This window comes from Watersipora subatra, chromosome 2 (genome assembly GCF_963576615.1).
Source record: "Watersipora subatra chromosome 2, tzWatSuba1.1, whole genome shotgun sequence".
NCBI lineage: Eukaryota > Metazoa > Bryozoa > Gymnolaemata > Cheilostomatida > Watersiporidae > Watersipora > Watersipora subatra.
The window spans coordinates 46,791,859-46,863,947 of record NC_088709.1 but is presented as its reverse complement, the minus strand read 5'-3'; the positions used below and the strand labels follow the sequence as shown (position 1 = coordinate 46,863,947).

General features: G+C 28.6%; 2 protein-coding genes across 2 annotated transcripts; both read left to right on the top strand.

The window, feature by feature from the left end:
• Window positions 1-11,841: 11,841 nt before the first annotated feature.
• Window positions 11,842-66,137, top strand: LOC137388254 (malignant fibrous histiocytoma-amplified sequence 1 homolog). Its single transcript, XM_068074753.1, has 3 exons — window positions 11,842-12,092; window positions 64,660-66,025; window positions 66,126-66,137. The coding sequence occupies exons 1-3, from the start codon at window positions 11,842-11,844 to the stop codon at window positions 66,135-66,137; spliced, it is 1,629 nt and encodes a 542-aa protein (XP_067930854.1).
• A 1,085-nt stretch (window positions 66,138-67,222) lies between these two features.
• On the top strand, window positions 67,223-70,849 carry LOC137388253 (caspase-3-like). Its single transcript, XM_068074752.1, has 4 exons — window positions 67,223-67,357; window positions 69,052-69,234; window positions 70,016-70,238; window positions 70,611-70,849. The coding sequence occupies exons 1-4, from the start codon at window positions 67,223-67,225 to the stop codon at window positions 70,847-70,849; spliced, it is 780 nt and encodes a 259-aa protein (XP_067930853.1).
• The last annotated feature ends 1,240 nt before the right edge of the window (window positions 70,850-72,089 follow it).

Here is a 72,089-nt window from a genome sequence, read left to right as displayed (position 1 = left end):
GAAGGAAGCATTGTTAAACTACAACAAAAGATTTAATGTAAAATTAAAGTTACACTTAATTAAAGTTTCACTAATTAAAGTAAAACTTAAAGTTGTTAAAACTTGGTTGAAAGTAAATATGTTCAGCGATCAATTTAGCGAAATTAATACATATTCCGGTTTTGCAAAATTTATATTACAGACTTCATCAGTAACAAGTATTTTATTCTAAAACATTTGAAAAGCATTCACTTGCTCTTTTATTGCTTTTCGGCACGTTTCCTGAATGTTCACCATTACCATTTAGCCATTAACACTTTTATTATTGGTTTTTAGTCTAAGGGATGATGATATAAACATTTTTTATTATTGTCTAATAACCCAACTATGTGGAAGAAAGTTTTCCGCTTACATGCAAATTGATAAGTTTGCAGCATTTTGCAAACTTTAAAAAAACATGTCGAAACTTAATATTTATGTAGAGGTAGAAGTTCACTAAAACTTTAAATTGTTTATAAATCACAAATAGATGAAATTATACATTGAAGCTCATTCGGAAAATGCATTTTACGCAAGTTATACAAGTATTCTTGCTGGTATTTTTCTCTGTTCTCTACATTCTGTTCCTGAGGCAGTGACTAAATAACCTTCTATGAAAGAATTATATTTGTCTTACAGCAGTATCAAATTTTAATAACCATAACAATAACTTTCTCATCAAATAAGGAAATGCCTAAATACTATTTTTCAAGCTTTTGACAATAAACATTGATGACAGCATTATTAGTAATTTCAACTAAAACCAGAAGATTAAAAAGTTTAAACATTTCTACATTAAACATTTACATTCCTAATGTAGGGAATACTATTATTTGAGCCAAAATTTTTGTCTTATCGTTGAAGTAACAACACTGGTCATAATCACAAATTATCCTTCTTTATTGCAATTTGAAATGTTTAATTACATTTGTACATCATTTGCAAAGTTTAATTGTCCAATGGCAGACAAAATATGAATTTTCTTCATATCATCATCTTTTAGGTTTGACAAACTACAAAGACTAACAGTTCTTAAGATTACAGGTACTTCTTATTCTGGCTCAATAGTTCTGGTTTTTAATATTTAATAAATATAAAGATCTCACACTATTCAAAACTTATTTGGCTGCAATTCTGAGCAATCAACATTCAATTAAGTTTTAACAAAGTACAACTCCGCAATTTGTTTTCGTAGCACCAAAATTATGTTCATAACTAGAACACTCATTTTAGTACAGTAGTAGAGTATCATAAGGCAAGTGTAGCAATAATTTGGTCACAAGGCATTGGTTGATTTAGCAAAACAGCAGAAAGCTGCAAGATTTTCTGCTTTTTGCCGAAACGGCGAAACCTTGAACAAGATAGGTCACAGTTTTATAAACTGCGTAACTTTTTAAAATTTGATGATGGAGATGAATAAAATGTGTTCATCACTGTTTTTAAATAAACCTAATCAGGTCATCCTTTAACAATTTTTCGGCGTCCTGTATTTATTTATTTTATTGCAATAGAACTATAAAATGTTTAAAGACGTCCTTTAGTTCTTTTTAACTATTAAATAAAACGGTTAACAAATTGTATTTAAATTTAACAGCAATTGCTGCTGTCAGTCTTTACCAGAGGTTACTCTGTGGAGCCTTTACCCTGTAACTCAGTTCTTTCATTATAAGTTGGAAGCAAATCTGAAGTAAAAATGTCAAAACGCTCTTTTTAAAATGAGTTGATGTAAAGTTCGAAGTAATTAAAATCTAATTTACTAAATCAATTTAGTTCATGTTTTGGCTGAAACTAAATTATATTGTTTTCACTTTTTTGTCATGTGAACCTTTTATCTATAGTTCGATATCCAAATTTAATGCCAGTTCACTTCACTTTTGGGAACCATCTACAGATTTTATACAACATGTTACATGGCTGTTCAATGTTCTAAATATTCTTGTTTTGCCAAAATTATGTTATAGACTTCAATAAGAAAAATGTTTTTTGTAAATCATTTAGAAATAATTTCCTGGCTTTTCTGTTGATTTTTGCCTTGTTTCCTTACTTTTCACTGGTACCATTGAGCTATTACATTTCCATTCTGAAATTTTAGTCTAAAATCTGAACGTATGAAGCATTTTTTAATATTGTTTAATAACCCAAATTTGTAGAAAAAAAATTTCTGAATGCAAATTGATGTGTTTGCAAAGCTTTAAAAGTTTCAAAAAGAACATGCTGAAATCTATTAGTATTTAATATTTAAATAAAGTTAAATATTTCAACAGCAGATTGTTGTTGCTCCTCTCATCAACATGGTGGCTTTCAGGTCTTTTTTATTTAAATCTTGTAAAACCTATCTAATAGAACCCACAGATTCTAGTCACTCACAGGTCAAAACTTAAAATCTGCTCTAAAGTTTGTAATACCCTGTATAACTTCAATCTTGATGATACAGCCCTACAAAAAAACATTGCCCATTTCATAGAGCAGTTGTTAATATACTGGATTTTAATGAGTTAATTCAGAAGCTCAAGTTTGCACCAAAAAAGATTTCATAAAAAGATGGACGACGTAATTGTTAGCTAGACATCCTTTTCTAATAATTTAGCACTTATTTTGTGTTTTTTAACTCTTCGCTGACAAAACTAGCAGGACAAAGCTTTTCATTAGTTTGTTGCATCAATACAGAACTTATACTAATGTCTGTGCATCTGTGTCTAACACATCTGTGCTCAGCACATGTGTGTTATTAGTCTGTTAGTTTACATCTCCAACTCTTATTGGCAGTTTATGCAGGCATAAAAAATCCTTTAGTTAAACCCAACCTTCTTAACCAGAGCGGCCGATGAAACAACACTGGCAGCAGACCTTTTTGGTCTTAGGTTCAGGTGCATCTGCAGATACTTCTACCCAAAAAACAAGCACAGTGTGATGCTGTGTTAAAGGCACTCAAACTCCACATGTCTTTTTGACCACCTGTTGGGTTTTCTTTTGGTCATAATCTTATGCAACACGAGGAAATTGTGGTGAACCGAATGATGTACTGCCCGTAGTGCTCAACACTCTCCAGTAAAGTTTGTAATTCTTTAATTCCCTGAGATGCAGACCATTTATTCGTCACTTTCACTTTGACCTGGTAAGTGGACACTCAGTCATTGCTGATTATGTGTCCAAGGGATCAAACTTTAAGGTAAATCAGCTCACATTTGGATGGCTTTTGCTTCAGTCTAGCTTACTGTAGTCTCTAACAGACCCAATAGTGGTGCAGGTGCATCTCAAATTCTGGACTAATTACATTCATATTGCTCATATACAGTAAGAGGATGGACTATTTAATATAGCTGACCAGGTATAGGGTACAAGATAATCTGACTTTCCTCAAAGGTTTGGCATACCAAAGATACTTTCTTGGTATTTGGGGCTCATAGCGGGAGCGGAAGCCGGATCGAAAGTCAGATCCCCCCAAGGAAAAGTACTTTTGTCTCATCTGTCAACAGCTCATAATCATGGCTTACTTAATTCTGGGCTTGCACAGCTTTTACTACTAGCACACTAGCTCACAACACTAGAAACTAGTCAAATGCTTGTTTACTCAACATGTTTCCCATACAGCTGGTGTCTAGCTGATCTGCCATCACTGGGCAGATTTGACCTTCTGACCTTCTGGGGAAGAAGTCGCTTGTAGATTGATGTCAATCATGACTTGCACCATTTCTATGTGTTCTTTACCAAACCTATGCAAATCGGCCAATGACATCTGCCTTTGTCACGTTTGCATCGTTAGTTGGATTTTTATTTACGGCCATGGCATCTGTGTCAGTTGGTGGGCAGTTTTTAAACTTTTATTTGCAGGTATTTATTACAGCTCATATGGTGTTAACAAGTTTCAAGTTTGACACAGTTTTAGTCTGTAAAAAACGATTGTTCAGCAAATTGCAGAATGTTTCTATTCTTGTGTTGGCTCTGTGCAGTTTGGAGAGGACTCTATATGTAATATGAATCAGTCGTTCTACTTTGAAAGCAAGTTGTTGTAGTGTCACTCTGTCACACTATTTTAAAGAGCTGATTTTGGTATGGGCTAGTTTGGATGACAGCCTGCACCAAGTTTGGGGTGTCCCGAACACGCTTTCAAGGATCCAGGCTCATCAGCAATTTTGGACCTTGCTTTTCTAAGCCCCTTTGAAGGGTAGTAGGAGGCCTTTCTAGTATATCAGTTTGCATCTGCAAGCTTTTATAATGGGATGATGAAGTACTTAATATTACCAGTTTCAGTTTACTGTTGGTGCCTTAAAATGGCGCCGGGGCATTTGAGGCCACGACTTTACTGACAACTTTAATCATTCAAGACTTCAACCAAGTGGACCCAGCTTGAATGTACGCTCCTGACACAGCTGTTGACTATTGTGCAAAGTTTTTTCTATTAGTACATAGCTTTTACTTTACCACAGACGGTGCTCATCTTATGCTATGCCTTCGAGTTGTGTACTGCTGTTTTTCAGGCAAAGACCCACTCGGCTACTGTTCTGCAACATTTAGAGCAAGCCAAGCCTAACCCTAATCCCATTTAGTTGTTTTTTTTAGGCAGAGAGTACTTGGTTTGTCATGTTGTAAAATAAACTGCCAGTGTCAAAAAAACTGGCAGCAATCTCAGTTCCTTGCACTCTTCTTCTTTCCTTTTGTAGATATGCTTTTTTGCTAGGTTCCGCCTTTCCACTATATCGGTCCATCAGTTTATTTGTTGGCTCCTCTCGGTCCTTTCTCTGCTCAACTTTGTAGCCTGAGTTGACTGATATACTGTAGCTATAGCATAGTTGAGGTTTTTTTTCAGATTGTCAGGTTGAGATTGGTTTCAACCAATTTTGATTTCTGCACTCTGTTATCACTGTAGTTTTTTCCCAGCAGCCACATTGCTTTCAAAGTGGCGGCTGGGAAATGATTAAAATTTATCTATCAACAGTTTTGGGGCGGAGACAGATATTGCTTAATACCACTAATGCTGCCAGTGTAAAGCAAGCCTAAAAGAGTCCTTAAAAGTGCATTACATCAGTCTCAATTAACTGCATGTTGCTGGCTTAGTATAGATATATGTATATATCTTTTGAAACATAGGCATTTGCATTAAAGCACATATAATGAGAAGACGCAAGGTTGCTGTGTATGTTTTACACTTTCTGTTCTCTTTTTTTGAGGTCTTCATTAAGTAGACTCCACGATGTTGCATCTGATTCTGTGTTGATATTCTGTGGAGCAATTGAGCAGAGTAAAACTGAGCCAAGCTGGCCAAGTCAACAGGCTCGTTTAGCTATGGAGGTTCTCAGCTCACATTGCACTACATGTCGCTTTCATCTGCAGTGTGCCCTTTATGTTTTCACTAATCAGTAAAGGACAGCAAATAAAAGCATGCCATGAGATCTAGATCACTTAATTGTCTAATTTATCTCATGTTCTACGAGAGTTTTATTTTTTGGCCTTACATGTAAGCACTTTGAAATATCTTACAATAAGTGATATTAGCATTGCTTCCTGATTTTCACTTAAGTTGTCCCCATAGCTGACACCTTTCCATGGTTCTTTTTAACTATAACATCCAGTTTCAGAAATCCTGTTTAGAATTTTTGCCACATTTCCATCAACAATCATATTAACTAATCAACCAACTTGATCTATGACACCGATAGTAGTGTTCATTCTGGAATGATTAGTTTTACTAGATTTGCATAAAATACCATCTTATTCTTATTTAAAAAACATCATAATTACTCAAGCTGACCTGATGAACAATCTTAACAAAAACCTTTCACTGCATCAGTATTTTTGATATTTGTAGACAATTCTAGCTTTCTTCTTTCTAACTAAAGCGGATCTTCAAGTTTCTCAAAATTTCAAACTCATATTGATATGCATTCACGACATTCGCATTAATCTTTTCCGAAGTTCACAACTCATGGAGATTATGTATAGGCAACAAGCTGTGTGGCCATAGAACAATGTAAATGGACAAAACAGCATGACTCATGCGAAATTTAACCATAAGCAAACAACAGAGCATAGATATATCTACACTATTGTTTGGAAAGTTTACTGCACATTCTCATCAGCATCTGCTTCAATTTACCATTGAACTTATTTACAAGATCATTACATATTGAATAAGGAATTACAATCATATACTTTCTACCTAAAAGTGGGTCAAATTCTTTTACGCGTTCATACAAAAGCTTAGTACTTAAATTGCTTAGGATCTTCTCTGGAATGCCCAGTTGGCCAAAAAATCAATTAAAGGTTGACTTGCAACAAAATTCACATTACAGTTATTTGGTATCAAAATATTTACCATGTCTTACTCTGCTGTCTTGTAGATGCCAAATATGTGGAAATGTAATTACAAGCTCTTAAAAGCTCAGAAACAAAAAGTTAATCACAGCCATCACAAAAACGCCGTAGTTTAGAATCCCTGTATTTGGACGATGTACTCAACCCCACTTGGTCAATTTATTGACACGTGATGTTATCATTTGAAATGAAAGATCAATAAAAGGCTCAATATATAACATTTTGTGGCATTATTTTATGACAAACACTTCAGGTTTGATTGGAAAACCCTATCAAATATAGATGCTCGCAACTTTACAGTTTCAATTCAGTTTGGTGTAATGATCTGGTCATAATCTGATAATGTGACCCAAAATTCCTGCTAGATAGCGCGAAGAATTTCTGCAGCATTTACAATAACACTGCAATACCAATAAAGATATAGTAAAAAGAACAGCACAGTGTGCAAGATATATAACGTACATTTAAAAGTATTTACAAGAATTACAAAGTCATCGCTCGGCGCCCACCACATATATCAGTGCTCAAAGTGACAGCTTTACAATGATGATGAAATAGACGTGTAAGGACAATAGACATGGTTTTATTGAAAGCGTGAAGTATATTTGTGAAAAATATTTCCACAAATGAAGTTACATGAAAGTGTAAAAAGAAGTCATCGTGTTCAGCTACGTCCCATTTGAGGCGTCTTGGAAAAGGATTCCAACCTACGGCATTTTCGTGATGGCTGTGATTAACTGTTCGTTTTGAGCTTTTAAGAGATTGTAATCACATTTCCACATATTTTGCATTTAAAACACAACAGAGTAAGACATAGTGAATCTTTTGATACCAAATAACTGTGATGTGAGGTTTAGTGCAACCTTTCAGGATTTTATGACACCAGAGACATATGGAGTGTTTATTTTGATGTTTACTACTAGACCTCTAGTTCCTTCTGACCCCACTGCGTTACTCTGATTACCTAAAGAACTTTAGGCTTAACAAACCTTTTATTGACTACTAGTCCATTACAAGCAGAATCTATTAGAAGTTTAACCTCCTAATCACCTATGTAGCCCATGGCAACTTGCAAATTGTCATCATCTAGATCCAAAGACCCGCTATCATATTCAAACCAATCTTCACCCTGCTTAGCTTATGCTCTAATAGATTTCTTATTTGACTCTGACTTGATGGACAAGTTTGAATAAAAGACCTTGTCTTTCAAAGAAGAGACATCTTTGTTTCATACCTTTCAAATCAGGAGACTTCTGACTAAACTGTGAACAGTTATAAAACTGAATAGAAGATTGAGAAGGAGATTATTGTATGAAATTTTCTTAAATCTGCCATTGTTTTTTAACCTTTGGCACAGTTACTATCAAGACGAATAAATATTTTAAAGCAATTTTAGCTACTTATTTGACTTAATCATGTTGTTGTTCTTTCAGATTCTTTCTTTAAATTAATTTTTGTTAGAAATCTGTTTATTAGTTTGCAATCTCTCAAATAATGAGTATGATATCTGCTTAGCTTATTGCAAGCAGAATACGTGTGTGTTTCTAAAAGCGTTGCTTCACAAACTATGGTTCTGTGATTTTTGCTAGACATGTATGTGTCCAATGGCTACTTAACCTCAGCAACTGAAGACATGCCTAGTTGCATAGAACATGTTAAAGTTGGATGTCTTTTTGTAACCTCCAATAACTTTTTTGGAAAATGTCTAACCTGAAATTTGTATTTTGGGGGTTCCCGGAACTGTGAAAAGGATATAAATGTATGTTAATTGACAACGGTACATTTTCTCACCGCTTTTCAAATGATGCAGATGTGATTACAGGCGGCGATTTTGATAGTATGACAAAATTTGGTTAAGTTTTTAGCCGCTAGTAAGTTATTAATTGAAATATACACAAATATATATATTATTTAATTAGGCCTTACTAGTCTTAGTTTTTGCGCTTCAATTACTAGTAATATATGTTAAACTTGGCTTAGTAAGTGATGATTTATGACAAAGTGTTACCTATTCCAACTCTTACTTGAAATATATAAATTCCAAATAGAAGTATTGCTGATGAACTGAAGTAAACTCTTTACTGCTCCACAATAAGTTAACCACTTGTTCTAGTAGAAAGGTACATATCTATATATTGTAAAGAAAACTGTCGGTCCCCTTTACTATCCGCAAAGCAGTCAAACAACAAAATTGAGGGTTAAGAGCCATTGAAATATGTGTTTACTAACTAAATATATTATGTATACAAGTTTACATTCATGACAGGCAACCAAGAATATACATGCAAAAATCATGTGCGGAGTATGACTCTGCCTCAATCAAATCTGTCGAGTTGAGCTCTTTTGACCGTCAGCTGAAAAATATCCACATAAAGAAAGAAATCCGTACAGTATAACATCAACTAAGTATACCTCCTGACTAGTTATACAAGCTGATACAAGTATACATACCTACTAAGTATGCAAGCCGATTCTAACATCAATAGTGTCCTGTCACTAATAAAAAGCGCTGTAGATATAAACAGTCTACCTCCAGCAAAGTCAACCAATTTCTCCGGAAACCCCCTTGGGTACCCTCAGTGGAAACGGCCTTTGATTTGCTAATTGAAAAAAATGACTTTTCCCCAGCACAGAAGCTGTCCCATTTGCAAACCTATGTCAGCGGTAAGATACTAAAATGTTTACAAGGATATATTGTGTTCAACACTGCTGAAGCACATACAGAGGCCAGAAAAACATTGGACGATTGATATAGTGATCCGTTTGAAGTTGCTGATGCTTTCAGGGACCAACTAGACTCTTGGCCAAAAGTCAATGCCACAAATCCCGACATCCTTGGAGAATATGCTGATTTTCTCATACAATCAAAGCTAGCCATGTCAAAGATTGACAAATTTAAACGTCTCAATGACCCACGAGAACTAAGAAACTTTGTGAGTTTTTTCCCCAATCACCTAATCAAGACATGAAGCCGCGAATTCAGTCTTTGCAAATTTAAGAACAGCGAAACCCAGTTTTATCTGAATATGCAGACTTCGTTATGAAAAGGTTGTCCTAGCCTGTAATAAGACTACCTCATTTGATGCCCTAACAGACATAAAGAGCAACTCGAGATCTCAGACTACTAAACCAGAGGAATCACACAACTTCTTTGCTCATGCCACAGATGTGAATGAGGTAAGTCTCACTAACGCTCATGATAAAAGTCCTGTGTTGTACTGCCTTTTCTGCGATCTTCATGGGTCACATGACACTACGGCTTGCAAGAAGCTCTCTAAACTCTCAAATGATGAACAACAAACTTTCTTCAACAGAGAAAGTCTCTGTTTCAAATGTTTGAAACCAGGGCACATCATGACTGACTGCATTGAAATAGTCATCTGCCAACAAAAGGCCTGTGGTAAAAGGCACCCAACCTGTACACATAAATACAAAAAGTAAAAGCCAGCAAACACCAATGACAAGCCCAAGCTAAAACCGCCATCTACCCGGATTAATACCACTCAATGCGATTCAAATACAGTAGATGCAGAAATACATGTCGCCAAATTAAAGGATATTGGCAGCATACCACAGAAGAGGATCATCTCACTTACTACTATGATTGTTCCTGAGGATTTGTCTTCAGCTGAGGATCCAAACAAGGAAATACTTACATATGTGCTCTTGAACACAATGGCAAACACCTCAATCATCCTTGATGACATTTGTGAGACTCTTGCTACCCATAAAACAAGAATACAGCTGAAGATATCTACAGTCACCACATGCAGACAAGTCCAATGGAGCAATGACATTTTAAATTTGCGAGTCTGAGCATTTAATTCTTGAAAATCTGATGCCATCACAATATCAAAGGCATACTCACAAAGCTCAATCCCAGCAAACAGAGGCCACATTCCTACACCACAAACAGCTGGTTAATGGGAACACCTCAGGCACATTAATAGACATTTCGCACCACTGCAAGTTTGTGAAATAGGACTCATAATAGGCTACAACTGCTCAGTCGCATCGCTCCCCTCATCACCGTTTGGAACAAATCTAACCTCGCACTACCCTATGCAGTCAAGACGCAGCTGGGCTAGTCAATCATTGGCGGTTAACTTGCCTCTGATTCTAGCTAATACATTTGCCAAATTGAAACATCACATCAGAGCTCACCCAAGGTGAGGTAATAGCTTGTTCGGAGGATTGTCTCTCTGTGATCCATAGTACCCCTCGTATGTCTCAGCATGATCTCCAGTTCTTAAAAAGATGGAAACCTCCATCAAGCAGGTAGACAGCTTTTATACCAAGCCAATCTCATTTAAAACTGCCCCAACACTACCAAACAACACGCGATTACGCCCTTAGGAGATTCAAAGGACTAAGCTTACAGCTCAACAACAATCCTGCATTAAAGAGCAAGTGCTTTGAGTTCATCCAATATATTATTTCAAAAGGGGAAGCAAAACCCGTTCAAGATTTGAATGAGCTTGGATGGTACGTTCCCTATAACGGTGGCACTTGTCCGTTAAAACCCGGCACACCCAGAATAGTATTTGATTGTAGTGCAACATTCTGCGACCATCCCTTAAACCGACTGCTTCTACAAGGTCCTGATCTCAACAATAGTCTGACAGGTCTGCTGTGTCGGTTTCGGAAAGACAAAGTTGCAGTCACATGTGACATCAAAAAGATGTTTCATCAGTTTCAAGTGGACCAACCAAACAGAAAATACCTTCGTTTCCTATGGTATAAACCCAACTCTTCGGATATTATAGACTATCACATCAATTTTCGTCCCTTTGGTGCTGTATCGTATCCAAGCTGTGCAAATTTTGGCTTGAAGAAGCTGGCAGAGGATAACAATAATTTTCCACAATCGACAAAATTTGTTCAACATATTTTCTACGTTGATGACGGCTTGATCAGTGTTCCCACAGCTGAAGATGTAGGGGCAGTGAGGCTCATGTCTGAGACCAAGAAAATGGCGGCACGGGAAAACCTGGTTTTCCATTAGTTTCTGTCAAATAATGACGCAGTATCTAGAAGTCTGGGATATGAAAAACTAAGAAACAAGGTAATCGCACCAGATTTGAGTATGGAGAGAGCTCTTGTACTATGTTGTGATAACACACAAGATGCATTTAAATTTTTAAAGGTCGAAATCAAGTCTTGCATCAGACGTGGTATACTCTCCACTATCGCTTCGGTGTTCGATCCACTTAGTATTCTCACTCCATTCACTTTGAAAAGAAAAGTACTACTTAAATCCCTTTGTCAAGACAAAGTTGGGTGGGATGAACCATTAACTACCAACCACATTACTGGTTCGATCAGCTGGAAGAAAAGTGCTAATGACCACATTTCTTTCAAGTCCAGCAATGCTACCTAACTCCAGAATTTACCAATAACTACAGAGCAGAACTTCACACGTTTAGCGACGCTTCCACCGTCGCATACAGCGTCTGTAGTTACCTACGTCTATTAGACAATACCACTGACAAAGTTGTTGTGTCCTAAATAATGGGTAAATCAACAGTGGCACCGAAAAAAGCTCTAACAATCCCAAGTCCGGAGTTGCAGGTAGCCACACGAGCGGTTAAGTTTGCAGACGACATCAAAACAGAGCTAGACTACCAAAATCTCACACACTATTTCTGGACCAACTCCAAAACTGTACTCGGTTACATCAACAATGTGTCAAAACGATTTCACGTCTTTGTGTGTAACCAGGTCAAGAGGATCAGAGACTCAACTGAGCCCACTGACTGGAAGTATGTCTGCACAGAAAAAAACTCTGCAGATTTGGCATTACATGGAGAAAAAATTCAAAATATTCCAAGTTCTTGGTTAAATGGGCCAATTTTTTCAATCATCCAGACTTCAAACCTACCCCGAAATCTACAATATACACACTTAACAATGAGAATCCCGAGAGCAAAAAAGTTTTCATTCATACTACCACCAAAAGAATATCGAAAATAGACTAGTTAGCAATCTCGAAAAATGGAGTTCCTGGATCAAGATTACCAGAATTGTCAGCAATTTTGTCATATGCATCACTGCCTGTCAAAAAGCCAAGCTAACAGATAGTTACCCACAGGACAAGCTAGTTTTCAATACGATACTCAAGCTGGTACAACAGTACTATTTTGCAAACCGGCTGCTGCTCCTCAAAGAGAATGCCAAGCTTCCAAAATCAATGACTTTGTCCAGTTTAGTCCCATTTTAGATGAGTGTAGAGAAACTAGAGTAGGTGATCGCCTGAGAGACTATCTTTCATGTTATGAAGTCCGGCATCCTGCCGTTCTGCCAAGGAAATCTCAAGTCACAAAAGCCTTCGCCTATTTCAAACATGAAGAAGCCGCTCATCAAGGACGTGCCACTACAGCAAATGTTCTCCACGCAGCAGGAGTATACCTAGTGGGTGGAGAAACAAAAATGCTAGCAACCATGATTTGCCACTGCGTCAAGTGCACTAAACTAGTAGGACATCCAGTTCGTAAAAAAATGGCCAACTCAACTCAATGTTGAACAGAACCAGAGTCGCCATTTACGCACACAGGAGTGGACGTGTTTGGTTCATTCAAAGTTAAGGATTATCGTAAATGATGCAAGCAATATGGCCTGCCGTTTACTTGTTTGGCAAGCAGTGCAGTACACCTCAAAGTGTTAGAGGACACGACAACTAATTGCTATATCAACTCATTACGCAGTTCTTTTTAGCAATATGTGGCCCTGTTTCAGTCCAAACTCAGACAATGGAACTAACTTCATTGGAGCCAGCAACGAGTTTGAAAAATGGCAAAAAAGCTATCTACACCTCGAATCAAGCAGTACCTGAGCACTAAGCAATGCTCTTTCAGCGTCAGTACTCCAACTGCAAGCCACATGGGAGGAACATGGAAGCGTATGATTCACTCTGTTAGGAATGTTCTTAAAGGTTTGCTCATAGAATCTAACACTTTTTGTACACTACTATACAAGTGCATGTATATAGAAAATTCAAGACTTTTTACTATCACTACACTCCACTCAGATCCAAATTTTAAACCAATCCCACTGACTCCCAACAACTTGTTGACGATGAAAAATATAAATCTCCTACCACCACCAGGCTCCTTTACTTCACCAGACCTCTACCGCTGCAAGCGATGGAAACGCATGCAGTATCTGACTGAGCAATTCTAGTCTAGGTGGAAATTGGAGTATCTTCAGAATTTACAGAAAAGAAAAAAGTGGAAAAATGCCAAAATCAACCTCAAGCCTGGAGATGTGGCAATAGTTATGGAACATGAGCTACTTTAATGCAACTGGCAATTTGGGAGAGCAACTGAAGCACAGACCAAAGGTAATGGCTATGTGAGGCATGTGACCTAGCAAACGGCCAAATAACACTGAAGAGACCAGTTCACAAGCTAATACTCCTACATACAATTCCAGATATTTAGAAAACTAAAAGGTTTTCAGAGGGGGTGTAATGGAGGTAATCAGGAATTATTCTTTTGCTATGTGCAAACTTTCCGTAATAAGCTGATAAGCCGACTGTGCATAAGTATCTTTCTGTCCATTAGGCAACTCATAGTTTACAACACAAGCTAATGATTAACTTCTGCCTGCCATATAAAAGCACAGCTTGTCACAGTTGCGAACAGGACGAATGAGATCTTCACCACAGAAACACTCGTCCTCACTCACACTACGCTGTTAGTAACAATATAATTGCTCATCTGTATAGACAGATAATTAGAGGTAACGAGGCTTCATTTGTTTTGTTCATACATTCACTTTATTCTGTTTTGTGTACATACTATATAGCTGCACCCATTATGGACATTATCTCTGCAGTTTAACGGTCAACGGAAAAAACGTATGCACACTCATCCCAAGCATGAGTCATACTCATTTGGTATATCCATACAAGAAGTAACAACGAACAAAATAAATGTATAATACAGCAACATATAATATGTATGATGAGCGACATGTAATACATCTGATGAGCAACATATAATATGCATGATGAGTAACATGTAATATGCATGATGAGCAACATATAATATGTATGAAGGGCAACATATAATACATATGATGAGTAACATATATGATGAGAAACATATTATATGTATGATGAGCAACAAATAATATGTATGATGAGTGACATATAACATATATGATGATTGACATATAATATATATGATGAGTAGCATATAATATGCATGATGAGCAACATATAATATATATGATGAGTAACATATAATATGTGTGATGAGCAACATATAATATATATGATGAGCAACATATAATAGGTATGATGAGCAACATATAATATGTATGATGAGTAATATATAATATGTATGATGAGTAACATATAATATATATGATGTGCAACATATAATATGTATGATGAGTAACATATAATATTTACGATCAGTAACATATAATATGTATGATGAGTAACATATAATGTGTATGATGAGTAGCATATAATATGTATGATGAGCAACATATAATATATATGATGAGTAACATATAATATATATGATGAGCAACATATAATATGTATGATGAGTAACATATAATATGGATGATGAGTAACATAAAATATGTGTGATGAACAACATATAATATATATGATGAGTAACATATAATATGTATGATGTGCAACATATAATATGTATGATGAGTAACATATAATATTTACGATCAGTAACATATAATATGTATGATGAGTAACATATAATGTGTATGATGAGTAGCATATAATATGTATGATGAGCAACATATAATATATATGATGAGTAACATATAATATATATGATGAGCAACATATAATGTGTATGATGAGTAACATATAATATGGATGATGAGTAACATAAAATATGTGTGATGAGCGACATAAAATATATATAATGTGCAACATATAATATATATGATGAGTAATATATAATATGTATGATGAGTAACATTTAATGTGTACATTGAGTAGCATATAATATGTATGATGAGCAACATATAATATGTATGATGGGCAACATATAATATATATGATGAGCAACATATAATATGTAAGATGAGTAACATATAATATGTATGATGAGTAACATATAATATGTATGATGAGCAACATATAATATGTATGTTGAGTAACATATAAAGTGTATGATGAGTAGCATATAATATGTATGATGAGTAAACTATAATATGTATGATGAGAAACATATAATATGTATGAGGAGCAACATATAATATGCATGATGAGTAACATATAATATGTATGATGAGTAACATATAATATGCATGATGAGTAACATATAATATGTATGACGAGTAACATATAATGTGTATGATGAGTAAACTATAATATGTATGATGAGTAACATATAATGTGTATGATGAGTAGCATATAATATGTATGATGAGAAACATATAATATGTATGATGAGTAACATATAATATGTATGATGAGTATAATATAATATGGATGATGAGTAACATATAATATGTATGATGAGCGACATATAATATATATGATGTGCAACATATAATATGTATGAAGAGTGGCAGATAATATGTATGATGAGCAACATATAATATTTATGATGAGTAACATATAATATGTGTGATGAACAACAAATAATATATATGATGAGCAACATATAATAGGTATGATGAGCAACGTATAATATGTATGATGAGTAATATATAATATGTATGAGGAGTAACCTATAAAATATATGATGTGCAACATATAATATGTATGAGGGAAAACATATAATATGTGTGATGAGCAACATATAATATATATGATGTGCAACATATAATATGTATGATGAGTAACATATAATATGTATGATCAGTAAGATATAATAGGTATGATGAGTAGCATATAATATGTATGATGAGCAACATATAATATATATGATGAGTAACATATAATATGTATGATGAGCAACATATAATATGTATGATGAGTAACATATAATATGTATGAAGAGTACTATATAATATGTATGATGAGTAGCATATAATATGTACGACGAGCAACATATAGTATGTATGATGAGAAACATATAATATGTATGATGAGTAACATATAATATGTGTGATGAGTTACATATAATATGTATGATGAGCAACATATAATATGTATCATGAGTAACATATAATATGTATGACGAGCAACATATAATATGTATGATCAGTAACATGTAATAGGTATGATGAGTAGCATATAATATGTATGATGAGCAACATATAATATATATGATGAGTAACATATAATATGTATGATGAGTAACATATAATATATATGCGGAGTAATATATAATATGTATGATGAGTAACATATAATGTGTATGATGAGTAGCATATAATATGTACGACGAGCAACATACAGTATGTATGATGAGAAACATATAATATGTATGATGAGTAACATATAATATGTGTGATGAGTTACATATAATATGTATGATGAGCAACATATAATATGTATCATGAGTAACACATAATATGTATGACGAGTAACATATTATGTGTATGATGAGTAGCAGATAATATGTATGATGAGCAACATATAATATGTATGATGAGTAACATATAATATGTATGATGAGCAACATATAATATATATGATGAGTAACCTATAATATTTATGATGTGCAACATATAATATGTATGATGAGTAACATATAATATGTATGATCAGTAACATATAATATGTATGAGGAGCAACATATAATATGTATGATGAGTAACATTTAATGTGTATGATGAGTAGCATATTATATGTATGATGAGCTACATATAATATGTCTGATGAGTAGCGTGTAATCTGCATGGTGAGTAACATATAGTATGTATGATGAGCAACATATAATATGTATGTTTAGAAACATATAATATATATGATGAGCAACATAAAATATGTATGATGAGTAACATATAATATGTATGATGAGCAACATATAATATGTATGATGACTAACATATAATGTGTATGATGAGTAGCATATAATATGTATGATGAGAAACATATAATGTGTATGATGAGCAACACATAATATGTATGATGGGTAACACATAATATGTATGATGAGAAATATATAATATGTATGATGACCAACATATAATATGTATGATGAGCAACACATAATATGTATAATGAGAAACATAATATTTATGATGAGCAACATATAATATGTATGATGAACAACATATAATCTGTATGACAAGTAACATATAATATGTATAATGAGCAACATATAATATGAATGATGAGCAACATATAATATGTATGATGAGCAACATATAATATGTTTGATGAGAAACATATAATATGTATGATGAGTAACATTTAATGTGTATGATGAGTAGCATATAATATGTATGATGAAAAACATATAATGTGTATCATGAGCAACATATAATATGTATGTTGAGTAGCATGTAAAATATATGATGAGTAACATATAATATGTATGATGAGCAACATAAAATATGTATGATGAGTAACATATAATATGTATGAGGAGTACTATATAATATGTATGATGAGTAACATATAATGTGTATGATGAGTAGCATGTAATATATACGACGAGCAACATATAGTATGTATGATGAGAAACATATATTATGTATGATGAGTAACATATAATATGTGTGATGAGTTACATATAATATGTATGATGAGCAACATATAATATGTATCATGATTAACATATAATATGTATGATGAGCAACATATAATATGTATGATGAGTAATATATAATATGTATGATGAGTAACATATAATATATATGATGTGCAACATATAATATGTATGATGAGTAACATATAATATTTACGATCAGTAACATATAATATGTATGATGAGTAACATATAATGTGTATGATGAGTAGCATATAATATGTATGATGAGCAACATATAATATATATGATGAGTAACATATAATATATATGATGAGCAACATATAATATGTATGATGAGTAACATATAATATGGATGATGAGTAACATAAAATATGTGTGATGAACAACATATAATATATATGATGAGTAACATATAATATGTATGATGTGCAACATATAATATGTATGATGAGTAACATATAATATTTACGATCAGTAACATATAATATGTATGATGAGTAACATATAATGTGTATGATGAGTAGCATATAATATGTATGATGAGCAACATATAATATATATGATGAGTAACATATAATATATATGATGAGCAACATATAATGTGTATGATGAGTAACATATAATATGGATGATGAGTAACATAAAATATGTGTGATGAGCGACATAAAATATATATAATGTGCAACATATAATATATATGATGAGTAATATATAATATGTATGATGAGTAACATTTAATGTGTACATTGAGTAGCATATAATATGTATGATGAGCAACATATAATATGTATGATGGGCAACATATAATATATATGATGAGCAACATATAATATGTAAGATGAGTAACATATAATATGTATGATGAGTAACATATAATATGTATGATGAGCAACATATAATATGTATGTTGAGTAACATATAAAGTGTATGATGAGTAGCATATAATATGTATGATGAGTAAACTATAATATGTATGATGAGAAACATATAATATGTATGAGGAGCAACATATAATATGCATGATGAGTAACATATAATATGTATGATGAGTAACATATAATATGCATGATGAGTAACATATAATATGTATGACGAGTAACATATAATGTGTATGATGAGTAAACTATAATATGTATGATGAGTAACATATAATGTGTATGATGAGTAGCATATAATATGTATGATGAGAAACATATAATATGTATGATGAGTAACATATAATATGTATGATGAGTATAATATAATATGGATGATGAGTAACATATAATATGTATGATGAGCGACATATAATATATATGATGTGCAACATATAATATGTATGAAGAGTGGCAGATAATATGTATGATGAGCAACATATAATATTTATGATGAGTAACATATAATATGTGTGATGAACAACAAATAATATATATGATGAGCAACATATAATAGGTATGATGAGCAACGTATAATATGTATGATGAGTAATATATAATATGTATGAGGAGTAACCTATAAAATATATGATGTGCAACATATAATATGTATGAGGGAAAACATATAATATGTGTGATGAGCAACATATAATATATATGATGTGCAACATATAATATGTATGATGAGTAACATATAATATGTATGATCAGTAAGATATAATAGGTATGATGAGTAGCATATAATATGTATGATGAGCAACATATAATATATATGATGAGTAACATATAATATGTATGATGAGCAACATATAATATGTATGATGAGTAACATATAATATGTATGAAGAGTACTATATAATATGTATGATGAGTAGCATATAATATGTACGACGAGCAACATATAGTATGTATGATGAGAAACATATAATATGTATGATGAGTAACATATAATATGTGTGATGAGTTACATATAATATGTATGATGAGCAACATATAATATGTATCATGAGTAACATATAATATGTATGACGAGCAACATATAATATGTATGATCAGTAACATGTAATAGGTATGATGAGTAGCATATAATATGTATGATGAGCAACATATAATATATATGATGAGTAACATATAATATGTATGATGAGTAACATATAATATATATGCGGAGTAATATATAATATGTATGATGAGTAACATATAATGTGTATGATGAGTAGCATATAATATGTACGACGAGCAACATACAGTATGTATGATGAGAAACATATAATATGTATGATGAGTAACATATAATATGTGTGATGAGTTACATATAATATGTATGATGAGCAACATATAATATGTATCATGAGTAACACATAATATGTATGACGAGTAACATATTATGTGTATGATGAGTAGCAGATAATATGTATGATGAGCAACATATAATATGTATGATGAGTAACATATAATATGTATGATGAGCAACATATAATATATATGATGAGTAACCTATAATATTTATGATGTGCAACATATAATATGTATGATGAGTAACATATAATATGTATGATCAGTAACATATAATATGTATGAGGAGCAACATATAATATGTATGATGAGTAACATTTAATGTGTATGATGAGTAGCATATTATATGTATGATGAGCTACATATAATATGTCTGATGAGTAGCGTGTAATCTGCATGGTGAGTAACATATAGTATGTATGATGAGCAACATATAATATGTATGTTTAGAAACATATAATATATATGATGAGCAACATAAAATATGTATGATGAGTAACATATAATATGTATGATGAGCAACATATAATATGTATGATGACTAACATATAATGTGTATGATGAGTAGCATATAATATGTATGATGAGAAACATATAATGTGTATGATGAGCAACACATAATATGTATGATGGGTAACACATAATATGTATGATGAGAAATATATAATATGTATGATGACCAACATATAATATGTATGATGAGCAACACATAATATGTATAATGAGAAACATAATATTTATGATGAGCAACATATAATATGTATGATGAACAACATATAATCTGTATGACAAGTAACATATAATATGTATAATGAGCAACATATAATATGAATGATGAGCAACATATAATATGTATGATGAGCAACATATAATATGTTTGATGAGAAACATATAATATGTATGATGAGTAACATTTAATGTGTATGATGAGTAGCATATAATATGTATGATGAAAAACATATAATGTGTATCATGAGCAACATATAATATGTATGTTGAGTAGCATGTAAAATATATGATGAGTAACATATAATATGTATGATGAGCAACATAAAATATGTATGATGAGTAACATATAATATGTATGAGGAGTACTATATAATATGTATGATGAGTAACATATAATGTGTATGATGAGTAGCATGTAATATATACGACGAGCAACATATAGTATGTATGATGAGAAACATATATTATGTATGATGAGTAACATATAATATGTGTGATGAGTTACATATAATATGTATGATGAGCAACATATAATATGTATCATGATTAACATATAATATGTATGATGAGCAACATATAATATGTATGATCAGTTACATATAGTAGGTATGATGAGTAGCAAATAATATGTATGATGAGCAACATATAATATATATGATGAGTAACATATAATAAGTATGATGAGTAACATATAATATGTATGCGGAGTAATATATAATATGTATGATGAGTAACATATAATGTGTATGATGAGTAGCATATAATATGTACGACGAGCAACATACAGTATGTATGATGAGAAACATAATATGTATGATGAGTAACATATAATTTGTGTGATGAGTTACATATAATATGTTTGATGAGCAACATATAATCTGTATCATGAGTAACATATAATATGTATGATGAGTAACATATAATATGTGTGATGAGCAACATATAATATGTATGATGAGCAACATATAATATATATGATGAGCAACATATAATATGTATGATGAGCAACATATAATATGTATGATGAGTAACATATAATATGTATGATGAGCAACATATAATATATATGATGAGTAACATATAATATGTATGATGTGCAACATATAATATGTATGATGAGTAACATATAATATGTATGATCGGTAACATATTATATGTATGATGAGTAACATATAATGTGTATGATGAGTAGCATATAATATGTATGATGAGCAACATATAATATATATGATGAGTAACATATAATATGTATGATGAGCAACAAATAATATGTATGATGAGTAACATATAATATGGATGATGAGTAACATATAATATGTGTGATGAGCAACATATAATATATATGATGTGCAACATATAATATGTATGATGAGTAATATATAATATGTATGATTAGTAACATATAATGTGTACAATGAGTAGCACATAATATGTATGATGAGCAACATATAATATGTATGATGGGCAACATATAATATGTATGATGAGCAACATATAATATGTATGATGAGTAACATAATATGTACGATGAATAACACATAATATGTATGATGAGCAACATATAATATGTATGATGAGTAACATATAATATGTATGATGAGTAAAATATAATGTGTATGATGAGTAAACTATAATATGTATGATGAGTAGCATATAATATGTATGATCAAAAACATATAATGTGTATGATGAACAACACATAATATGTATGATGAGTATAATATAATTTGGATGATGAGTAACATATAATATGTGTGATGAGCGACATATAATATATGTGATGTGCAACATATAACATGTATGAAGAGTAATATATAATATGTATGATGAGTAACATGTAATATGTGTGATGAGCGACGTATAATATATGTGATGTGCAACATATAACATGTATGAAGAGTAATATATAATATGTATGATGAGTATCATATAATGTGTACAATGAGTAGCATATAATATGTATGATGAGCAACATATAATATGTATGATGGGCAACATATAATATGTATGATGAGCAACATATAATATGTATGATGAGTAACATATAATATGTATGATGAGTAACATATATTATGTATGATGAGCAACATATAATATGTATGATGAGTAGAATTCAATATTTATGATGATCAACATATAATATGTGTGATTGGCAACATATAATATGTATGATGAGCAACATATAATATCTATGATGAGTAACATATAATATGTATGATGAGTAACATATAATGTGTATGATGAGTAACATATAATATGTATGATGAGTAACATATAATGTGTATGATGAGTAGTACATAATATGTATGATTGGAAACATATAATGTGTATGATGAGCAACACATAATATGTATGATGAGTATAATATAATTTGGATGATGAGTAACATATAATATGTGTGATGAGCGACAAATAATATATGTGATGTGCAACATATAACACGTATGAAGAGTAATATATAATATGTATGATGAGTAACATATAATGTGTACAATGAGTAGCATATAATATGTATGATGAGCAACATATAATATGTATGATGGGCAACATATAATATGTATGATGAGCAACATATAATATGTATGATGAGTAACATATAATATGTATGATGAGTAACATATAATATGTATGATGAAAAACATATAATGTGTATGATGAGCAACATATAATATCTATGATGAGTAACATATAATATGTATGATGAGTAACATATAATGTGTATGATGAGTAACATATAATATGTATGATGAGTAACATATAATGTGTATGATGAGTAGTATATAATATGTATGATTGGAAACATATAATGTGTATGATGAGCAACACATAATATGTATGGTGAGTATAATATAATATGTATGATGAGTAACATAATATGTATGATGAATAACATATAATATGTATGATGAGCAACATATAATATGTATGATGAGTAACATATAATATGTATGATGAGTAAAATATAATGTGTATGATGAGTAAACTATAATATGTATGATGAGCAACATATAATATGTATGATGAGTAACATATAATATGTATGATGAGTAAACTATAATATGTATGATGAGTAAAACATAATGTGTATGATGAGTAGCATATAATATGTATGATGACAAACATATAATGTGTATGATGAACAACACATAATATGTATGATGAGTATAATATAATTTGGATGATGAGTAACATATAATATGTGTGATGAGCGACAAATAATATATGTGATGTGCAACATATAACACGTATGAAGAGTAATATATAATATGTATGATGAGTAACATATAATGTGTACAATGAGTAGCATATAATATGTATGATGAGCAACATATAACACGTATGAAGAGTAATATATAATATGTATGATGAGTAACATATAATATGTATGATGAGCAACATATAATATGCATGATGAGTAACATATAATATGTATGATGAGCAACATATAATATGTATGATGAGCAACATATAATATGTATGTTGAGTAACATATAATGTGTATGATGAGTAAACTATAATATGTATGATGAGTAACATATAATGTGTATGATGAGTAGCATATAATATGTATGATGAGAAACATATAATATGTATGATGAGTAACATATAATATGTATGATGAGTATAGTATAATATGGATGATGAGTAACATATAATATGTATGATGAGCGACCTATAATATATATGATGTGCAACATATAATATGTATGAAGAGTGGCAGATAATATGTATGATGAGCAACATATAATATATATGATGAGTAACATATAATATGTATGATGTGCAACATATAATATGTATGATGAGTAACATATAATATGTATGATCGGTAACATATTATATGTATGATGAGTAACATATAATGTGTATGATGAGTAACATATAATATGTATGATGAGTAACATATAATGTGTATGATGAGTAGTACATAATATGTATGATTGGAAACATATAATGTGTATGATGAGCAACACATAATATGTATGATGAGTATAATATAATTTGGATGATGAGTAACATATAATATGTGTGATGAGCGACAAATAATATATGTGATGTGCAACATATAACACGTATGAAGAGTAATATATAATATGTATGATGAGTAACATATAATGTGTACAATGAGTAGCATATAATATGTATGATGAGCAACATATAATATGTATGATGGGCAACATATAATATGTATGATGAGCAACATATAATATGTATGATGAGTAACATATAATATGTATGATGAGTAACATATAATATGTATGATGAAAAACATATAATGTGTATGATGAGCAACATATAATATCTATGATGAGTAACATATAATATGTATGATGAGTAACATATAATGTGTATGATGAGTAACATATAATATGTATGATGAGTAACATATAATGTGTATGATGAGTAGTATATAATATGTATGATTGGAAACATATAATGTGTATGATGAGCAACACATAATATGTATGGTGAGTATAATATAATATGTATGATGAGTAACATAATATGTATGATGAATAACATATAATATGTATGATGAGCAACATATAATATGTATGATGAGTAACATATAATATGTATGATGAGTAAAATATAATGTGTATGATGAGTAAACTATAATATGTATGATGAGCAACATATAATATGTATGATGAGTAACATATAATATGTATGATGAGTAAACTATAATATGTATGATGAGTAAAACATAATGTGTATGATGAGTAGCATATAATATGTATGATGAAAAACATATAATGTGTATGATGAACAACACATAATATGTATGATGAGTATAATATAATTTGGATGATGAGTAACATATAATATGTGTGATGAGCGACAAATAATATATGTGATGTGCAACATATAACACGTATGAAGAGTAATATATAATATGTATGATGAGTAACATATAATGTGTACAATGAGTAGCTTATAATATGTATGATGAGCAACATATAATATGTATGATGGGCAACATATAATATGTATGATGAGCAACATATAATATGTATGATGAGTAACATATAATATGTATGATGAGTAACATATAATATGTATGATGAGTAACATTTAATGTGTATGATGAGTAGCATATAATATGTATGATGAGTAACATATAATATGTATGATGAGTAACATATAATATGCATGATGAGCAACATATAATATGTATGATGGGCAACATAAAATATGTATGATGAGTAACATATAATATGTGTGATGAGCAACATATAATATGTATGATGAGCAACATATAATATATATGATGAGCAACATATAATATGTATGATGAGCAACATATAATATGTATGATGAGTAACATATAATATGTATGATGAGCAACATATAATATATATGATGAGTAACATATAATATGTATGATGTGCAACATATAATATGTATGATGAGTAACATATAATATGTATGATCGGTAACATATTATATGTATGATGAGTAACATATAATGTGTATGATGAGTAGCATATAATATGTATGATGAGCAACATATAATATATATGATGAGTAACATATAATATGTATGATGAGCAACAAATAATATGTATGATGAGTAACATATAATATGGATGATGAGTAACATATAATATGTGTGATGAGCAACATATAATATATATGATGTGCAACATATAATATGTATGATGAGTAATATATAATATGTATGATTAGTAACATATAATGTGTACAATGAGTAGCACATAATATGTATGATGAGCAACATATAATATGTATGATGGGCAACATATAATATGTATGATGAGCAACATATAATATGTATGATGAGTAACATAATATGTACGATGAATAACACATAATATGTATGATGAGCAACATATAATATGTATGATGAGTAACATATAATATGTATGATGAGTAAAATATAATGTGTATGATGAGTAAACTATAATATGTATGATGAGTAGCATATAATATGTATGATCAAAAACATATAATGTGTATGATGAACAACACATAATATGTATGATGAGTATAATATAATTTGGATGATGAGTAACATATAATATGTGTGATGAGCGACATATAATATATGTGATGTGCAACATATAACATGTATGAAGAGTAATATATAATATGTATGATGAGTAACATGTAATATGTGTGATGAGCGACGTATAATATATGTGATGTGCAACATATAACATGTATGAAGAGTAATATATAATATGTATGATGAGTATCATATAATGTGTACAATGAGTAGCATATAATATGTATGATGAGCAACATATAATATGTATGATGGGCAACATATAATATGTATGATGAGCAACATATAATATGTATGATGAGTAACATATAATATGTATGATGAGTAACATATATTATGTATGATGAGCAACATATAATATGTATGATGAGTAGAATTCAATATTTATGATGATCAACATATAATATGTATGATTGGCAACATATAATATGTATGATGAGCAACATATAATATCTATGATGAGTAACATATAATATGTATGATGAGTAACATATAATGTGTATGATGAGTAACATATAATATGTATGATGAGTAACATATAATGTGTATGATGAGTAGTACATAATATGTATGATTGGAAACATATAATGTGTATGATGAGCAACACATAATATGTATGATGAGTATAATATAATTTGGATGATGAGTAACATATAATATGTGTGATGAGCGACAAATAATATATGTGATGTGCAACATATAACACGTATGAAGAGTAATATATAATATGTATGATGAGTAACATATAATGTGTACAATGAGTAGCATATAATATGTATGATGAGCAACATATAATATGTATGATGGGCAACATATAATATGTATGATGAGCAACATATAATATGTATGATGAGTAACATATAATATGTATGATGAGTAACATATAATATGTATGATGAAAAACATATAATGTGTATGATGAGCAACATATAATATCTATGATGAGTAACATATAATATGTATGATGAGTAACATATAATGTGTATGATGAGTAACATATAATATGTATGATGAGTAACATATAATGTGTATGATGAGTAGTATATAATATGTATGATTGGAAACATATAATGTGTATGATGAGCAACACATAATATGTATGGTGAGTATAATATAATATGTATGATGAGTAACATAATATGTATGATGAATAACATATAATATGTATGATGAGCAACATATAATATGTATGATGAGTAACATATAATATGTATGATGAGTAAAATATAATGTGTATGATGAGTAAACTATAATATGTATGATGAGCAACATATAATATGTATGATGAGTAACATATAATATGTATGATGAGTAAACTATAATATGTATGATGAGTATAACATAATGTGTATGATGAGTAGCATATAATATGTATGATGAAAAACATATAATGTGTATGATGAACAACACATAATATGTATGATGAGTATAATATAATTTGGATGATGAGTAACATATAATATGTGTGATGAGCGACAAATAATATATGTGATGTGCAACATATAACACGTATGAAGAGTAATATATAATATGTATGATGAGTAACATATAATGTGTATCATGAGTAACATATAATATGTATGATGAGCAACATATAATATGTATGATCAGTAACATGTAATAGGTATGATGAGTAGCATATAATATGTATGATGAGCAACATATAATATATATGATGAGTAACATATAATATGTATGATGAGTAACATTTAATGTGTATGATGAGTAGCATATAATATGTGTGATGAGCAACATATAATGTGTATGATGAGCAACAAATAATATGTATGATGAGTAACACATAATATGCATGATGAGCAACATATAATATGTATGATGGGCAACATAAAATATGTATGATGAGCAACATATAATATATATGATGAGCAACATATAATAGGTATGACGAGCAACATATAATATGTATGATGAGCAACATATAATATGTATGATGAGTAACATATAATATGTGTGATGAGCAACATATAATATACATGTATATGATGTGCAACATATAATATGTATAACGAGCAACATATAATGTGTATGATGAGTAGCAGATAATATGTATGATGAGCAACATATAATATGTATGATGAGTAACATATAATATGTATGATGTGCAACATATAATATGTATGATGAGTAGCATATAATATGTATGATGGGCAACATATAATATATCTGATGAGTAACATATAATATGTATGATGTGCAACATATAATATGTATGATGAGTAACATATAATATTTACGATCAGTAACATATAATATGTATGATGAGTAACATATAATGTGTATGATGAGTAGCATATAATATGTATGATGAGCAACATATAATATATATGATGAGTAACATATAATATATATGATGAGCAACATATAATATGTATGATGAGTAACATATAATATGGATGATGAGTAACATAAAATATGTGTGATGAGCGACATAAAATATATATAATGTGCAACATATAATATGTATGATGAGTAATATATAATATGTATGATGAGTAACATTTAATGTGTACATTGAGTAGCATATAATATGTATGATGAGCAACATATAATATGTATGATGGGCAACATATAATATATATGATGAGCAACATATAATATGTATGATGAGTAACATATAATATGTATGATGAGTAACATATAATATGTATGATGAGCAACATATAATATGTATGTTGAGTAACATATAATGTGTATGATGAGTAGCATATAATATGTATGATGAGTAAACTATAATTAGTATGATGAGTAACATATAATATGTATGATGAGCAACATATAATATGCATGATGAGTAACATATAATATGTATGATGAGCAACATATAATATGTATGATGAGCAACATATAATATGTATGTTGAGTAACATATAATGTGTATGATGAGTAAACTATAATATGTATGATGAGTAACATATAATGTGTATGATGAGTAGCATATAATATGTATGATGAGAAACATATAATATGTATGATGAGTAACATATAATATGTATGATGAGTATAGTATAATATGGATGATGAGTAACATATAATATGTATGATGAGCGACATATAATATATATGATGTGCAACATATAATATGTATGAAGAGTGGCAGATAATATGTATGATGAGCAACATATAATATTTATGATGAGTAACATATAATATGTGTGATGAACAACATATAATATATTTGATGAGCAACATATAATAGGTATGATGAGCAACATATAATATGTATGATGAGTAATATATAGTATGTATGAGGAGTAACCTATAAAATATATGATGTGCAACATATAATATGTATGAGGGAAAACATATAATATGTGTGATGAGCAACATATAATATATATGATGTGCAACATATAATATGTATGATGAGTAACATATAATATGTATGATCAGTAAGATATAATAGGTATGATGAGTAGCATATAATATGTATGATGAGCAACATATAATATATATGATGAGTAACATATAATATGTATGATGAGCAACATATAATATGTATGATGAGTAACATATAATATATATGAAGAGTACTATATAATATGTATGATGAGTAGCATATAATATGTACGACGAGCAACATATAGTACGTATGATGAGAAACATATAATATGTATGATGAGTAACATATAATATGTGTGATGAGTTACATATAATATGTATGATGAGCAACATATAATATGTATCATGAGTAACATATAATATGTATGATGAGCAACATATAATATGTATGATCAGTAACATGTAATAGGTATGATGAGTAGCATATAATATGTATGATGAGCAACATATAATATATATGATGAGTAACATATAATATGTATGATGAGTAACATATAATATATATGCGGAGTAATATATAATATGTATGATGAGTAGCATATAATGTGTATGATGAGTAGCATATAATATGTACGACGAGCAACATACAGTATGTATGATGAGAAACATATAATATGTATGATGAGTAACATATAATATGTGTGATGAGTTACATATAATATGTATGATGAGCAACATATAATATGTATCATGAGTAACATATAATATGTATGATGAGTAACATATAAAATGTGTGATGAGCAACATAAAATATATATGACGTGCAACATATAATATGTATGACGAGTAACATATTATGTGTATGATGAGTAGCAGATAATATGTATGATGAGCAACATATAATATGTATGATGAGTAACATATAATATGTATGATGAGCAACATATAATATATATGATGAGTAACCTATAATATTTATGATGTGCAACATATAATATGTATGATGAGTAACATATAATATGTATGATCAGTAACATATAATATGTATGAGGAGCAACATATAATATGTATGATGAGTAACATTTAATGTGTATGATGAGTAGCATATTATATGTATGTTGAGCTACATATAATATGTCTGATGAGTAGCGTGTAATCTGCATGATGAGTAACATATAGTATGTATGATGAGCAACATATAATATGTATGTTTAGAAACATATAATATATATGATGAGCAACATAAAATATGTATGATGAGTAACATATAATATGTATGATGAGCAACATATAATATGTATGATGACTAACATATAATGTGTATGATGAGTAGCATATAATATGTATGATGAGAAACATATAATGTGTATGATGAGCAACACATAATATGTATGATGGGTAACACATAATATGTATGATGAGAAATATATAATATGTATGATGACCAACATATAATATGTATGATGAGCAACACATAATATGTATAATGAGAAACATAATATTTATGATGAGCAACATATAATATGTATGATGAACAACATATAATCTGTATGACAAGTAACATATAATATGTATAATGAGCAACATATAATATGAATGATGAGCAACATATAATATGTATGATGAGCAAGATATAATATGTTTGATGAGAAACATTTAATATGTATGATGAGTAACATTTAATGTGTATGATGAGTAGCATATAATATGTATGATGAAAAACATATAATGTGTATGATGAGCAACATATAATATGTATGTTGAGTAGCATGTAAAATATATGATGAGTAACATATAATATGTATGATGAGCAACATAAAATATGTATGATGAGTAACATATAATATGTATGAGGAGTACTATATAATATGTATGATGAGTAACATATAATGTGTATGATGAGTAGCATATAATATATACGACGAGCAACATATAGTATGTATGATGAGAAACATATATTATGTATGATGAGTAACATATAATATGTGTGATGAGTTACATATAATATGTATGATGAGCAACATATAATATGTATCATGATTAACATATAATATGTATGATGAGCAACATATAATATGTATGATCAGTTACATATAGTAGGTATGATGAGTAGCATATAATTTGTATGATGAGCAACATATAATATATATGATGAGTAACATATAATAAGTATGATGAGTAACATATAATATGCATGCGGAGTAATATATAATATGTATGATGAGTAACATATAATGTGTATGATGAGTAGCATATAATATGTAGGACGAGCAACATACAGTATGTATGATGAAAAACATAATATGTATGATGAGTAACATATAATTTGTGTGATGAGTTACATATAATATGTATGATGAGCAACATATAATATGTATCATGAGTAACATATAATATGTATGATGAGTAACATATAATATGTGTGATGAGCAACATATAATATGTATGATGAGCAACATATAATATATATGATGAGCAACATATAATATGTATGATGAGCAACATATAATATGTATGATGAGTAACATATATTATGTATGATGAGCAACATATAATATATATGATGAGTAACATATAATATGTATGATGTGCAACATATAATATGTATGATGAGTAACATATAATATGTATGAACGGTAACATATTATATGTATGATGAGTAACATATAATGTGTATGATGAGTAGCATATAATATGTATGATGAGCAACATATAATATATATGATGAGTAACATATAATATGTATGATGAGCAACAAATAATATGTATGATGAGTAACATATAATATGGATGATGAGTAACATATAATATGTGTGATGAGCAACATATAAGATATATGATGTGCAACATATAATATGTATGATGAGTAATATATAATATGTATGATTAGTAACATATAATGTGTACAATGAGTAGCACATAATATGTATGATGAGCAACATATAATATGTATGATGGGCAACATATAAAATGTATGATGAGCAACATATAATATGTATGATGAGTAACATAATATGTACGATGAATAACACATAATATGTGTGATGAGCAACATATAATATGTATGATGAGTATAATATAATTTGGATGATGAGTAACATATAATATGTGTGATGAGCGACATATAATTTATGTGATGTGCAACATATAACATGTATGAAGAGTAATATATAATATGTATGATGAGTAACATGTAATATGTGTGATGAGCGACATATAATATATGTGATGTGCAACATATAACATGTATGATGAGTATCATATAATGTGTACAATGAGTAGCATATAATATGTATCATGAGCAACATATAATATATATGATGAGTAACATATAATATGTATGATGAGTATCATATAATGTGTATGATGAGTAGCATATAATATGTATGATGAGCAACATATAATATATATGATGAGTAACATATAATATGTATGATGAGTATCATATAATGTGTACAATGAGTAGCATATAATATGTATCATGAGCAACATATAATATGTATGATGGGCAACATATAATATGTATGATGAGCAACATATAATATGTATGATGAGTAACATATAATATGTATGATGAGTAACATATATTATGTATGATGAGCAACATATAATATGTATGACGAGTAGAATTCAATATTTATGATGATCAACATATAACATGTATGATTGGCAACATATAATATGTATGATGAGCAACATATAATATCTATGATGAGTAACATATAATATGTATGATGAGTAACATATAATGTGTATGATGAGTAACATATAATATGTATGATGAGTAACATATAATGTGTATGATGAGTAGTATATAATATGTATGATTGGAAACATATAATGTGTATGATGAGCAACACATAATATGTATGATGAGTAACACATAATGTGTATGATGAGAAATATATAATATGTATGATGAGTAACATATAATATGTATAAGGCAAAACATATAATATGTGTGATGAGCAACATATAATATACATGATGTGCAACATATATTATGTATGATGAGTAACATATAATATGTATGATCAGTAACATATAATAGGTATGATGAGTAGCATATAATATGTATGATGAGCAACATATATTATATATGATGAGTAACATATAATATGTATGATGAGCAACATATAATATGTATGATGAGTAACATATAATATGTATGAGGAGTACTATATAATATGTATGATGAGTAACATATAATATGTATGAAGAGTACTATATAATATGTATGATGAGTAGCATATAATATGTACGACGAGCAACATATAGTATGTATGATGAGAAACATATAATATGTATGATGAGTAACATATAATATGTGTGATGAGTTACATATAATATGTATGATGAGCAACATATAATATGTATCATGAGTAACATATAATATGTATGATGAGCAACATATAATATGTATGATCAGTAACATATAATAGGTATGATGCGCAGCATATAATATATATGATGAGCAACATATAATATATATGATGAGTAACATATAATATGTATGATGAGTAACATATAATATGTATGCGGCGTAATATATAATATGTATGATGAGTAACATATAATGTGTATGATGAGTAGCATATAATATGTTCGACGAGCAACATACAGTATGTATGATGAGAAACATATAATATGTATGATGAGTAACATATAATATGTGTGATGAGTTACATATAGTATGAATGATGAGCAACATATAATATGTATCATGAGTAACATATAATATGAATGATGAGTAACATATAATATGTGTGATGAGCAACATATAATATATATGACGTGCAACATATAATATGTATGACGAGTAACATATAATATGTATGATGAGTAACATATAATATGTGTGATGAGTTACATATAGTATGAATGATGAGCAACATATAATATGTATCATGAGTAACATATAATATGGATGATGTGTAACATATAATATGTGTGATGAGCGACATATAATATATATGATGTTCAACATATAATATGTATGATGAGTAATATATAATATGTATGATTAGTAACATATAATGTGTACAATGAGTAGCATATAATATGTATGATGAGCAACATATAATATGTATGATGGGCAACATATAATATGTATGATGAGTGACATATAATATGTATGACGTGCAACATATAATATGTATGATGAGTAACATATAATATGTTTGATCAGTAACATATAATATGTATGATGAGTAACATATAATGTGTATGATGAGTAGCATATAATATGTATGATGAGCAACATATAATATATATGATGAGTAACATATAATATGTATGATGAGCAACATATAATATGTATGATGAGTAACATATAATATGGATGATGTGTAACATATAATATGTGTGATGAGCGACATATAATATATATGATGTTCAACATATAATATGTATGATGAGTAATATATAATATGTATGATTAGTAACATATAATGTGTACAATGAGTAGCATATAAAATGTATGATGAGCAACATATAATATGTATGATGGGCAACATATAATATGTATGATGAGTGACATATAATATGTATGATGGGCAACATATAATATGTATGATGAGTGACATATAATATGTTGATGAGTAACATATAATATGTATGATGAGTAACATATAATGTGTATGATGAGTAAACTATAATATGTATGATGAGTAAAATATAAGGTGTATGATGAGTAGCATATAATATGTATGATGAGCAACATATAATATGTATGATCAGTAACATGTAATAGGTATATGTTAAGTTATGTATGTTATGTTATGTATAATGTATAAGTTATGTATGATGAGAAACATATAATGTGTATGATGAGCAACACATAATATGTATGATGAGTATAATATAATATGGATGATGAGTAACATATAATATGTGTGATGAGCGACATATAATATATATGACATGCAACATATAATATGTATGAAAAGTAATATATAATATGTATGATGAGTAACATATAATGTGTACAATGAGTAGCGTATAATATGTATGATGAGCAACATATAATATGTATGATGGGCAACATATAATATGTATGATGAGCAACATATAATATGTATGATGAGTAACATATAATATGTATGATGAGTAACATATAATATGTATGATGAGCAACATATAAAATGTATGATGAGTAACATATAATATGTATGATCAGTAACATATTATATGTATGGTGAGTAACATATAATGTGTATGATGAGTAGCATATAATATGTATGATGAGTAACATATAATATGTATGATGGGTAACATATAATATGTATGATGAGTAAAATATAATGCGTATGATGAGTAGCATATATTATGTATGATGAGTAACATATAACGTGTATGATGTGACATATAATGTGTATGACGAGTAACATATTATGTGTATGATGAGTAGCAGATAATATGTATGATGAGCAACATATAATATGTATGATGAGTAACATATATTATGTATGATGAGCAACATATAATATATATGATGAGTAACATATAATATGTATGATGTGCAACATATAATATGTATGATGAGTAACATATAATATGTATGATCAGTAACATATTATATGTATGGTGAGTAACATATAATGTGTATGATGAGTAGCATATAATATGTATGATGAGTAACATATAATATGTATGATGAGTAACATATATTATGTATGATGAGCAACAAATAATATGTATGATGAGTAACATATAATATGGATGATGAGTAACATATAATATGTGTGATGAGCAACATATAATATATATGATGTGCAACATATAGTATGTATGATGAGTAATATATAATATGTATGATTGGTAACATATAATGTGTACAATGAGTAGCACATAATATGTATGATGAGCAACATATAATATGTATGATGGGCAACATATAATATGTATGATGAGCAACATATAATATGTATGATGAGTAACATAATATGTATGATGAATAACAAATAATATGTATGATGAGCAACATATAATATGTATGATGAGTAACATATAATATGTATGATGAGTAAAATATAATGTGTATGATGAGTAAACTATAATATGTATGATGAGTAGCATATAATATGTATGATCAAAAACATATAATGTGTATGATGAACAACACATAATATGTATGATGAGTATAATATAATTTGGATGATGAGTAACATATAATATGTGTGATGAGCGACATATAATATATGTGATGTGCAACATATAACATGTATGAAGAGTAATAATTAATATGTATGATGAGTAACATATAATGTGTACAATGAGTAGCATATAATATGTATGATGAGCAACATATACTATGTATGATGGGTAACATATAATATGTATGATGAGTAAAATATAATGTGTATGATGAGTAGCATATAATATGTGTGATGAAAAACATATGTGTATGATGAACAACACATAATATGTATGATGAGTATAATATAATTTGGATGATGAGTAACATGTAATATGTGTGATGAGCGACATATAATATATGTGATGTGCAACATATAACATGTATGAAGAGTAATATATAATATGTATGAGTATCATATAATGTGTACAATGAGTAGCATATAATATGTATGATAAGCAACATATAATATGTATGATGGGCAACATATAATATGTATGATGAGCAACATATAATATGTATGATGAGTAACATATAATATGTATGATGAGTAACATATATTATGTATGATGAGCAACATATAATATGTATGATGAGTAGAATTCAATATTTATGATGATCAACATATAATATGTATGATTGGCAACATATAATATGTATGATGAGCAACATATAATATCTATGATGAGTAACATATAATATGTATGATGAGTAACATATAATGTGTATGATGAGTAACATATTATATGTATGATGAGTAACATATAATGTGTATGATGAGTAGTATATAATATGTATGATTGGAAACATATAATGTGTATGATGAGCAACATATAATATCTATGATGAGTAACATATAATATGTATGATGAGTAACATATAATATATATGATGAGTAACATATAATATGTATGATGAGTAACATATAATGTGTATGATGAGCAACACATAATATGTATGATGAGTAACACATAATATGTATGATGAAAAATATATAATATGTATGATGACCAACATATAATATGTATGATGAGCAACATATAATATGTATAATGAGAAACATAAAATTTATGATGAGCAACATATAATATGTATGAGGCAAAACATATAATATGTGTGATGAGCAACATATAATATACCTGATGTGCAACATATTTTATGTATGATGAGTAACATATAATATGTATGATCAGTAACATATAATAGGTATGATGAGTAGCATATAATATGTATGATGAGCAACATATAATATATATGATGAGTAACATATAATATGTATGATGAGCAACATATAATATGTATGATGAGTAACGTATAATATGTATCATGAGTAACATATAATATGAATGATGAGTAACATATAATATGTGTGATGAGCAACATATAATATATATGACGTGCAACATATAATATGTATGACGAGTAACATATTATGTGTATGATGAGTAGCAGATAATATGTATGATGAGCAACATATAATATGTATGATGAATAACATATAATATCTATGAAGAGCAACATGTAATATATATGATGAGTAACATATAAGATGTATGATGTGCAACATATAATATGTATGATGAGTAACATATAATATGTTTGATCAGTAACATATAATATGTATGATGAGTAACATATAATGTGTATGATGAGTAGCATATAATATGTATGATGAGCAACATATAGTATATATGATGAGTAACATATAATATGTATGATGAGCAACATATAATATGTATGATGAGTAACATATAATATGGATGATGTGTAACATATAATATGTGTGATGAGCGACATATAATATATATGATGTTCAACATATAATATGTATGATGAGTAATATATAATATGTATGATTAGTAACATATAATGTGTACAATGAGTAGCATATAATATGTATGATGAGCAACATATAATATGTATGATGGGCAACATATAATATGTATGATGAGCAACATATAATATGTATGATGAGTAACATATAATATGTATGATGAATAAAATATAATATGTATGATGGGCAACATATAATATGTATGATGAGTAATATATATTATGTATGATTAGTAACATATAATGTGTACAATGAGCAGCATATAATATGTATGATGAGCAACATATAATATGTATGATGGGCAACATATAATATGTATGATGAGCAACATATAATATGTATGATGAGTAACATATAATATGTATGATGAATAAAATATAATATGTATGATGAGTAACATATAATATATATGATGAGTGACATATAATATGTATGATGAGTAACATATAATATGTATGATGAGTAACATATAATGTGTATGATGAGTAAACTATAATATGTATGATGAGTAAAATAAAAGGTGTATGATGAGTAGCATATAATATGTATGATGAGCAACATATAATATGTATGATCAGTAACATGTAATAGGTATATGTTAAGTTATGTATGTTATGTTATGTATAATGTATAAGTTATGTATGATGAGAAACATATAATGTGTATGATGAGCAACACATAATATGTATGATGAGTATAATATAATATGGATGATGAGTAACATATAATATGTGTGATGAGCGACATATAATATATATGATATGCAACATATAATATGTATGAAAAGTAATATATAATATGTATGATGAGTAACATATAATGTGTACAATGAGTAGCGTATAATATGTATGATGAGCAACATATAATATGTATGATGGGCAACATATAATATGTATGATGAGCAACATATAATATGTATGATGAGTAACATATAATATGTATGATGAGTAACATATAATATGTATGATGAGCAACATATAATATCTATGATGAGTAACATATAATATGTATGAGGAGTACTATATAATATGTATGATGAGTAACATATAATGTGTATGATGAGTAGCATATAATATGTACGACGAGCAACATATAGTATGTATGATGAGAAACATATAATATGTATGATGAGTAACATATAATATGTGTGATGAGTTACATATAATATGTATGATGAGCAACATATAATATGTATCATGAGTAACATATAGTATGTATGATGAGCAACATATAATATGTATGATCAGTAACATGTAATAGGTATGATGAGTAGCATATAATATGTGTGATGAGTTACATATAATATGTATGATGAGCAACATATAATATGTATCATGAGTAACATATAATATGTATGATGAGTAACATATAATATGTGTGATGAGCAACATATAATATATATGACGTGCAACATATAATATGTATGATGAGCAACATATAATATGTATGATGACTAACATATAATATCTATGATGAGTAACATATAATATGTATGATGAGTAACATATAATGTGTATGATGAGTAACATATAATATGTATGATGAGTAACATATAATGTGTATGATGAGTAGTATATAATATGTATGATGGGAAACATATAATGTGTATGATGAGCAACACATAATATGTATGATGAGTAACACATAATATGTATGATGAGAAATATATAATATGTATGATGACCAACATATAATATTTATGATGATCAACATATAATATGTATGATTGGCCACATATAATATGTATGATGAGCAACATATAATATCTATGATGAGTAACATATAATATGTATGATGAGTAACATATAATGTGTATGATGAGTAACATATAATATGTATGATGAGTAACATATAATGTGTATGATGAGTAGTATATAATATGTATGATGGGAAACATATAATGTGTATGATGAGCAACACATAATATGTATGATGAGTAACACATAATATGTATGATGAGAAATATATAATATGTATGATGACCAACATATTATATGTATAATGAGAAACATAAAATTTATGATGAGCAACATATAATATGTATGAGGCAAAACATATAATATGTATGATGAGCAACATATAATATACATGATGTGCAACATATAATATGTATGATGAGTAACATATAATAAGTATGATCAGTAACATATAATAGGTATGATGAGTAGCATATAATATGTATGATGAGCAACATATAATATATATGATGAGTGACATATAATATGTATGATGAGCAACATATAATATGTATGATGAGTAACATATAATATGTATGAGGAGTACTATATAATATGTATGATGAGTAACATATAATGTGTATGATGAGTAGCATATAATATGTACGATGAGCAACATATAGTATGTATGATGAGAAACATATAATATGTATGATGAGTAACATATAATATGTGTAATGAGTCACATATAATATGTATGATGAGTAACATATAATATGTGTGATGAGCAACATATAATATATATGACGTGCAACATATAATATGTATGATGAGCAACATATAATATGTATGATGACTAACATATAATATCTATGATGAGTAACATATAATATGTATGATGAGTAACATATAATGTGTATGATGAGTAACATATAATATGTATGATGAGTAACATATAATGTGTATGATGAGTAGTATATAATATGTATGATGGGAAACATATAATGTGTATGATGAGCAACACATAATATGTATGATGAGTAACACATAATATGTATGATGAGAAATATATAATATGTATGATGACCAACATATAATATTTATGATGATCAACATATAATATGTATGATTGGCCACATATAATATGTATGATGAGCAACATATAATATCTATGATGAGTAACATATAATATGTATGATGAGTAACATATAATGTGTATGATGAGTAACATATAATATATATGATGAGTAACATATAATATGTATGATGAGTAACATATAATGTGTATGATGAGCAACACATAATATGTATGATGAGTAACACATAATATGTATGATGAAAAATATATAATATGTATGATGACCAACATATAATATGTATGATGAGCAACATATAATATGTATAATGAGAAACATAAAATTTATGATGAGCAACATATAATATGTATGAGGCAAAACATATAATATGTGTGATGAGCAACATATAATATACATGATGTGCAACATATTTTATGTATGATGAGTAACATATAATATGTATGATCAGTAACATATAATAGGTATGATGAGTAGCATATAATATGTATGATGAGCAACATATAATATATATGATGAGTAACATATAATATGTATGATGAGCAACATATAATATGTATGATGAGTAACGTATAATATGTATCATGAGTAACATATAATATGAATGATGAGTAACATATAATATGTGTGATGAGCAACATATAATATATATGACGTGCAACATATAATATGTATGACGAGTAACATATTATGTGTATGATGAGTAGCAGATAATATGTATGATGAGAAACATATAATATGTATGATGAATAACATATAATATCTATGAAGAGCAACATGTAATATATATGATGAGTAACATATAAGATGTATGATGTGCAACATATAATATGTATGATGAGTAACATATAATATGTTTGATCAGTAACATATAATATGTATGATGAGTAACATATAATGTGTATGATGAGTAGCATATAATATGTATGATGAGCAACATATAGTATATATGATGAGTAACATATATTATGTATGATGAGCAACATATAATATGTATGATGAGTAACATATAATATGGATGATGTGTAACATATAATATGTGTGATGAGCGACATATAATATATATGATGTTCAACATATAATATGTATGATGAGTAATATATAATATGTATGATTAGTAACATATAATGTGTACAATGAGTAGCATATAATATGTATGATGAGCAACATATAATATGTATGATGGGCAACATATAATATGTATGATGAGCAACATATAATATGTATGATGAGTAACATATAATATGTATGATGAATAAAATATAATATGTATGATGGGCAACATATAATATGTATGATGAGTAATATATATTATGTATGATTAGTAACATATAATGTGTACAATGAGCAGCATATAATATGTATGATGAGCAACATATAATATGTATGATGGGCAACATATAATATGTATGATGAGCAACATATAATATGTATGATGAGTAACATATAATATGTATGATGAATAAAATATAATATGTATGATGAGTAACATATAATATATATGATGAGTGACATATAATATGTATGATGAGTAACATATAATATGTATGATGAGTAACATATAATGTGTATGATGAGTAAACTATAATATGTATGATGAGTAAAATAAAAGGTGTATGATGAGTAGCATATAATATGTATGATGAGCAACATATAATATGTATGATCAGTAACATGTAATAGGTATATGTTAAGTTATGTATGTTATGTTATGTATAATGTATAAGTTATGTATGATGAGAAACATATAATGTGTATGATGAGCAACACATAATATGTATGATGAGTATAATATAATATGGATGATGAGTAACATATAATATGTGTGATGAGCGACATATAATATATATGATATGCAACATATAATATGTATGAAAAGTAATATATAATATGTATGATGAGTAACATATAATGTGTACAATGAGTAGCGTATAATATGTATGATGAGCAACATATAATATGTATGATGGGCAACATATAATATGTATGATGAGCAACATATAATATATATGATGAGTAACATATAATATGTATGATGAGTAACATATAATATGTATGATGAGCAACATATAATATCTATGATGAGTAACATATAATATGTAAGAGGAGTACTATATAATATGTATGATGAGTAACATATAATGTGTATGATGAGTAGCATATAATATGTACGACGAGCAACATATAGTATGTATGATGAGAAACATATAATATGTATGATGAGTAACATATAATATGTGTGATGAGTTACATATAATATGTATGATGAGCAACATATAATATGTATCATGAGTAACATATAATATGTATGATGAGTAACATATAATATGTGTGATGAGCAACATATAATATATATGACGTGCAACATATAATATGTATGATGAGCAACATATAATATGTATGATGACTAACATATAATATCTATGATGAGTAACATATAATATGTATGATGAGTAACATATAATGTGTATGATGAGTAACATATAATATGTATGATGAGTAACATATAATGTGTATGATGAGTAGTATATAATATGTATGATGGGAAACATATAATGTGTATGATGAGCAACACATAATATGTATGATGAGTAACACATAATATGTATGATGAGAAATATATAATATGTATGATGACCAACATATAATATTTATGATGATCAACATATAATATGTATGATTGGCCACATATAATATGTATGATGAGCAACATATAATATCTATGATGAGTAACATATAATATGTATGATGAGTAACATATAATGTGTATGATGAGTAACATATAATATGTATGATGAGTAACATATAATGTGTATGATGAGTAGTATATAATATGTATGATGGGAAACATATAATGTGTATGATGAGCAACACATAATATGTATGATGAGTAACACATAATATGTATGATGAGAAATATATAATATGTATGATGACCAACATATTATATGTATAATGAGAAACATAAAATTTATGATGAGCAACATATAATATGTATGAGGCAAAACATATAATATGTATGATGAGCAACATATAATATACATGATGTGCAACATATAATATGTATGATGAGTAACATATAATAAGTATGATCAGTAACATATAATAGGTATGATGAGTAGCATATAATATGTATGATGAGCAATATATAATATATATGATGAGTGACATATAATATGTATGATGAGCAACATATAATATGTATGATGAGTAACATATAATATGTATGAGGAGTACTATATAATATGTATGATGAGTAACATATAATGTGTATGATGAGTAGCATATAATATGTACGATGAGCAACATATAGTATGTATGATGAGAAACGTATAATATGTATGATGAGTAACATATAATATGTGTAATGAGTCACATATAATATGTATGATGAGCAACATATAATATGTATGATGGGCAACATATAATATGTATGATGAGCAACATATAATATGTATGATGAGTAACATATAATATGTATGATGAGTAACATATAATATGTATGATGAGCAACATATAAAATGTATGATGAGTAACATATAATATGTATGATCAGTAACATATTATATGTATGGTGAGTAACATATAATGTGTATGATGAGTAGCATATAATATGTATGATGAGTAACATATAATATGTATGATGGGTAACATATAATATGTATGATGAGTAAAATATAATGTGTATGATGAGTAGCATATATTATGTATGATGAGTAACATATAACGTGTATGATGTGACATATAATGTGTATGACGAGTAACATATTATGTGTATGATGAGTAGCAGATAATATGTATGATGAGCAACATATAATATGTATGATGAGTAACATATATTATGTATGATGAGCAACATATAATATATATGATGAGTAACATATAATATGTATGATGTGCAACATATAATATGTATGATGAGTAACATATAATATGTATGATCAGTAACATATTATATGTATGGTGAGTAACATATAATGTGTATGATGAGTAGCATATAATATGTATGATGAGTAACATATAATATGTATGATGAGTAACATATATGATGTATGATGAGCAACAAATAATATGTATGATGAGTAACATATAATATGGATGATGAGTAACATATAATATGTGTGATGAGCAACATATAATATATATGATGTGCAACATATAGTATGTATGATGAGTAATATATAATATGTATGATTAGTAACATATAATGTGTACAATGAGTAGCACATAATATGTATGATGAGCAACATATAATATGTATGATGGGCAACATATAATATGTATGATGAGCAACATATAATATGTATGATGAGTAACATAATATGTATGATGAATAACAAATAATATGTATGATGAGCAACATATAATATGTATGATGAGTAACATATAATATGTATGATGAGTAAAATATAATGTGTATGATGAGTAAACTATAATATGTATGATGAGTAGCATATAATATGTATGATCAAAAACATATAATGTGTATGATGAACAACACATAATATGTATGATGAGTATAATATAATTTGGATGATGAGTAACATATAATATGTGTGATGAGCGACATATAATATATGTGATGTGCAACATATAACATGTATGAAGAGTAATAATTAATATGTATGATGAGTAACATATAATGTGTACAATGAGTAGCATATAATATGTATGATGAGCAACATATAATATGTATGATGGGTAACATATAATATGTATGATGAGTAAAATATAATGTGTATGATGAGTAGCATATAATATGTGTGATGAAAAACATATGTGTATGATGAACAACACATAATATGTATGATGAGTATAATATAATTTGGATGATGAGTAACATGTAATATGTGTGATGAGCGACATATAATATATGTGATGTGCAACATATAACATGTATGAAGAGTAATATATAATATGTATGATGAGTATCATATAATGTGTACAATGAGTAGCATATAATATGTATGATAAGCAACATATAATATGTATGATGGGCAACATATAATATGTATGATGAGCAACATATAATATGTATGATGAGTAACATATAATATGTATGATGAGTAACATATATTATGTATGATGAGCAACATATAATATGTATGATGAGTAGAATTCAATATTTATGATGATCAACATATAATATGTATGATTGGCAACATATAATATGTATGATGAGCAACATATAATATCTATGATGAGTAACATATAATATGTATGATGAGTAACATATAATGTGTATGATGAGTAACATATTATATGTATGATGAGTAACATATAATGTGTATGATGAGTAGTATATAATATGTATGATTGGAAACATATAATGTGTATGATGAGCAACATATAATATCTATGATGAGTAACATATAATATGTATGATGAGTAACATATAATATATATGATGAGTAACATATAATATGTATGATGAGTAACATATAATGTGTATGATGAGCAACACATAATATGTATGATGAGTAACACATAATATGTATGATGAGAAATATATAATATGTATGATGACCAACATATAATATGTATGATGAGCAACATATAATATGTATAATGAGAAACATAAAATTTATGATGAGCAACATATAATATGTATGAGGCAAAACATATAATATGTGTGATGAGCAACATATAATATACATGATGTGCAACATATTTTATGTATGATGAGTAACATATAATATGTATGATCAGTAACATATAATAGGTATGATGAGTAGCATATAATATGTATGATGAGCAACATATAATATATATGATGAGTAACATATAATATGTATGATGAGCAACATATAATATGTATGATGAGTAACGTATAATATGTATCATGAGTAACATATAATATGAATGATGAGTAACATATAATATGTGTGATGAGCAACATATAATATATATGACGTGCAACATATAATATGTATGACGAGTAACATATTATGTGTATGATGAGTAGCAGATAATATGTATGATGAGCAACATATAATATGTATGATGAATAACATATAATATCTATGAAGAGCAACATGTAATATATATGATGAGTAACATATAAGATGTATGATGTGCAACATATAATATGTATGATGAGTAACATATAATATGTTTGATCAGTAACATATAATATGTATGATGAGTAACATATAATGTGTATGATGAGTAGCATATAATATGTATGATGAGCAACATATAGTATATATGATGAGTAACATATAATATGTATGATGAGCAACATATAATATGTATGATGAGTAACATATAATATGGATGATGTGTAACATATAATATGTGTGATGAGCGACATATAATATATATGATGTTCAACATATAATATGTATGATGAGTAATATATAATATGTATGATTAGTAACATATAATGTGTACAATGAGTAGCATATAATATGTATGATGAGCAACATATAATATGTATGATGGGCAACATATAATATGTATGATGAGCAACATATAATATGTATGATGAGTAACATATAATATGTATGATGAATAAAATATAATATGTATGATGGGCAACATATAATATGTATGATGAGTAATATATATTATGTATGATTAGTAACATATAATGTGTACAATGAGCAGCATATAATATGTATGATGAGCAACATATAATATGTATGATGGGCAACATATAATATGTATGATGAGCAACATATAATATGTATGATGAGTAACATATAATATGTATGATGAATAAAATATAATATGTATGATGAGTAACATATAATATATATGATGAGTGACATATAATATGTATGATGAGTAACATATAATATGTATGATGAGTAACATATAATGTGTATGATGAGTAACATATAATATGTATGATGAGTAACATATAATATGTATGATCAGTAACATATAATAGGTATGATGAGTAGCATATAATATGTATGATGAGTAAAATAAAAGGTGTATGATGAGTAGCATATAATATGTATGATGAGCAACATATAATATGTATGATCAGTAACATGTAATAGGTATATGTTAAGTTATGTATGTTATGTTATGTATAATGTATAAGTTATGTATGATGAGCAACACATAATATGTATGATGAGTATAATATAATATGGATGATGAGTAACATATAATATGTGTGATGAGCGACATATAATATATATGATATGCAACATATAATATGTATGAAAAGTAATATATAATATGTATGATGAGTAACATATAATGTGTACAATGAGTAGCGTATAATATGTATGATGAGCAACATATAATATGTATGATGGGCAACATATAATATGTATGATGAGCAACATATAATATGTATGATGAGTAACATATAATATGTATGATGAGTAACATATAATATGTATGATGAGCAACATATAATATCTATGATGAGTAACATATAATATGTATGAGGAGTACTATATAATATGTATGATGAGTAACATATAATGTGTATGATGAGTAGCATATAATATGTACGACGAGCAACATATAGTATGTATGATGAGAAACATATAATATGTATGATGAGTAACATATAATATGTGTGATGAGTTACATATAATATGTATGATGAGCAACATATAATATGTATCATGAGTAACATATAGTATGTATGATGAGCAACATATAATATGTATGATCAGTAACATGTAATAGGTATGATGAGTAGCATATAATATGTGTGATGAGTTACATATAATATGTATGATGAGCAACATATAATATGTATCATGAGTAACATATAATATGTATGATGAGTAACATATAATATGTGTGATGAGCAACATATAATATATATGACGTGCAACATATAATATGTATGATGAGCAACATATAATATGTATGATGACTAACATATAATATCTATGATGAGTAACATGTAATATGTATGATGAGTAACATATAATGTGTATGATGAGTAACATATAATATGTATGATGAGTAACATATAATGTGTATGATGAGTAGTATATAATATGTATGATGGGAAACATATAATGTGTATGATGAGCAACACATAATATGTATGATGAGTAACACATAATATGTATGATGAGAAATATATAATATGTATGATGATCAACATATAATATTTATGATGATCAACATATAATATGTATGATTGGCCACATATAATATGTATGATGAGCAACATATAATATCTATGATGAGTAACATATAATATGTATGATGAGTAACATATAATGTGTATGATGAGTAACATATAATATGTATGATGAGTAACATATAATGTGTATGATGAGTAGTATATAATATGTATGATGGGAAACATATAATGTGTATGATGAGCAACACATAATATGTATGATGAGTAACACATAATATGTATGATGAGAAATATATAATATGTATGATGACCAACATATTATATGTATAATGAGAAACATAAAATTTATGATGAGCAACATATAATATGTATGAGGCAAAACATATAATATGTATGATGAGCAACATATAATATACATGATGTGCAACATATAATATGTATGATGAGTAACATATAATAAGTATGATCAGTAACATATAATAGGTATGATGAGTAGCATATAATATGTATGATGAGCAACATATAATATATATGATGAGTGACATATAATATGTATGATGAGCAACATATAATATGTATGATGAGTAACATATAATATGTATGAGGAGTACTATATAATATGTATGATGAGTAACATATAATGTGTATGATGAGTAGCATATAATATGTACGACGAGCAACATATAGTATGTATGATGAGAAACATATAATATGTATGATGAGTAACATATAATATGTGTAATGAGTCACATATAATATGTATGATGAGCAACATATAATATGTATCATGAGTAACATATAATATGAATGATGAGTAACATATAATATGTGTGATGAGCAACATATAACATATATGACGTGCAACATATAATATGTATGACGAGTAACATATTATGTGTATGATGAGTAGCAGATAATATGTATGATGAGCAACATATAATATGTATGATGAATAACATATAATATCTATGAAGAGCAACATGTAATATATATGATGAGTAACATATAATATGTATGATGTGCAACATATAATATGTATGATGAGTAACATATAATATGTTTGATCAGTAACATATAATATGTATGATGAGTAACATATAATGTGTATGATGAGTAGCATATAATATGTATGATGAGCAACATATAATATATATGATGAGTAACATATAATATGTATGATGAGCAACATATAATATTTATGATGAGTAACATATAATATGGATGATGTGTAACATATAATATGTGTGATGAGCGACATATAATATATATGATGTTCAACATATAATATGTATGATGAGTAATATATAATATGTATGATTAGTAACATATAATGTGTACAATGAGTAGCATATAATATGTATGATGAGCAACATATAATATGTATGATGGGCAACATATAATATGTATGATGAGCAACATATAATATGTATGATGAGTAACATATAATATGTATGATGGATAAAATATAATATGTATGATGGGCAACATATAATATGTATGATGAGTGACATATAATATGTATGATGAGTAACATATAATATGTATGATGAGTAACATATAATGTGTATGATGAGTAAACTATAATATGTATGATGAGTAAAATATAAGGTGTATGATGAGTAGCATATAATATGTATGATGAGCAACATATAATATGTATGATCAGTAACATGTAATAGGTATATGTTAAGTTATGTATGTTATGTTATGTATAATGTATAAGTTATGTATGATGAGAAACATATAATGTGTATGATGAGCAACACATAATATGTATGATGAGTATAATATAATATGGATGATGAGTAACATATAATATGTGTGATGAGCGACATATAATATATATGATATGCAACATATAATATGTATGAAAAGTAATATATAATATGTATGATGAGTAACATATAATGTGTACAATGAGTAGTGTATAATATGTATGATGAGCAACATATAATATGTATGATGGGCAACATATAATATGTATGATGAGCAACATATAATATGTATGATGAGTAACATATAATATGTATGATGAGTAACATATAATATGTATGATGAGCAACATATAATATGTATGATGAGTAGAATTCAATATTTATGATGAGCAACATATAATATGAATGATGGGCAACATATAATATGTATGATGAGCAACATATAATATCTATGATGAGTAACATATAATATGTATGAGGAGTACTATATAATATGTATGATGAGTAACATATAATGTGTATGATGAGTAGCATATAATATGTACGAAGAGCAACATATAGTATGTATGATGAGAAACATATAATATGTATGATGAGTAACATATAATATGTGTGATGAGTTACATCTAATATGTATGATGAGCAACATATAATATGTATCATGAGTAACATATAATATGTATGATGAGCAACATATAATATGTATCATGAGTAACATATAATATGTATGATGAGCAACATATAATATGTATGATCAGTAACATGTAATAGGTATGATGAGTAGCATATAATATGTATGATGAGCAACATATAATATATATGATGAGTAACATATAATATGTATGATGAGTAACATATAATATATATGCGGAGTAATATATAATATGTATGATGAATAACATATATTGTGTATGATGAGTAGCATATAATATGTACGACGAGCAACATACAGTATGTATGATGAGAAACATATAATATGTATGATGAGTAACATATAATATGTGTGATGAGTTACATATAATATGTATGATGAGCAACATATAATATGTATCATGAGTAACATATAATATGTATGATGACTAACATATAAAATGTGTGATGAGCAACATATAATATATATGATGAGTAACCTATAATATTTATGATGTACAACATATAATATGTATGATGAGTAACATATAATATGTATGATCAGTAACATATAATATGTATGAGGAGCAACATATAATATGTATGATGAGTAACATTTAATGTGTATGATGAGTAGCATATTATATGTATGATGAGCTACATATAATATGTCTGATGAGTAGCGTGTAATCTGCATGATGAGTAACATATAGTATGTATGATGAGCAACATATAATATGTATGTTTAGAAACATATAATATATATGTTGAGCAACATAAAATATGTATGATGAGTAACATATAATATGTATGATGAGCAACATATAATATGTATGATGACTAACATATAATGTGTATGATGAGTAGCATATAATATGTATGATGAGAAACATATAATGTGTATGATGAGCAACACATAATATGTATGATGGGTAACACATAATATGTATGATGAGAAATATATAATATGTATGATGACCAACATATAATATGTATGATGAGCAACACATAATATGTATAATGAGAAACATAATATTTATGATGAGCAACATATAATATGTATGATGAACAACATATAATCTGTATGACAAGTAACATATAATATGTATAATGAGCAACATAAAATATGAATGATGAGCAACATATAATATGTATGATGAGCAACATATAATATGTTTGATGAGAAACATATAATATGTATGATGAGTAACATTTAATGTGTATGATGAGTAGCATATAATATGTATGATGAAAAACATATAATGTGTATGATGAGCAACATATAATATGTATGTTGAGTAGCATGTAAAATATATGATGATTAACATATAATATGTATGATGAGCAACATAAAATATGTATGATGAGTAACATATAATATGTATGAGGAGTACTATATAATATGTATCATGAGTAACATATAATGTGTATGATGAGTAGCATATAATATATACGACGAGCAACATATAGTATGTATGATGAGAAACATATATTATGTATGATGAGTAACATATAATATGTGTGATGAGTTACATATAATATGTATGATGAGCAACATATAATATGTATCAAGAGTAACATATAATATGTATGATGAGCAACATATAATATGTATGATCAGTTACATATAGTAGGTATGATGAGTAGCATATAATATGTATGATGAGCAACATATAATATATATGATGAGTAACATATAATAAGTATGATGAGTAACATATAATATGTATGCGGAGTAATATATAATATGTATGATGAGTAACATATAATGTGTATGATGAGTAGCATATAATATGTACGACGAGCAACATATAGTATGTATGATGAGAAACATATAATATGTATGTTGAGTAGCATGTAATATGCATGATGAGCAACATGTAGTATGTACAATGAGTAACATATAATATGAATGATGAGCAACATATAATATGTATGATGAGCAACATATAATTTGTTTGATGAGAAACATATAATATGTATGATGAGTAGCATATAATATGTATGATGAGCAAAATATAATATATATGATGAGTAACATATAATATGTATGATGAGTAACATATAATATGTATGAGGAGTACTATATAATATGTATGATGAGTATCATATAATGTGTATGATGAGTAGCATATAATATGTACGACGAGCAACGTATAGTATGTATGTTGAGAAACATATAATATGTATGATGAGTAACATATAATATGTGTGATGAGTTAGATATAATATGTATGATGAGCAACATATAATATGTATCATGAGTAACATATAATATATATGAGGAGTAACATATAATATGTATGATGAGTAACATTTAATGTGTATGATGAGTAGCATATTATATGTATGGTGAGCTACATATAATATGTCTGATGAGTAGCGTGTAATCTGCATGATGAGTAACATATAGTATGTATGATGAGCAACATATAATATGTATGTTGAGTAGCATGTAATATGCATGATGAGCAACATGTAGTATGTACAATGAGTAACATGTAATATGTATGATGAGAAACATATAATATATATGATGAGCAACATAAACTATGTATGATGAGTAACATATAATATGTATGATGAGCAACATATAATATGTATGATGAGTAACATGTAATGTGTATGATGAGTAGCATATAATATGTATGATGAGAAACATATAATGTGTATGATGAGTAACATAAACTATGTATGATGAGTATAATATAAAATGGATGATGAGTAACATATAATATGTGTGATGAGCGACATATAATATATATGATGTGTAACATATAATATGTATGAAGAGTAATATATAATATGTATGATGAGTAACATATAATGTGTACAATGAGTAGCATATAATATGTATGATGAGCAGCATATAATATGTATGATGAATAACATATAATATGTATGATGAGTAACATGTAATATGTATGATGAGCAACATATAATATGTATGATGAGTAGAATTCAATATTTATGATGATCAACATATAATATGTATGATGGGCAACATATAATATGTATGATGAGCAACATATAATATCTATGATGATTAACATATAATATGTATGATGAGTAACATATATTGTGTATGATGAGTAACATATAATATGTATGATGAGTAACATATAATGTGTATGATGAGTAGCATATAATATGTAAGATGAGAAATATATAATATGTATGATGACCAACATATAATATGTATGATGAGCAACATATAATATGTATAATGAGAAACATAAAGTTTATGATGAGCAACATATAATATGTATGATGAACAACATATAATCTATATGACAAGTACCATATAATATGTATAATGAGCAACATATAATATGAATGATGAGCAACATATAATATGTATGATGAGCAGCATATAATATGTATGATGAGTAACATATAATATGTATGATGAGTAACATGTAATATGTATGATGAGCAACATATAATATGTATGATGAGTAGAATTCAATATTTATGATGAGCAACATATAATATGTATGATGGGCAACATATAATATGTACGATGAGCAACATATAATATGTATGACATGTGACATATAATATATATGATGAGTAACATACAACACATATGATGAGTAGCATATAATATGTATGATGGGCAACATATAATATGTATGATGAGCAACATAAAATATGTATGAGGAGTAACATATAATATGTATGATGAGTAACATTTAATGTGTTTGATGAGTAGCATATAATATGTATGATGAGAAACATATAATGTGTATGATGAGCAACAAATAATATGTATGATGAGTAACACATAATATGCATGATGAGCAACATATAATATGTATGATGGGCAACATATAATATGTATGATGAGCAACATATAATATATATGATGAGCAACATATAATATGTATGATGAGCAACATATAATATGTATGATGAGCCACATATAATATGTATGATGAGTAACACATAATATGCATGATGAGCAACATATAATATGTATGATTGGGCAACATATAATATGTATGTTGAGTAACATATAATATGTATGAGCAGTAACATATAATATGTATGATGAGTAACATTTAATGTGTATTATGAGTAGCATATTATATGTATGGTGAGCTACATATAATATGTCTGATGAGTAGCGTGTAATCTGCATGATGAGTAACATATAGTATGTATTATGAGCAACATATAATATGTATGTTGAGTAGCATGTAATATGCATGATGAGCAACATGTTGTATGTACAATGAGTAACATGTAATATGTATGATGAGAAACATATAATATATATGATGAGCAACATATAATATGTATGATGAGCAACATATAATATGTTTGATGGGAAACATATAATATGTATTCTGAGTAACATTTAATGTGTATGATGAGTAGCATATAATATGTATCATGAGTAACATATAATATGTATGATGAGCAACATATAATATGTATGATGAATAACATATAATATGTATGATGAGTAACATGTAGTATGTACATTGAGTATGATGAGAAACATATAATGTGTATGATGAGCAACATATAATATGTATGTTGAGTAGCATGTAATATGCATGATGAGCAACATGTAGTATGTACATTGAGTAACATGTAATATGTATGATGAGAAACATATAATATATATGATGAGCAACATAAAATATGTATGATGAGTAACTTATAATATGTATGATGAGCAACATATAATATGTATGATGAGAAACATATAATATGTGTGATGAGTTACATCTAATATGTATGATGAGCAACATATAATATGTATCATGAGTAACATATAATATGTATGATGAGCAACATATAATATGTATGATGAATAACATATAATATGTATGATGAGTAACATATAATATGTGTGATGAGCAACATATAATATATATGATGTGCAACATATAATATGTATGATGAGTAACATTTAATGAGTATGATGAGTAGCAGATGATATGTATGATGAGCAACATATAATATGTATGATGAGTAACATATAATATGTGCGATGAGCAACATATAATATATATGATGTGCAACATATAATATGTATGATGAGTAACATATAATATGTATGATGAGTAACATACAATATGTATGATGAATAACATATAATGTGTATGATGAGTAGCATATAATATGTATGATGAGCAACATATAATATATATGATGAGTAGCATATAATATGTATGATGAGCAACATATAATATGTATGATGAGTAACATATAATATGGATGATGAGTAACATATAATATGTGTGATGAGCGACATATAATATATATGATGTGCAACATATACTATGTATGATGAGTAATATATAATATGTATGATGAGTAACATATAATGTGTACAATGAGTAGCATATAATATGTATGATGAGCAACATATAGCATGTATGATGGGCAACATTTAAAATGTATGATGAGCAACATATAATATGTATGATGAGTGGCATGTAATATGTATGATGAGTAACATATAATGTGTATGATGAGTAACATATATTTATGATGAGTAACATATAATATGTATGATGAGTGGCATGTAATATGTATGATGAGTAACATATAATATGTATGATGACTAACATATAACATGTTTGATGAGAAACATATAATGTGTATGATGAGCAACACATAATATGTATGATGAGTAACACATAATATGTATGATGAGAAACATATAATATGTATGATGACCAACATATAATATGTATGATGAGCAACACATAATATGTATGATGAGAAACATAATATTTATGATGAGCAACATATAATATGTATGATGAACAACATATAATCTATATGAAAAGTAACATATATTATGTATAATGAGCAGCATATAATACGAATGATGAGCAATATATAATATGTATGATGAGCAACATATAATATGTTTGATGAGAAACATATAATATGTATGATGATCAACGTATAATATGTATGAGGAGTAACATATAATATGTATGATGAACAACATATAATATGTATGATGCGTGACATATAATATATATGATGAGTAACATACAATAGATATGATGAGTAGCATATAATATGTATGATGGGCAACATATAATATGTATGATGATCAACGTATAATATGTATGAGGAGTAACATATAATATGTATGATGAGTAACATTTAATGTGTATGATGAGTAGCATATAATATGTATGATGAGAAACATATAATGCGTATGATGAGCAACACATAATATGCATGATGAGCAACATATACTATGTATGATGGGCAACATATAATATGTATGATGAACAACATATAATATGTATGAGGAGTAACATACAATATGTATGATGAGAACCATATAATATGTATGATGAGCAACATATAATATGTATGATGAGTAACACATAATATGCATGATGAGCAACATATAATATGTATGATTGGGCAACATATAATATCTATGATGAGCAACATATAATATGTATGATGAACAACATATAGTATGTATGATGAGTAACATATAATATGTATGAGGAGTAACATATAATATGTATGATGAGTAACATTTAATGTGTATGATGAGTAGCATATAATATGCACAATGAGTAGCATGTAATATGCATGATGAGTAACATATAGTATGTGTGATGAGCAACATATAATATGTATGATGAGTAGCATGTAATATGCATGATGAGTAATATATAATATGTATGATGACTAACATGTAATATGCATGATGAGCAACATGTAGTATGTATAATGAGTAACATGTAATATGTATGATGAGAAACATATAATATGTATGATTAGCAGCATATAATATGTATGATGAATAACATATAATATGTATAATGAGCAACATATAATATGCATTATGAACAACATAAAATATGTATAAAGAGTAACATATAATATGTATGAGTAACACATAATATGTATTATGAGTAACATATAATATGTATGATGAGCAGCATATAATATGTATTATGAGTAACATATAATCTATATGATGAGTAACATATAATATGTGTAATGATCAACATATAATATGTATGATGAGCAACATATAATATGTATGATGAACAGCATATAATCTATATGATGAGTAACATCTAATATGTACAATGAGCAACATATAATATGTATGATTAGCAGCATATAATATGTATGATGAGTAACATATAATATGTATAATGAGCAACATATAATATGCATTATGAACAACATAAAATATGTATAAAGAGTAACATATAATATGTATGAGTAACACATAATATGTATGATGAGTAACATATATTATGTATGATGAGCAGCATATAATATGTATTATGAGTAACATATACATGCAATATGTATGATGATTTGTTGTTGGGTGTACTTATGTTTGTAGTATGTGTTACCGCTATATATTCTGTCACTAGTCAAAGCTCTCCATGCCCGTCATGATTTGTTTATGTAAGAAAACAAACCAAAAATGTCATGTTACTGTAATATTATTTTAATTATAATATTTCTGTTCTAAATTTGTTATGTTACTTAAATATAAGTATCCTATGTTAGAGTTTTACAAGTTTACAATTTTTTATTTTTTGGTTGGACACATTGAAGTCACTGAAAAAAACTGATCTTTGCTCCTAACTTTCTTACAGAGGTCCCTGACTCTATCACTGCATTGAGTTCACTAGAATAACTGCAGCTATCATACTGTGGAATAAGACATTTCCAAGAGAAGTAAATAAGTATATACTTTATAGGAATATGAGAGCACATTTCACTGCCTATCAATACGCAGTCATGTCTACTTCTTTCTCATTTTAATTCCTTTGTAATTCAACATCTATTACAGTACCAGCTGGTGTGCTTATTATTTTCTCTCAGGACTGAAACAAAAGCTAGTAATTTTTGTTAATTGTATGAAACTCTCAAATTTATCTCCAACAACTCTGTAGCTTTAATGATGCATTAACTAGATTTTTATAAAACCGTAATAGCTAATTTTTGCTAAAGTCATTTGCATTAAATGCATTTTTCTCTTAAACCGGCAGAAATAGAATGTGTTGAATTAATTTAGTAAGGTTTCGCTTGGCTTGAAACCAAGTTTAACACAATCAATATTCTTTCCTAATAAATATTTATGAAAATAGTATTAAAGTTTCTTGTCAAGTTTTTACACAGCTGCAAACATTTTTAGTTGACTTACTAATGTTTGTCATATGCATTGGACATTGTAATATAGCCTTTAAATTAAATTACTTATATAGCTGTTTTATAAAGTTTATTAAAACTATATTTTGTGAAAAGATTAAAATATTACGACAGCAAAATAATTTTTGAGTGAAAAAATTCACTTTTGTAGTGTTAGTAATACTTTAATAATTGTTTTTTTATTGAAAAACAATCAGAATTTAATTGTTTATGTCTAGAGATATAGCATATCTAAAATACCTTTATCAGATACTAAGTGTCTAGAGATATATCATATCTAAAATACCTTTATTAGAAACTAAGTGTCTAGAGATATATTATATCTAAAATACCCTTATTAGAGACAAAATGTCTAGAGATATTTCACATCTAGCATACCTTTATCAGAACCTAAATGTCTAGAGATATATCATATCTAAAATACCTTTATCAGAGCCTAAATGTCTAAAGATATATTATATCTAACATACCGTTATCAGAGCCTAAATGTCTAGAGATATCTCATATCTAATATACCTTTATCAGAGCCTATGTGTCTAGAGAAATATCATATCTAATATACTTTTATCAGAGCCTATATGTCTAGAGATATATCGTATCTAATAGACCTTTATCAGAGCCTAAATGTCTAGAGATATCTCATATCTAAAATACCTTTATCAGAGCCTAATTGTCTAGTGATATCTCATATCTAGCATACCTTTGTCAGAGCCTAAAACATATATGAACTTCTCACTCTGAAATGTTTGAGAAATAAACATTGATTAAATAATGTGACAGAAACATTAAAATGTATTTCTGAAAAACTAGATAGTACCACCAACAACTTTGGTCTAATTCATTTACACAAAATCTCAAAAAGAGTTATTTAACACTTTATGTGTAGAAAACTATGTTAACTGTTAATATTTATTGAAAGGAACGACTGGGCAGACAACTTTATAGATAAATTACGTAATACGTTTCAAGGTTATGGTTCTAGTCTCAGTGTGTAATACTACATGTACATGCATATATTAGGATACAAAGCAGTTGCAGTAATACCAAAATAGTCATTTCAATCATAAAAAAAGGTTTTTGAAAACCAGTTTCAATTACTGCTGCCGAAGAAGATTTTTCCTGCCTCTTTTTTCGTTTGAAAGGTAAAGTTTCTAGATGTGATCATATGAACTAAAATAGGTTTCAAGAGCATCAAAATAACCTTTTTGTCATTCATGAAGAGCAACAAAATAATATGCAATATGCATAATAATTATTTGCTGGGCATTATTTGCTGAGCATCTGCTTAGCTTTTAAACATTTAAAAACATTTTATCACAAATTATTGCTCCTTTACTTTGGCTTTACATGTCTGCATCAGGTAGTATTTGAACCTCAACGAATAAATACATGTCTAGTTGCAGAGATAGTTTTAAGATTTGATGTCATTGTTGTCCCCACCATTGACCTTTTTGGGAAAACACACTCTAACCTGTAGTTTGTAAGTTTAGGATCTTGAACCTCTAACAAAACTTATGTTGACACAATTGCCTATAATATCTTTTTCTCATCACTTTTTGAATAACAATCACAGTTTCAGTAGTACACAGGAAGTCAGTAAGCCTGTTAAATAAATCCAGCAAGTGAATGATATTAGGTCCTTCATCATTTAACTATCATAATTACCTGCGAAGGTTAATAGACAATAAGTGCAGAGTAAATATATCGTCACTGTCTAGTATTGGTTTAGTATCAATTGAGCATCATATTTGATAGATAAAATTCCTTAACTATCATCAATTAGGAATTGTCACCTTTAGTATGTTGAAGGTGACAACCACTAGTTCAGCCATTCAAAAAAGCATTCTACCAAAATGTGATCACAGACAGTCATTTTGATAGTATGACAAAATTTGGTTTAGTTTTTGCCACCAGCATGTTGTTTAGTGAAGTATACATAAATACATATATTATTTAACTATTTAGAAATCAATATATTTAGTTTTTACACTTCAAGTAGCAGCAATAGATGTTAAACTCAACTTCATAAGTAATCATTTATGACACAGTTTTATCTGTTCCAATTTCCTGCTTACAACATCTATATTCTAAACATAAATATTTTAAATGATTCTTCGTAAACCCTTTACTGCTCCACAACAAGCAAACCACTTGTTAGAGTAGAATAGTATATATTTATATATGAAAAATATATAGATCTATAATATCTATATATATTGTATAAACATTTCATTAAGAAAAAAGTAACGCTGTAGTTTTAAATAACAAGAAATATAAGTATGTAAAATTACCACTAACAGCACTCTACTGCAAATCCTTTCATGTCATGTGAAAATAAATTTGTTGAAGTTTATATATATATATATATAAACAAAAAAAGATTTATAAAACATCACAATGATTTTATTTGTCATTCGGGATGAGCAACATAAAATATGTATAACGTGTATATGCTGGGTATGCCTTAAAGTGTAAGGGATGGTGTCAAAGTCAACCGGTCAGAAAATTACATCTATAATTTAGTAACAAGCCGAGGGCTGAACTATGTTATTTTATTTACGAAAAAACTTGGCCATTTAAGTTAATTTTGGTCAATTATTAATAATGGATTAATTTTAGTTAGAAATATGTTGATTAGTTGGCCCCGTAAGTATCAAGTACATGTATGATGTCTGCTTAGCTTATCACAAGCAAGGTCTGTACCTGGCTCTAAAAGCTGTTTCACAAACTATGTCTCTGTGATTTTGTTAAATTTTTCTTTGTCCAGTGGCAATATATTCTCGGTGGCTGAAGATATGCCTTGTTGCAGAGAGCATTTTAAGTATGTCATTTTGTTGCCATCAGTGAACCTTCTAGGAAAATACACCCTAACCACTCTGCATGTCTGGAGTTTTAGACCTGTAAAATAAACACATGTAGACATAATGGCCAACAATGTATTTTCCTGCTACTTTTTTAATAACAAGCACATTTTCAGTATCAAATAAAGTCAAAACAATTAATAATACTAGTCAGTCATCAATTAACTATCATAATTACCAGCAAAGGTGAATAGTGAAACATGCAAAATTAATATATAGTCACTGGCTAGAATTAGTTGAGTATTAACTGAATGTCATATTTGATAGATAAAGCTCAGTGGCCGTCCCTAACTAGGAGTTGTCTCCTTCAGTATTTGATGTTGACAACTAATTGTTCAACAATTCTAGAAAAAAATTCTAAGCAAATGTGATACTAGGCAGTCCTTGTGAAAGTATGATAAAATTTGGTTTAGTGTTTGCAACTAGCAACTTACTTTTTAAAATATACATAAATATATTTATTATTTAATTTGGATTCAATAATTTTAGTTTTGGTAGTTTTTAGCAGTTGAGAATATTGAATAAATATGGACGGTTTAGTCAAAATGCTTTTCGCCCATTTACTGTTGCCTTACTCATAATGCATCTACCAAGGTTTCTAGCGGTGAACACAGTCAATCACTGTCACCTTTCTCATATTTCTGTTGAGGCTTTTAGCAGTGAACACTTCTTTAAAATAATCATGCAACATAAAAGTACATTTTATTGCACACTTTACTTATATATGAATCAGTTTTTATCATTGCTGTAACACAAAAATATATTTTTGAGCATCTTTCACTATTAATATTGCAGACATCTCTGCAAGCTCTTCACTATAGTTGATTATAATATCAATACATCAAGTTTTAGCTGATTCATTTTTTGTAGCTGGATCTACCGGAGTTTTAAATATTATTCTTGTTAGCGATGTTGAGTTTCTTTTCTTAAAAAAACATTTTAATAAGATCACTTAATGCTATAGTGCATTATCCTTTCAATGTTTACAGTGCCCAATCACCTCCACCTATCGCTTTGTAATTTACTTTATTTATAATTTAACAACATGAGTCCTTAGATAATAACAATTATTTTAACTTACCACAAAATGATAAGTAGTGCACTACGACGATTAACATGAATATATGTATAATATAATAAAATAGTTTATTAAGTCTCAAGAACAAATATAATGGAAAAATTAATGTTTTTTAAAAGTTATGAAATGCAAAGAAATATTATTTTAGATGCCACGGTCTTCAGAATCTGAGAGCCTTGGAGTTATCTAACAACAACATACAGTCTCTCCCAATGTGGATATACAAACTGGATAACCTGGCTTCGCTAGACTTGAGCAGGAATAAAAAACTGTTAAAAATAGAGAGAGCAGTTGTAGAAATGAAAAGCCTTGCTGAGCTTGAATGCGACGGGTGTGAAAGCTTGAAAGAACCTCCATACAGTGTTTGTGAACTAGGAATCACAGCTATCAAAAAGTTCTTTGTTGATCTTGCGGCTGCTGAACCAGTGCAGTTGATAGGAGTGCCAGTAGCTGTTATCGGAAGTTCGCTCTCAGGGAAGACGAGCTTATTTAAAACGTTGAAATCTGGCAAGCGTGATCTGACATATCGCACAAAAAGCTCTGAACAGGATGAGACAACCAGAGTTTTCCAAGTCGAAGATTTACCTCTTGAGACCGCACAAGTCAAGCTATTTGATTACGGAGGTAATCAAATATACCATCTCGCCTATTGCATTCTCAGCAAGGAGGAGTGCATTCCACTTATTGTAGTGGACGTGGCCGACTTTGCGAAAAGAGCACAAACTGATGGAGCAGAACAAGCATGCAGAGATGTTTGTTTTAATTGGTTAGCCCATCTCTACCTGGCTTGCCCTAACCTTGGTCAACCAATTCTTGTTTTCACCCACACAGATGAACTGGCAAGTGATCAGCTACGTCAAGCGCGTCTGGATCTTCTCACAGAGGCTGAGTCGATACGCCAAAAACTTCTGGAAGAAGAAAACAAACTTGCAAGTCTTTTTCCAAAAATCCTTAATGCAATTGAGCATCTGTCTAACACTCAGCTTCCATTGTTCAAAGAAGGTGAGATTTTTGAGTTTGGAAAAGACCCCAATGAGACATCCAACATCAAACTCCTTAAGGATACTCTGAACAACAGATGTAAAAATCACATCATTCATCTACCAAAACTCTGGCATTCTGTGGAGCTTTTTATCAAAAAATGTTCTGAAGAACCATATGTTGATGTCTCGAAAGTTCTGAATCATTTTCTAAGTGATGACCCACTGATCATTTTGCGGTACATGCACAACGCTGGTCGAGTGTTCTTCTTTGAAAAGATTGAAGCTCTCTCTGGTTACATTTTTCACAAGTTCAGTGAAATCACATCTATGATAAACCTGCTCTTTCATCATTCTTCACAAAAGCAGTGGGATGATCATCTCGACAAGTTTGATTCTTTTCCTCACCAAGGCAGAGTAATCTACAGGCTTGAATATGAAGCACTGGTGCAACGACTCCTACATAATGGCATCTTGGCTGAGGCTCTTCTGAGAAAGCTTCTCAAACCTTCTGCCTTTTCCTTTGAAGTTTCGGTAAAGCTTTTGCAGTCGTTTTTAATTATGCATGGTCCAATTGGGAAGTCACCTCATGAAGAATATTTGATTCCATGTTTGGCATCTGAATCTCTGGGAGACCTGCTCATAATGGAAAAGCAGCTGCAGGTGAAAGTTGATATCCTTCTCGGAGGTCTGCCCTTACCGACATACGTTCATCAGCAAATTTCCGTTACAGTTCTCAATCTTCTTTCTAACCCTCTTCATCAGTCTTCCGCATACAAGAATGGAGTGACTATTAGACACGGAAGTAGTGTAACCACTGTTAAGCATGATTTCAAAGAAAGAGTTGTAACAGTGCAAGTTGCAACTATCTCCAGAGAGCTTAGTGGATCTTGGCAGCATCTGATTGATGTAACTCAAGCCATCATCCAACAGTTGTCTCAATCATGGAAGGCTTGCCATGTATCTGTTCGTATCTATTGCTCCCATTGCATGTTTCGAGGGGATCCGCAGCCAGATTCACAGGTTAACCCCGAGTGGCTTTACCCCATCTATGAGACAAATAGTGAAACTGCATTGAAGGTTTCCACATTCTCTGGGATAAAACCAGTTATTTGCAAAAAAACATCCGCTTCTTGTACACAGGTTCCAACACCTTTGAGGTTTCCATGTGAGTTCGATATTATTTTTGTTATAAACTTTGTGTGGAGTCTGTTAGATCGCAATTGATGCACTGTTATACTAGCTTTATTTTGAAGTCTGAGAACTGAAAAAATATTTAGTAAAGATCATTACCCTCATAAACTAATTAATTTACAATTTAAACATGGTAAACTTTAATTCATAGGGGCACTTAATTGAAAAGACCTCTTAGGAACCTCTCAACTTTCTATTGTAGGCTTTCAACTCACTGACAAAGAAGTCGCTGCTCTTGATGAGTACCTTTCCAACTTGGAACCTTGCCAATCCAGCTCTGCGAGAGGTGAGAATTTATGATGTCTAAAAGTGTATTTAAATATATTATCCAGCATAATCCAGGTAAACCAAGCGATTCTTTAACAAATAATTGAGCTATTTGTAGTCTCTTCTTTGTGATGCTGAGCTGTACAAGAAACTTAGTCTGAAACATATTTATTCTTATATTAAAATGCAACCTCAAACTCAACTTTCACTGTTTTTAATATCGCATCGGGTGATGTGAAACACATAGATCAAGGGCAATGCTCAACCCTCATGGATGACAGTGATTTGTCTGATGTTGAACAAGAAGGATACTGTGATATGAAAACATCAGCAGCAAAGATCATAATCAGGCTGATTCCAACAAGAAAGAAACATGTGAAGGATCTCTATAACAATAAAGTTCAGGTATTTTTGATTTAACAGAAGGTATTCTTTTTAATATAAAATAGAGTAGCTCATCAGAATACCGCTATGTATATCAGTATATAATATATATATCAGACTCACAAAACATTAATTAATAATTCCTCTTCTGAACGAGTGAATTACTGTATGTAAAACTCACCAGACCTTTCAATAAGATTTTATTGACCATTTTAACTAGAGTGTGGAACATTCTCATAAATTCTGCTAATTTCTTATTTAAAACTGCAACTTTTGCTATATACGAATAATTAAACATGTTTGTAAATGATATAATTTTCTGAATAGGAACCAATGTATCTTAACATCTCACGTTTAAGCTAGTTCTACAGGTGCATAATATTTTAACTGTGTTAATGCTTAACTAAATGAAGGGCAAATATATTGCTTTAGGACTGAATTATATGAATTTTTTCAAACACTTTAAACAGAAATTTTACAGTCAAACTGCCTCTACCATAGTAGTTTAGTGATTTTAAACCTGTGATAGAATAAGTACTATCAAAATATAATAAACATATTCCATACTATTACCCACTACTAGTAATTAATTATAGTATGATAGTTTAGATCAGATTTAATTTTACATGCTCAACTAGCTTCTGAACTAATTTATAGGAATATGCTCAACTAACTTAAAAATAAGTTAAATCTTCTAAAGAAAACAAACCAGACATACACCCATGCTAAATCAGTGAACCAACTAGACGAATGATAAACTTTTCTAACTGTCTATAACAAACATAGACACAATCATACATCACATAGAATCACTTGCGTCTGTTAAGTTTGTGCATGATGTGCATTATTAGAAGTTTCTTTAAAAACCAAAGCTCAAGTCCACTTATTATTTATTTGTAGTAATTGTTTAAAGCAATCTCAATATGACTTAGTGAATATTGTGTGAAAAAGTACAAGAAATTTAACTGATTTCATAGAATATTTTCTTGGATAAAATATAAATATTAAAATTAATTTGGTCAACTCTGCTAATCTAACTGTTAGCTCTTAATTTACTTCAGCTTTTTTATTAAAAATCCAAATTCCAGGCTACTTAGAATGTTATCAAAGCCAGTAGTTGTTTTAGGAAATCTCAATATGACTAGAATATTTTGTGAAAAATGGCAGGAAATATAATTGAGTTAATATAATATTTTCTAAATAAAATAATAATATTAAAGTGAAATTAGTAAACTTTGCTAATTTAACTGATGGCTCCTATTTTAATTTAGCAAATAACAGTTTTTATTGTATTTGATTTATTATTAATAACACTTCTGCCTTCTTTTTATGTATCTAAGTCGTTAATAGTATTGTTATTTTTATCAGCAACAGTAAATTGACAAGTCAAAACCTTTTCTATCATCATTTGTCTTATTAATACTCTAGTACAAGTCTGTACCTGTCTACTACACTTGCCTCAATTACTATCATATAAATATTTTTTGAAGTTATATAATTAAAGCAGGCAAAATGATAAATAGTTATGGAGCTAGAGCTTTTCCAGTTGAGCAGCTTGTCATACTACAGTTTATTAAATGTTGTATATAAAGTTAACTGGCATGCATAGTGTAACTAGGAAAATTACAAATAAGTTGCGCTATGAAAATGGGAATATATGTACTTAATTAAGTTCTCTAAGAACGGTATCAAATCATTAATTGATTGCATTTTAGATCTACAGGATGAGTGAGGGAGTCAGAGGGAGAGTCCTTATTTTCAACATGAAAACATTCCGAAACTCTAATGATACAAGACAAGGCTCTGAAGTTGACTATGACAACTTGCGGAGACTGTTCAAAGACTTGAAGTTTGATGTTGCCAAAACCGAAACAGAACTTACTGACTTGAGTCATGAGGTAGCTACAACAGAAACTAGTCTGTTTGTAGAAATACAGAGTGTCATCCAATTTTGATAAGTTTTATAGGATACAGATGAGTTCAGTTAAACTGGAATTAAATAGTTACATCATAATCAGTGTCATAAATGCAGGTTCCATACTGCTAGAATACTTTCATGCTAGGGTTTTATTAGCTGTTCTGTGAATTATTTGTTCTGTTCTTTCTGTTCTTTATTGTTTGAGACAAAGGCAAAATATTAAATAATGCTAGTCTTGTACCATTCAGTTTCCATTAAATATTTTTAACAAACTAGTTTTGTGAACCAGATTTTAAATAAGGAAATATTCAGGGTTTAACAAAAGGTTAAACCTTTATAAAAAAAGAACTTTCACTATTTTTAGCAAAACAAGCATGTGTTTTAATACTGACTCCAGTTGTACTTCCACCCAGTGTTTTACAATTTACCTTGATTTAAATGTTTTTATCTTAGTAGCATGAAATAAAGTTTAAATAAAATTGATCAGCATAAACACTAATATAAGTTATACTATTTCTAATAGTAATATTTGAAATATTGAAAATTAAATAAAAATTTGAAATTTATACAAAGCATTTCACTATGTTCAGAAGACGAGCACACATTAAAATACCTACAGTAATTGTTATTTAAATCAAGGAGTTTTACTATTCACTTTTATTAAATACTTTTATTTTGGCAAAAAACACACAGGATTTAGATAACATTGCTCACCTTTTATCTCTTTAATTTTTAAGCATCCTGTCATACAATTGTAACAGGAAATTCTCAAGGAGATAGAAGAGGAAACAAAAAGAGAAGAACATCACAAACTGGGAATGTTTGTACTGATCATAATGAGTCATGGAACAGATGGAGACATGATCACAGACCACCATGGAGAGCAGTTCTCATTGGTATCTATTAGGGACAGTTTGTCTCCACAGAGATTTCCTGCAATGGCTGGCAAACCTAAACTCATCATCGTACAGGCTTGTTCTGGAGGTTGGTATAAGATAAATAGATCAATGTATACAACGATCTGATTTAAATAGTAATAAAATCAGTTTACTCTAACCCAAGCTTGAATCACATTGAAAAGTGTATTTGTGAACACTTAAGAATATTTATATTATTTAACATGCTAATTTTTACAATAAAAATAATTGATGGACAATTTCATTGCATTACAAGGATTATCCGACTTGAAAATGGAAAGTTTTTATCATAAAATCTCTATGTGAGTCATAAATTTAGGGGATTGCTAGTTTATACCTACTTTAAGACATCAAATATCAGCTTAGTAAATTTTGAGACAGCTTTTTATGTACACTACTAGCAATACTCTCAAAGTTACTTTCTGCTACTGTAATTCAGGACTCGAAGACTATGGAGTATCACCAAAGTTGTGTGCAGGGCACACTGTGTCCACATCTGCAGCAGTAGGATCCACAACTGACAGCGGCCCAGGACAGTCTTTTTTCTACACAGATTCTAAGGATAAACCACAGCCTCCTTCAACTCTACCAACTGTGCTAAATGTGGATGATTTCTGCATCATGAAGGCTAGCAGTGAATGTGTGTATCAACTGTATTCAAGCATCTCTAGTCTGTAGTGGTAGTGGTAGTAGTAGTAGTAGTAGTAGTAGTAGTAGTAGTAGTAGTAGTAGTAGTAGTAGTAGTAGTAGTAGTAGTAGTGTGACTAGTGAGAGAGCAATGGAAGTGTTAGTTATTATTCTTTCTTACTTAAACTGAAGCTCAATGAAACCATTTTAATGTTGATAAGCATTAATTTCAATTATTTAAAAATATCATTGTAATTAGTTAAATTAAACTCTTAATTACATTTCTCAAATAATTTCTTTTATTTATACAAACATAAATAAGACAACAGGGTATAAAAGTGTCTAGTTTTGATACTTGACTGAAATACCTGAATGAACTAAATCTTGTTTTACAGCCTACACATCAACAAGGTCTCATACTCGTGGATCCTTTTTCATACGGATACTAGTTTATACTTTCTACAAACACGCATGCCACAGAGATGTCGAGAGTCTATTTAAAATAGTAAGTGTTTTTAATTTTTAACTATTAGTGCTCAGGAAGAAAATATTCTAACTGAAAATAGTTTTTTAAAGAGTGAACAAGTCGAAATGTAAAAATAATGTCAATTTAGTGTCCAAAGGGTTTCAACTGGTCTTTATAGATTCAAGAGAGAGTACGCCAAGTTAGTCTTTGTGATCTCAACTACCTGGCGGGAGGAAATGTACCAACATCAATCTGCACCTTCACACACCGCCGAAAGCTATACCTTTTTCCAGGATTCTCAAAGCGCACTATTTATTGACAAACTTGTCTTGACTTATCAGTGATTTCACAGACTCAATTATGGCTTAAGTTGTCTATGTTACATGTGAGTTTGGTATTAGGCTTTTTGCTGCCTGTTGATTAGTTTATGCAAATCATTTCTGTGTATTGGTTATTATTACCGCTGATTACCTTTTGACACTCAACACTTACATGTAGCAGCAGGCTGTAAATTAGCTGTTCTATTTACTTATGCAATCAATCTATATTATATCTACTAACATAAACTCTGTATGTTGACATCTTATACTTGTTGCGAAGCTGTAGTTGTTACTAATATTTTTTTGATTTTTCTGTAGATTTAATTGGGTTTTCAATAAAAATATATTAGTTTGGTGTGAACATCAAGTACTGGTATTTGTATTGTGTGCATTCTAGTGTTAATAGTTTCTTGCGCATGCAGTGATGTAAAAAAATTGATTGTTATATCTATAAATCCCACCACCATATAAAACCAGTTTGCAAATATGCAAACTCACAAACCTG

Coding starts and splice junctions, on each gene's coding strand:
- LOC137388254 (XM_068074753.1), top strand. CDS start 11,842: ATGGGTAAATCAACAGTGGCACCGAAAAAAGCTCTAACAATCCCAAGT. Junction 12,093..64,659: donor ACTGAGCCCACTGACTGGAA/GTATGTCTGCAC, acceptor ATATTATTTTAG/ATGCCACGGTCTTCAGAATC.
- LOC137388253 (XM_068074752.1), top strand. CDS start 67,223: ATGGATGACAGTGATTTGTCTGATGTTGAACAAGAAGGATACTGTGAT. Junction 67,358..69,051: donor TCTATAACAATAAAGTTCAG/GTATTTTTGATT, acceptor ATTGCATTTTAG/ATCTACAGGATGAGTGAGGG. Junction 70,239..70,610: donor CGTACAGGCTTGTTCTGGAG/GTTGGTATAAGA, acceptor ACTGTAATTCAG/GACTCGAAGACTATGGAGTA.